Here is a 72,089-nt window from a genome sequence, read left to right on the forward strand (position 1 = left end):
CATACTATTATATAGTATCTATGCATTTTATACCATAGGTTCATTTGCTGTTTCCCGTTTCCCTTGAGCTCAATTCAAATAATTGAAGAGAACATCTTGTCCGTCAGCTTTACAACCCACTTATGAAACGCACACGTTCCATTCAAGCAGTCAATGATAGTTGGTTGAATTAGTCAATGACCTTGCTAAGTTTCCACTATCTATGGTACATTGAAGCCATTCAGCTCATTGTATTGTTACTAAGCTATTATAATGCAATACATTTCATTTACTTTGTGGTGAGTTTTGCTACAGAATTTCTTCTTTGGCTCAACCTTGAGATGTTTAGAGCAATAACCTCAGACTACTTTCCTGCTTCCCTTTGTGCAAACTTTCTTCACGAGTGGCGCGTTTCAAGTAAGTCTTAGTATGTATGATGGCTTTGTATTCATTTTAAAGTCGTACTCCGCCCCTAGACATCATATCCCCTATAAAAAGGACAAGGGTAAGATGTCGGATCACTTTGGCTGTGGGAGTTGGGGGTTCTGGCCGCTGGGCCAATGGGAATAAATGGCCTCCCCAGGACAAAGGAAGACCCCCTCCCCCCTTGACAGCACTGTACAAATTCCCCTGCAGATGGCGCTATGCAGTACCCATTTACTGGAAAATTACCAGTGACCACACAGATATAATGAGATGTGTGACCTCCACCAGTATGTCGACAAGTGTCATATATTTTGGCTTTTGTAGCCACCTGGTCTCATTTACCGTGAGATTTGGCCGTAACCATTAGATTGTTTTGGAACTTTCTCATTATCGGCCTTTTGTTATTGTAGAAATGGGAATATGCTGGAATTGATGTCAGCATATTCCAGGTTACACAATTTAATGTTTTTTTTTTTTAAGTGATCTCTGAATGAGCAGTTTAAACTTCATATAGAGATGACTTGTCCGAGACAAAATGGAGTCTTACATGTTGGACTTAGCCAATGTGTTAGATGTAGGTAGATTGCTCTTCTTAGTATAGCAGCATTTAACATTCTTTTCCAGCTGTAACCGAATTTACCATATCTATATACCCAAAGGTAGACCATGGTTAATGCACCCTTTACCTTAATAAAAGCCGACAATGTTCTGCAGTCTCCATTCTTTTTATATCCCTTGGCTCGCAGCATCACCTTTCCCTGCGCCGCACATATGTCTCCCCATATGCTATGCATCATATATTTTCAATTAGCATCGGCTTCTGTGCAGCAAAGAGGGGAAACAAAACAACTGTAGAAGCGAACGATATTACTAAATATAAGACTAAAAATATACAATTCCTCTTATAGAATACAAAATAAGAAATTACATTTTACTGTGCTGCCAAATTCAAACTTGGGAATGTACTTATCTCCTGACGGTAGATAAAACAGGGAAGTCACACCATTTGTGTGCATTGAAATATTAAAGGGGTACTCAACCCCTAGACATCTTATCCTTTATCCAAAGGATAGGGGATGAGATGTCTTATCATGAGGGTCCCGCCGCTGGGAACCCACGCGATCTCGGCTGCGGCATCCCAGACATCCGGTGCACGGAGCAAACTTTGCTATGTGCCGGATGACTGGCGATGCGGGGTGAAGGCTCGTGACGCCACAGCCATGCCTCCTCAATGCAAGTCTATGGGAGGGGGCGTGACGGATGTCACGCCCCCTCCCATAGACTTGCATTGAGGGGGTTTGGTGGTGACATGACGAGCCTCCAGCACTCTACCCGATGCTCTTAACGAACGTCAACAGGGATGGCCGCTGGTAGAGCTTCCACAAGGGTCCTGGATATAAAATCATCAAGGACGTACCCTCTTTAATCTTGTTTTCCTATATTAGTATGTAAATGAGCTGTCCTCCTCATGGAGAAAAATGTTCTCATTCTATACAACCAAGAGTTTTTTTCAAAAATGGAGATTCTGTAGACAGTGTTTTTTGGGGTTCTTGTCTCTTATCAGTACAAAGCAAGGTACTGTACCCTCCCTTACATTGATGAGGGGCAATGGTGTAGCTATAGAGGTCGCAACAGTCGCAGTTGCAACTGGGCCCCTTATACAGAAAGACCAGCACGTACTGTTAAAGGGGTTTTCCACCATAAGGGGACTTTAGAACTTACCTTCCAGACAGTAATGGACATGATTAGGAAGGATTCGTGCTTGTCTTGGGGATAAATGGCTGTGTTGTGAGATTACCATAACGCTGTGGCTATCTTTTTGTCCATTGAAAGAATCTTGGTGCAAAGTGTGCAGTGAAGTGCACTGAAGAATGATATAGAAAGTGAGTAGAGAATATTCGGGTGGTATATTCCTGTTATTAGAAAAGGACACTCTATAATTATAGTCATATATTGATGGCTCCCGGCCGCAGAGTTTGTGCTATGAAGGAGAGCCAAGGTTGTCAAATGGATTCGGAAAGGTCTCTGGAGTCATTTCAGGTGGCTTCACTTCATTCGTATATCATAATAAGATTAATTCTACATTGGACAGCGGGGAATTACAGAGGAGGTGATTTCCAACATGCAGCAATATGAATTCTGGCTGCCATGGTGCAATATTGTATGAGTCTATGTGCCTTGGTATTAGTGCCAGGAAGTTTATCGCTTAACAAAAACGTACAAGAAAGCAGAGGAAAGTGTTTAATACAAATGTCTGAACTCATGAACAAAGGTCCCCAGCCCAGTCCACCTACAGTCCAGATCTTTATATGAGTGGTATAGAGCAGTGGCCTCCAACACAGTCCTCAAGGACCTCTAACAGTCCAGATCTTTATATGAGTGGTATAGAGCAGAGGTCCTCAACCCAATCCTCAAGACCACCTACAGTCCAGATCTTTATATGAGTGGTATAGAGCAGTGGCCTCCAACCCAGTCCTCAAGGACCACTAACAGTCCAGATCTTTATATGAGTGGTATAGAGCAGAGGTCCTCAACCCAATCCTCAAGACCACCAACAGTCCAGATCTTTATATGAGTGGTAGAGAGCAGAAGTCCCCAACCCAGTCCTCAAGGCCACTAACAGTCCAGATCTTTATATGAGTGGTATAGAGCAGAGGTCCTCAACCCAATCCTCAAGGCCACCAACAGCCCAGATCTTTATATGAGTAGTATAGAGCAGAGGTCCTCAACCCAGTCCTCAAGGCCACCAACAGTCCAGATCTTTATATAAGTGGTATAGAGCAGAGGTCCTCAACCCAGTCCTCAAGACCACCAACAGTCCAGATCTTTATATGAGTGGTATAGAGCAGAGGTCCACAACCTAGTCCTCAAGGACCACCAAAAGTCCACATCTTTATATGAGTGGTATAGAGCAGAGGTCCCCAACCCAGTCCTCTAGGACCACCAACAGTCCAGATCTTTATATGAGTGGTATAGAGCAGAGGTCCCCAGCCCAGTCCTCAAGACCACCAACAGTCCAGATCTTTATATGAGTGGTATAGAGCAGAGGTCCCCAACCCAGTCCTCTAGGACCACCAACAGTCCAGATCTTTATATGAGTGGTATAGAGCAGAGGTCCCCAGCCCAGTCCTCAAGTCCACCAACAATCCAGATCTTTATATGAGTGGTATAGAGCAGAGGTCCCCAACCCAGTCCTCAAGTCCACCAACAGTCCAGATCTTTATATGAGTGGTATAGAGCAGAGGTCCCCAACCCAGTCCTCAAGGTCACTAACAGCCCAGATCTTTATATGAGTGGTATAGAGCAGAGGTCCTCAACCCAATCCTCAAGGCCACCAACAGTCCAGATCTTTATATGAGTGGTATAGAGCAGAGGTCCCCAACCCAGTCCTCAAGACCATCAACAGTCCAGATCTTTATATGAGTGGTATAGAGCAGAGGTCCCCAAACCAATCCTCAAGGCCCACCCATTGTGCCATCTTCTGGTCACATCCCCTAAAACATCTACAGCCTGTAGTATTGCTAGCATGTTGCAATATTGTGTTCCAAGATTTGTTCCATGAAAAGTTGGAATCCTTATCTAGCATCAAAGAACTAACCACAATTAGCTCAATTTCATAACTTTTCTCTCTCAGATCAAGGCGTTCTTATAAGAAACCAGTCAATCACTTTTCATGATCCATGCTTTCTTATTGTCTACATCAAATTCTGACCCTGCCATCTAAATGTCACAGCTGGAATCAAGATTAATTATATCAGGCAACATTCTTCCATAGTCCAGTTTTGGTGCCTGTGTATATTGTAGCCTCCGTTTTCTGTTTTTAGCTGACAGGAGTGGCCCTGGTGATGTCTTCTGCTGCTGTAGCCCATCTGCTTCAAGGCCAGATGTGTTGTCTGGTCAGAGATTGTATTCTGCAGACTATGGTTGTAACCAGTGGTTATTTGAGTTACTGTTGCCTTTCTGTCATTTTGAACCAGTCTGCCCATTCTCATCTGACATCAACAAGGCATTTTCCTACACTCAACTTGCTCACACTGGATATTTTCTCTTTTTAGTCCCTACTTTGGACTAAGTGCAGGGGTGTCAGAATAGTGAGACAGACCAGGTTGACAACACATGGGGAGGACTGTACAAAAACAAAAAAACAAAAGTAGAGTCAAAACAAGCAATAGGTGACACCTAGACAGTGTCGTAGTATAAAATGAACAGGCAAAGGCAATGTCAGAAAACAGGCAGAAGGTCAGGATATAGGTGGTCAGAAGCTAAGTCAAGGCACAGGGAATACAGGAATGGTGATGATGGCGAAATAGGCCTTAATATAGATGGGGCAGTAGTGCTGCAGCAGCAGAGTTTAAATATCCCACCTCTGGGTGGTGTGATCGTCAGTGCCATGCTAATTGGCCAGTCGGCAATGTCACTCATTGATGAATGGCCCTGCAATGAGAAGATGCTGGGTGTGCCGAATAATGGACAGAGGTGCTGCTAGAGCTGGTAAGGCCTTATGTAACAGCTCCTCTATAGTAAGCAGGGATTCTATGCTGTTTTTACAAGGAGGTAAGAGTATGCCCTCTGCACAGTATGCAGTTTCTATGGTTCTCCACTGTAGGGCACTAAAGGAGCAGGGACTCCTGTCATTTTGACAGAGGTCCCAGCTCTTATATTTTGAACACTTATGATCTATACAGTGCTGTTTACTGTATGTCCCATATGAATGTTTACTATGCATCATCACCTTCTTACACTACAAGGGCCGGGCGTTGTGCACCTGACTAAAAGTGTAGGGCCGAAACCAAATTGGTGGTAGAAACCGAAATGAATTTGAGGACCAACACTTAACAGAGAAAACCACATATCTAATGCAATAATACAAAAAAAATCTGCAGCATGTTGTTTAGCCGCATGGTTTCTACCTTCCCCCCCTGGGAAAGTAAGAATAAGGAACACAGAACCTTTTCTAATCCTGTAAAACCCTTATACATATTTTTATTACAAGAATTAAAACAAATTTTTGCCTAAGAAATCTGCTTTACTAAGTAAGAAAAAGCAGTGAATGTGAAAATGCTTCATGAGAGAAAGCAGCAGGTAGGACTAATGGCTTTCAAGGTACACAATGCTGATGAATGATAGAAGAGTGTACAGCGTGTCACTCACTCCCGGTTCACGCTGAGCTTTATCTTCGCTTCTGTACAGTAAAACAGTGCCCACAGGGTTTTAATACTTTAGCTTTGATAGCAACCAAACAGCACGAACTGTGGAAGACTAAACACCTTTGAACACCCCTAGACACAGTCCTTGCAAGGAAGTAGTCTTTACTCTCAACATAATCCCTTCTACTTCATACACAGGTAAAAGTCTCAGTATAAAGGGATCGGGAACAAGGCAGACCACGTTACGGGAAACTCACAACATTTCTTTAAGAAAGTCCTTGACCTTGAAAGTTTCCGATGGACCAACTAAGATTCATTTCTAAAATTGTTTAGAGATCCCCCATCCTTAGAATAGCATATATAAAGAACAAATTCACACCTGCCCTCACCGCAAGGGTGCCGCAACTCCGGCCTCACTCGTCCAGTGCCTCCAACCAACGACCGGGCATCTCAGATGTGGAGCGCTCAGAAAAGGCGACTGCCGGCGGTTTCACGCAATCACTATACGCTTCATCCGGCAGCATCAACATACGATGCTTTTGTATGTCGGGGCCATGGCATAAACGGCAATCCGGCAGCATAGACTGCTTCAGTTGCTGCCGGATAGACGTTTAAGGTGCCCTGTGTGCTCCGTTGATGGTCACTCACCTGTCTCCGGTGCTCTGGACCGTTTTCAACAGGATCCCCTGCATCACCTTCTCTCTCCTTTGTCATCATCATGTCGCCGAGCACGCTGTCCCATCATCCAATAGGAGCGGCGCGCGCAGCGACGTGATGACAGCGATGAAGAGCGATGATCCCAGGCAGCAGAGACGGTCCGGAGTGGCAGGGACACCGCGGGGATCCTGCGACAGCGATGGAGGGCGACAACCAGGGCAGCGGTGACGGTCCGGAGCGGTGGGGACAGGTGAGTATAACTTCCTATACTTTACATTGAACGGATCCCTCAACATACGATGGTTTCAACAAACGATGGTTCATTGGAAATGAATTACCATCGTATGTTGAGGGACCACTGTAATCCATACATACAAATAAACCAAAACAAATAAGCTCAGAATTTTTATTTATTTATAATAATGTGAAATGACACAGGTAAAAAGTATTTAACACATGAAGAAAGGAAGGTGGGAAAAGGCTTGGAAAGCCAAGACAACAGCTGAAATTAATCAGCAATTCAAATGCAATCCAGCTCCTTATCAGTGCAAATTAACATCAGCCGCTACAGTCTCTACTGATGGCTACAAAAAGGTCTTATTGCCAAGATACATCTCATGATAGGGAAAAGCAAAGAGCTGTCTCCAGACCTTCACAATAACAATGGTGTTGGTTACAGTCATAATACGGTTGTGGAAAGACAATCATTTTACCATAAATTTGCCTCCACCAGGTGAGGAGTAAGAAGAACCAGAAGAGTTGTCCAAGAGCCAAGGACACCTGAGGAGAGCTTCAAAAAGACCTTGAAACAGCAGGTACTGTTGTCTCCAAGAAACATTGGTGAGAAAATGGTGATGTGTTCAATACTTATTTCACCCACTGTATGAGGACTGATGAATGTTTTTTTTTTCCATATAAACATTCTTACAAGGGGTACTCCGCCCTTAGACATCTTATCCCCTATCCAAAGGATACGGGATAAGATGTCTGATCGCGGGGGTCCCCCTTGATCTCGGCTGCGGCAACCCAGACATCCGGTGCACAGAGCAAACTCCGCTCCGTGCCGGATGAATGGCGATGCGGGGCTGAGGCTCGTGACGTCACGACCATTCCCCCTCAATGCAAGTATATGGGAGGGGGCGTGATGGCCGTCACGCCCCCTCCCATAGACTTGCATTGAGGGGGTGTGGCCATGACATCACGAGCAGGGCGCGGCTGTGAAATTTCGAGCCTCCGGTGCTGCACCCAACACCCAACAAACGCCAGGTGTAGCGGGACCCCCGCAATCAGACATCTTATCCCCTATCTCTTTAAGTACTTAGGTATAGAGATAGCAGTTGTACTTGGACCCTACTACTTACCCATAGGCTCCTTCGCCTATAAGAAAACATCAGTAATATAAGAGTCACATGACAGGTGGGAAATCTTACACGGTTTTAATTGGGTTCTTAGATCTTCACCCTAGAGATCACAAGCTACGATAATACACCCACTAGATCACTATAATGTGAAAACCTTGCCTCATACCGAAAATACAGTGCACATTCGAAACCTAACATTTGTTAAATCTAGATTCCACAAATTATCTTTATTTTAAAATTATGAACATTTCTAACCCAAAAAAAAGAGAATGATTTTGTCTACGGAGCGGCTTTAATTTTTGATTAGGTGTTTATGAGCTCCTCCGCGCTCCCACGCTGATTATACCGCCGGAAGAGCAATTTGGCCTATAAATAATTCAAGTGTTTTCTATTCAGAAAAATGTGAGGACACATGATGGCAACGTGGTCGCTCAGTTCTCTTATCAGATTTCTGTAGCAAAGCTACTTAGCGCTATCAAAGCCTTCCAGGTACTTCAATCCAATTCTGCCTTTCTTTCTCCATATGTATATATATATATATATATATATATATATACATATGGTGAAAGAGAATTACGGTATATATATATATATATATATATTTGTGCTCAGGGCTTTCATTCGTGCACGTGGTTGCAAGGGTTGACTACCGATTTATACATAAACACATATTGACTTACCAAGAGGTTAGAGTTGTTCCCTACCTGAGATTGCACCTTAGATAAACCTATACCAATGAGAATGCCTAACTCAGCGGTTGAATTGTGCCCATAACCGCGTATGAGGGCACGCCTGAAGAGAGCAAAAAACTCAGACATAGGGTTGATAACATTGCTCTGAACAAGATAACCCACATCACCACTAGACATATCTATCTACCCCTAACTGTACTACCTAACCTCGAGCAACCAAGAGAGAGTTGAGCCTGCCGGCTCGCGCCCACATTAGGCAGCACCTGACCCTGAGAAGTAACGGTAGAGACGCCTACTACGAATGGCCTGACGCTGGAACCGGACCTGACTACATACTGGCTGATTCGAGCCTATTGACGTACTTACTGTGACAAATGCAGCAAGATGGAACCAGTAAACTTACCAGGCATAACATACTTCAGTCCCTGCTAATAAGTGGCAAAGTTTCCACTGTTAGTTAAGTGATACGCAACCTGACACAATGACCGACCTTTGGTGACAATGACTTTCCATTGGCATGACGCCTATACCAATTAAGCCTCGATTAGCAACCTACCTGAAGAGTTGACTCGACTGAACAGTGAGCCATACCCACACCTGCCCAACATGTCGTCATGACTAAGATCTGAGGAGTGACGACCTGCAGCGAATGATGGGTCTCCTTGTCATGCACATTCCTATAGATTTGACAGAACTCGTGTAACAATTGCGCCTATAGACTGTCGTACATGAACGCATGACAGGTATAAACAGAAGCGTTGTGTCTGTAGACATGATCGGTCTCTGCGTGCCTATCGTACCTGTAGTTTAGCCAGGTCCTGCGTACCCTCGTGCCTATAGATGTGGCAGGACTTGCATAATCATCGTGCCCGTAACAAGACAATCTAACTCAAACCTCGTACATGTAGGCGTGACAGATCTTGAGTAACCCTGTGGACGTGATGTACGTATGCGTGATGTTGACATCACTGGACTAAACTGATTAATGCTGACCACGAAGTACACACGTATGCACCATGGACTGCTACCACCGTATATTCAGTGCAAGTTTAAACGTATGCGAAGTATACTGGCACAGAGGTATGTGCGGTGTAACTATTGGTGATTGTAGAGTACAAGCTATGACCATCTGTACAGTATGAAAGCTACGAACGTATGTGTAGGATACTCCTTATGCATCCATGAGCGTATGAACAGTGCGTGCTCTGTGTATGGTAAGACAGTATGAAGCTAGATACGACAACAGTTATGAGCATATGTTTCTGGATAGCGACCCACGTATGTATGAAAGGACGGCACGCGTGAGTGCAATATGACCACGACAAGCACACGAACAGTACTCAAGGCCTTAGCGTTTAACACTGTCCTTACACATTGCATATAACACAATGAGCGTATGAACAGTGCGAGCTCTGTGTATGGTAAGACAGTATGAAGCTAGATACGACAACAGTTATGAGCATATGTTCTGAATAGCGACCCGCGTATGTATGGAAAGGACGACACACGTGAGTGCAAGATGACCACGACAAGCACACGAACAGTGCTCAAGGCCTGAGTGTCTAACACTGTCAGTACACATTGCATATAGCACAACGAGCGCATAAATGTACACAACAGTAACTGTACCTGCTGCCTAAGACACTATGAGTGCATGTACTGTATGCAACACTAACTGTGACTCCTGCATGTGACACTATGAGTGTACGTACTGTAAACAAAACACTAACTGTACCTGCTGTATTTAACACAAGCACTGTGTCCGTAGACATGAACGGTCTCCGCGTGCCTATCATACCTGTAGTTTAGAGAGGTCCTGCGTATCCTCGTGCCTGTAGATGTCACAGGTTTTTGCGTAATCATCGTGCCTGTAACAAGACAATCTAACTCAAACCTCGTACCTGTAGACGTGACAGGTCTTTGAATAACGCTGTGGACGTGATGGACGCTCGCGTGATGTTGACCTGAATGGACTAAACAGATTAATGCTGACCCCAAACTGCAACGTACGCACCGTGGAATGCTACAAACATCTGTTCAGTGCAAGCTAACGTATGCGAAGTATACTGGCACCGAGGTATGTTCAGTGTAACTATCAATGATTGTAGGGAACAAGCTATGCGCATCTGTAAGTATGAAGCTACGAACGTATGTATAGTATATTCCGTGTGAATCCAAGGGCATATGAACATTACAAGCTATGAGCGTGAGTATGGTAAGACAGTATGAAGCTAGATACAACAATAGTTATGAGCATATGTTCTGGACAGTGACCTGAGAATGTATGGAAAGGACGGCACACGAAAGTGCAATATGACCACGACAAGCACACGAACAGTGCTCAAGGTCTGAGTGTATGACCCTATGTCTGTACACGTAGCGTGTGACACAACCTGAGAATGTATGGAAAGGACGGAACACAAAAGTGCAATATGACCACGACAAGCACACGAACAGTGCTCAAGGTCTAAGTGTATGACCCCATGTCTGTACACGTAGCGTGTGAGACAACGAGCGTATGAACTATACACAACAGTAACTGTACCTGCTGCATGAGACACTATGGGTGCATGTACTGTATGCAACACTAACTGTGGGTTCTGCATATGACACTGAGTATACATGCTGTAACAAAAACACTAACTGTACCTGCTGCATATGCCACTGAGCATAAGCACTGTGCCACCTAACTGTGCCTACCGCCTATAACACTATGAGCATATGCACTGTGTACCATACCAGTGTGACTGTACCCACTGCATATGACACTGCGCATATGTACTGCGAACTACCCTAACTGTACCTACTGCATGTGATACTATGAGCATATTTACTGTATACCGCGCCTATGACTGTAACCCCTACAAATAACACTATAAGCATGTATGCTGGTGTACAAACTAACTATACCCACTGGAACGACACTATGAGCGCATGGACTGTATACAATACTAACTACCCACTGCAATATAACACTATGAGCGTATGTACTGTATCCGATACTACCATGTACCCACTGCAAGTACGCCACGAGCGTATGTGCTGTTCCCAACCCTGTAACCTAATGCATGCTACAATGACCTTGTGTACTGTATACGACACTATAACTGCACCTACTGCATATAAGCTACAACGCATGTATGTACTATATATACGCATTTATTTTTTATTTTTTTTGAGTGACTGTACGGAATGAATGTTATGAACGACTGCATGAAACGCTATGAGTGACTGCACGGTATTAAACACTATGAGTGACTACGCGCACCGTGACCTACGTGCAGTATGGAAACTGCCATGTGTTGCAAAGCAGTACACAAATGAGTGTAGGTACTGTGTATGTGTTACGTGTGGAGCGAAGGTATGAGCGTAGGCCGTGTAGCAACGTGCGGCGTGGATGTTACGAGTGAGTGCCCGGTATGGACGCTGTGAGTGACTGCACGGTATGGACGCTGTGAGTACCTGCACGGTACGAGCTAGAAGTGACTGCACAGTGAACTACAAGTGAATGCACGTGTGAATGCTATGAGTGACTGCACGATGTGAAAGCTATGATTGACTGCACGGTGTGAATGCTATGAGTGGCTGTACGGTGTGAAATGCTATAAGTGACTGCACGGTGTAAAAACTGCTATGAATGACTGTACGTGTGAAACGCTATGAGTGACTGTACGGTGTTAAATGCTATGAGTGACTGTACGGTGTGAATGCTATAAGTGACTGCCCGGTATGAATGCTGAGAGCGTCTGTACGGTATGAATGCTACGAGTGACTGCACAGGATGAGTGCTGGGCAACTGCTCGGTATGACTGCTGAATGACTGCACGGTATGAAATACTATGAGCGACTGTACAGTATAGATGTTACAAGTAACTGCATGGCCCAAACGTTGTGAGTGGCTGTGCGGCATGGACGCTACGTGAACGTTCGCCACCACTGACGCGGTCCGTGGTGGCCCTGAGTCTGGCAGGGAAACCTGGGGCGAGAAAACTGGGGAGGGAAATTGCACGAGAAACTCTGCCCCCTTGGCATACACGTGGTCCGGTGGCTGCGGGGAGCCGAGCCCTTGCATGTGATAGGGCTGCACCATTCCCCCGTGTGTCGGGGCCGGTGTGTTGAACCCGGCTGCCCTGGTTATTTACAACCCTTTTTTTAGGGTGAGAGACCACAGCAACGGGGGGGGTGGCGGGCTCGAAGGCCGCCACGGAGAGAGCGGAGGAGAGTCCGGGACAGTGGAAACCAGGGACCGGGTGCTCCGATCCTCTGCCCGAGACCCCGTGCAACGGAGTGTGGCGGGGAGGAACGGTCAGACCGTAGGGGCGTAGGTGGGAACATAGTAAAAGACTGGAGGCCGGAAAACCGGGTTTACCGTGGGAAGTCTGCACGCTGAACAACCGCCTTACGCAAACGTCACGTACGCCCCGCCTACATGATGCAGGGACATATTATACTCCCTCCACTAACAAGGCTCCGCCTAGAGGTGTGAGGGGTGTGGGAATTCCCGCCCCCTCGCACAAATTCAGCCTGATAGGCTTCCCACATATATATATATATATATATATATATGCACATATTGGTGTTGTGCACACGAGGTAGAGCCTCTATTTGTTCTTCTTTTCCTCCATATGTGAATACAGTTTATGTCCTGTTCTGCTACATCCTAATATTTTTTATTTATTTAAATAATTTATTTATGTATTTATTAATTAATTAATTTAATACATTTATTTATATTATTTAACATTTTTATAAAATTATATTTTTAATTTATTTGAATACTTTAATTCATTTATTTAATTAATTTATTAATGTATTTATTTAGTATTTAAATAAGTCAATTATCTATATTTATTTCCATTCATTTATTTATTATTTAAATACCGTAAGTAAATTAATAAATAAATAAACTTACTCGAAATTGGGTCTTTTAAATCCCTAACAACTATTTCTTTCCACTTCTTCTTCAAGCCATAACCATTTTATTTTTTCATGTACAGAACAACATAAGGGCTCGTTTTTTGTTGGGCTAAATTAGTATTTTATTTGTTACTTTTACTGTGAAATATACTGTGAGACAGAAAAACCAAATTGTTTGCCAGGTGAAATTAATAAAATAACAGAAAACTTAGAAAAAAAAAAACATGGGCGCTCACCCATGGCCTGGAAAACAGAAAATATACTCAGCAGCCGCCGGAGCTGTCACGCCCCCTCCCATAGACATGAATGGAGGGGGGGGGGGGGTGGTGTGATGTCACAACCATGGCCGCCAGAATGTTCAGAATGTTGGGGTGCCGGCCTGGTGATCAGGGGGGTCCCAGCAGCTGGACCTACCGTGATCAGGCATCTTATCCCATATCCTTTGGATAGGGAATAAGATATCTAGGGGCAGAGTACCCCTTTAAACTATAATGGGAGTGAAGTTCTTAAGGGATTGCAATGTCTGATCACATTGGCATCATATAGTGGAAGGTGTTTTTGTCAAGGAAAGAATATTACAAAACTACAGAAAAACTATTACTTAAGAAAGAATCTAAAACCCAACAGGCTGCTCTATAATTCACTTACGGTAATAAAGATAGTGATTTTGCCACCTCGCATGCTGCCGTTCCCATAGCGCGGTACTAATAGAAGAGAACATAAGGAAATCACTTTCCATGGCCTGTTGAGAGCTTCCTCTGTACGCTTCCGCTACCACTTCGATAATGTGCGTACTAGTTTTTTTTAACTTACACAGCTGCTGTATTCTTCTTAAAACAAGATCTTAAAGTGCAAAAATAAACAAAAACATTATTTATATAGGATAAACTCTTTTTGTAACTATAAAGATTTTTATACAAATACTTAAAGGGGTACTCTGGTGGAAAGATTCTTTAAAATCAACTGGTGCCAAAGAGTTAAACAGATTTGTAAATTACTTCTATTTAAAAATCTTAACCCTTCCAGTACTTATCAGCTGCTGTATGCTCCAGAGGAAGTTGTGTAGATTCCTCCAAGTGACCACAGTGCTCTCTGCTGACACCTCTGTCCATTACAGGAACTGTCCAGAGCAGAAAAGGTTTGCTATGGGGATTTGCTTCAGCTCTGGACGGTTCAGAGGTGGCAGCAGAGAGCACTATGGTCAGACTGGAAAGAACTACATAACTTCCTCTGTAGTAAACAACAGCTGATAAGTACTGGAAGGGTAAAGATTTTTATGTAGAAGTCATTTACAAATCTGTATAACTTTTTGGCGCCAGTTGATTTAAAAAAAAATGTGTTTTCCATTGGATTACCCCTTTAACAGTGAGCCTCTTGGGTGTGATACAGATGAGTGAGTGTGATGTATATACTCTGTACTGTGTACATCACCACTCCCTGCAGTACTACAGTATACAGCACCGAATGGAGCAGGAAGCTTGTCAACAAACAAGGGTCCATGGTCCATGCTCCTGTCTGTACTTTTTACGGCACACAACACAATAGTGAAACATGCCACACAAACAGAGTAGCATGCCATTAATGTGTTTAGCGGCCACAACATCTGTGTACTATAAAATAATAAAGTTTGAACTTTAATATTATTTATATTGTTTGATTCCCATAGACGAAAATGGAAGAAGAATAAACAGAGTGGAACCCCAAGCTATGTTGTTTCCGTAATATGGGAGTTCTATGAAACAGCATAGCTTGTGGTGCAACATGGTCTATTGGTGTTATGGAGACAGTATAAAACAGCCCTGGTATTGGAATTCAGCCTCTGCAAGCAGGTTACACAAGGCCAAAAATCCATTAGTTCTCCCAATATTGGCCCTCATTTACTATTCTAAACCCGACTTGTTTTGTCTGTTTTTTTTGGCGCATCTTTGTCTGCGACATGTTGCAGACATTGTGCGCCAGTCTGCGACACGATGCGACATTTTTTCCTGACGGACCCGATGTGGATTCTCCCAAACCCAAAAAAGGGGCGTAACCCGACATTTCTGAGCTTTCCCACGTATTTATAAAGGTTTCCAACCCGAATTTGTTGAATTGTTGTGGATTTTTTCCCGACAACTCAGAGGAGTTGGAAACCAAAACCAACAAAACCCACGAGCGGCAAATAGGATGCAACATAATAATAAATACCAGGGGAAAAAAGCAGTCGGGTAAGAAAGCAACATAGACTTACAACCCGATTTTCTAAGTAAATGAGGGCCAATGTCTATACAGAGTTATGCAATTTTGTAAGGCAGCTGGAATGGCTGTTTTCAGCTTACCCAACCACCTTCGCTGCTGCAAATAGGCTGGGGGGGGGGGGGGGGGGACCCAAAAGCTGGCTTGACTATTTTTGGCGCCCCAACCACCTCCGGCTGCGGAGAATAGGCTGAAGGAGAACAGGAAGCCCATGCTTTAGAGATAGGTGTGGGGCCCAGAGGTGGGACCTGCATCTATCAGACATTTATGGCATTTCTTGAGATGGGAATTTCAGGTTGTATCACTGTAGACATTAAAGTCAGATACACTCAATGTCCACTTGCTGGGAGTCTAGTCACTTTGCCCCTTTTGATCCCTAAAATGAAGTGGCAGCAATTCCAGTTTTTATATATGCAGTCTTAAAAAAGCTGAGTAGAAGTGCCAGCTCCTCCCTAGTATTACTGCCACTTCATTTTAGGAAAAGACAAAAGGAGAAAACAGGGTGGGGGGTGGGAGGTGTGTTGCTCCCTTGTAAAGTAGTCTAAAGGGGTACTCCGCCCCTAGACATGTTATTCCTTAGACATGTTATTTCCAAAGGATAGGGGATAAGATGCCTGATCATGGGGGTCCGCCCCACCCCCCCATCTTGGCTGCGGCACCCCAGACATCCGGCGCACAAGTGAACTTCGCTCAGTGGCGGATTACTAGCGATGTGGGGCGGAGGCTTGTGACGTCACTGTGACGCCCCACTCGTGCCCCCCTTCCATAGACGGCCGTCATGCCCCCTCCCATAGACTTGCATTGAGGGGGCATGGCATGACGTCACGAGCGTGGCCGTGAAGTCACAAGCCTCCGGCGCTTCAGTGCTGCACCCGATGCTCTAAACAAACGCCGGGTGCAGCAGGGAGATAGGGGATAAGATGTCTAGGGGCGGAGTACCTCTTTAAAGGGGTTATCCACCATAAGGTGACTTTAGTATGTACATCGCAGACAGTAATGGACATGCTTAGGAAGGATCTGCGCTTGTCTTGGGGCTAAATGGCTATGTTGTGAGATTACCATAACACTGTGGCTAGTTTTTTGTGAACTGGTATTTCCTGTTTGAGTTTTCTTCTTTGCCTGCAAATCCCATAATTCCATTTTTCTCCCTCCCACACATCAGCCACCCCACCCATTGAAACATAAATGAGCTGCATCCATTCAAAAGACCTGTGGTTTTCAATCAGGGTGCCTACAGCTGTTGCATTAGTTACAGATTGATCTCTCTCCCACCAAGCTATCGCTCCACTCATTGAAGCAGACAGGCTCCCTGTCATCAGCTGACTAGTGAGTCAGGTCTCGGCCGCACTGCAACCTGGGAAAAATCTGAGACAACAGTCATTTTATATGCTGTTAAAAATAAATATTGGGGTGAAAATCACAAAACCGTCACACACAGGTACAGACACTATATTATGGACGTCACTAACTTTACAGCCCCTGTAGCATAGTCAAATAAAAAAAAATCCTGGAATACCCCTTTAAGTAGTATGCGCCCACTACCACAAACCTATGGTGTCTACTTAGTTGGAAAATTTTCTAAAGGACAGATACAATGCTAAAGAAGTCATATATGTACACCAGTATGCTGCTCTGGATACCTGATTTAGCTGCCCCTAAGGTGTGAATAAGTAGACAAATGCAGTGAGGAAGAAATAGGGTCTAGATGAGCGCTGCTGTAATAAGGTATCACAAGTTTTTACCAACAGATGAATAGGCCTTAATCATTTTAATAATCAAACAGGTTTTGGTGCCAGCATGCGCCTTCCTCAGGTCCAACCTGGTTGGCTGACATGTGCATCTTTGGTTCATACTCCACAGTCGCACCTGTCAGCCAGCCAGGACGCCTAAGAGGTGTTTCATGTTGGACCTGAGGAAGGCGTATGCTGATGCCGAAACTCGTTGTACCTAGACCCTATTTTTCCCGCACTTTATTCTATGGATCACATAGGTTGGAAACCATACGGATCCCAACATTATAAAATGTAAGGGGCTATGTACAAAGGAATGAGAGAGGAAAAGTCACCTTCAAAGAGGTTATGTTATTGATGGTCGTTCTTCGGGCTGTACAACATCATGTTTCGATATAACACTATAAATGTACTTCTGGGCAACATACCAGCCGCCCTCTCGTTCTTGAGTTATTACTTTTCCTATTTTTGACTACAGGCTCTCTGACTCTGTAAATATTTGGGAGCCTCCTCAGTCACCAAAAAAATTCCCTCTAGTGTAAAACTGTAAATAATAGACTGACCTCGGAGGAAAAGGGTTTTTTGGCTAGAGCGGCCCTGTCAATGTTTTGTTGAAACAGCAAAAACATCAAAGGAGGAAAATATGATTAGGTCGGAGCATAGGAAATATACAATCTCCTCTACTACAATCATCCTTTCTTATCCAATTTTTTTTTGGCAACCTATGTGGCTGACAGGTCTACATTACGCTACATAAACCTTATAATTTTTCACGCTACTAACAAAGATGGTGCACCGAGATTCTGCATTTTTTTTTTTTAAACAAGTGACTAAAGCGACATCTATTTCAGATGTCACCCACAGGGAGTGAATTATTAAGGAGTAACACGCTGCGATGTGTGATAAACTCCAACAAAGCCTCAATCTGCAATTTTGCATCATGTTTAATTCACATCCGCAGCAGTTCGCTGGTTAATGCAGAGTAATGTAAACTGTTCCCTGTGTATTAGCACTTGGTAAACGCATGAACACCGAGCTGCCGGAGTCATTTGCGGCATTAGTCATGACATTATCACATCATTTTCAATATTTTCCATCTCTTTCAATTTCGCCATGATAATTGGATTTAAATGATTTTGAGCGGATAGATCGGGTTTTTCTGGAATGAATTACATAACAAGTTGTTAATAAAAATATGTATTCATATTTGCAGCGACTGATATTATGGAGGCATGATAACAACAGTCCGTAGGATCGGAGGCCTTTTCACGGCGATAAGCTCTCAGATAAAGATAGCAAATTCCTTAAAATGCTTAAATTTATTCTGTAAATTAGCATCTGGAATTTGGCTGATCAATTCTTTGTTTTTAGTGATGAAGTACATTAGTTCAAATTTAAAGGGGGTTATCCAACATAAGGTGACTTACAGTGTCATACAGTAATGGATATGTTTGCCAAGGATCTGTGCTTGTGTTGGTGGTAAATGGCCGTGTCCTGTGTCCCCATCACACTGCTGGCTTGTTTTTGGGAATTAGTTACTTCCTGTTTCTGTGGCCTCCCTCAGAATATAATGCCCAGGATCCTTTGTTTTAAGGTGGAATGTGACTTATTTGCCTCCCACATATTGGTCTCCCTACCTATTGCAGCATAGCCACGCTCCCTTTGATCACATGACTTTCCCGACTTCCCCTGACACACAAGCTCTGTATCTGTGTTATGATAAATGCCACTCATTCGTCATTCGGGGGCTAGCTTCACACACAACAGACAGAGGAGCCAACTCCCTTTCAGCACCTGACTTGTGATGTATTGTCTCGGGCCACACAGCAAGCTGGCAAAGGTCTGAGACAACACTCATTTTATAGGCTGCAGAAAATAAACTTCTGGGGAAAGATTAAGAAATTCGATACCAGCCACCAAATACAGGTAAGTGATGTATATTAGTAACTAGACTGACTTTGCTGCCCCTGGCTTACATCCAAAAATCCCAGACTACCCTTTAATTCCTATATAAATGAGTATCCCCTGTCCATATGATCTACTATGGTATATTGAAATCATGTTGGGGTTCTTATGGCTCTCTCAGATTCTGGCCATCCATGTATTACTTGAACCTCCATTCGCTGCAGTCAAATGTTCGATTGGCATTGGATTCCCCTTAAAAACCCATATGCTTTCTGTAATCTCAGGACCCAGGACTGCTGGTCTCATTAAATGTGTTGTCTGTGATGAGACAACAGGGGGTGCTTCAGCTATTTTAAAAATTTTTTAAACGGCCATACTTATCTTATTGATCCCCCCTACAACATGGGACATATGACCACTGTAGTGGCTATAGAGGGTCACCGCTGTGTCCAGGACTGGTAACGGTCCTGTGTCAAGAGGAACCAAGAAGTAGACTTTGTGGCCATTCATGAAACACTCTTGTTCAAATTCAATCCATTCTTGACTCTTCAGCCCAACTAAGCCACCTCATCACGCACTCCTCCTCTGTCTATCCCCTCACTACCTATTCATTGCCCAACAAATTCAGTTTAAAATGTTCACAATGATATCAGAGACCATCCTTTCCCGCTACATCTCTGATCCGACCTGATCGCCCGATACCGACCTTCACATAACCTCTTCAAGAAAGCCTACAACACACAATAACCCTTCTGCCCCATGCACTGGGAAAGGCTACTTCCCTAACTTCTCGTAGACAACCAGACGACTCCTTTCCTTCCCCCTTGTAAACCCTCTTGGGCAGGGCCCTCTCTATATCAGTATATCATTTACTTTGTATCACATTCATTGTACTTGCGTTTGTGCTATGTATTTAAACCCTTATCATAAGTCCCTGGACCCAAGGGAGCCACAAAAATAAGTAACTAATAATAAGGGGAATCTAGGATGCATTGGATGAGAAATGGCAGGGGATTGGTAAGGTGAGTATGACTTCTTTTTTTAAGGTCAGTGAATGGGGGTGGCCTCGACAGTGATCCGACAGACACAAGAAATCCATTTAAAGGGGTACTCAGTTGGGATAGGGCTTCGTACTGAGGTGCCATGATGTTTACTCCTAAGGACGATTAATGGTATAATTTTGCCACCCACAAATGGCCGTGACCTCAAACCAACATTTTAAAAACGTTTTTTTTTTTTTTTTTTATCAACTGGTGCCAGAAAGTTAGACAGATTTGTAAATTACTTCTATTAAAAAATATTTACCCTTCCAGTACTTTTAAGCAGCTATATGCTACAGAGGAAATTCTTTTCTTTTTGAATTTATGTTTTTGTCTTGTCCATAGTGCTCTATGCTGACACCTGATGCCCATTTCAGGAACTGTCCAGAGCAGGAGAAAATCCCCATAGCAAACCTATGCTGCACTGGACAGTTCCTGACAGGGGCATCAAGTGTCAGCAGAGAGCCCTGTGGACAAGACAAAAATTAAATTCAAAAAGAAAATAATTTCCCCTTTAGCATACAGCTGCTTAAAAGTACTGGAAGGGTAAAAATTTTTTATTAGAAGTAATTTACAAATCTGTTTAACCTTCTGGCACCAGTTGATTAAAAAAAATGTTTTCTACCGGAGTACCCATTTAAAATGTTGGGTTGTGGTGGCGGCCATTTGTTGGTGGCAAAATGATCCCATTAAAGGGTACCTCTCATCAAATAAACTTTTGATATATTTTACATTAATGTATGTTGAATAACTTTCCAATAGCATGTTAAGGAAAAATATGCTTCTTTCTATTGTATTTTTCCCGATCAGTCCTGTCAGCAAGCATTTCTGACTCATGATGGAGTCCTAAACACTCAGAGCTGCCAGCCTGCTTTGTTCTCAGCCAAACAGGCTGTGAACAAAGCAGGCTGGCAGCTCTGAGTGTTCTCCTTTGTGAACAAAGCAGACTGGCAGCTCGTAGTGTTTAGGACTCTAGCATGAGTCTGAAATGCTTGCTGCCAGGACTGGTAGGGAGACCCCTAGTGGTCATTTCTTCAAAGTGGAAAATGAAATAAAAAGAAGCATATTTTTTTAATAACATGCAATTGTAAAGTTATTCTGCATACATTAATCTATAATATATCAAAAGTTTTTTTGATGAGAGGTACCCTTTAATTGTACTTAGGAGTAAACATCATGGCGCCTCAGTCCGAAGCCCTATCCCAACTCACACAGTGCAGCCATATTGTTTTTCAATAGTTCTCGTGCAATTATATAATGTAAAAATTTTTTTTACAATTCTCATGAGTTACACAACCGACAAAAAACGACATGACTTTAGATAATACTGCACATCATCTTTATTTTTATTATTCAGCTAATAAAAAATCTACGTAAAAAAAGAAATTAAAATGATATGGACCAATTCACTGTAGAAAGCTTAAGATAGTAAAAGTAATAGTGAGGCAATCAAATCCAATACAATAGCCATGGGCATACGCAAAAAGTTATATTAAGAGTCATAGTCAATAACAAGGATGTAGTAAAATACATAGAGATAATAGGATTCAACCTGTTTCAAAAGGATTTAACAGATTCACCGCCCCGTAAGGTTATAAGAAAATGCAACTACAAAGTAGAGGTATAAAGGAGTAGTCCAGTGGTGAAAAACGTATCCCCTATCCTAAGGATAGGGGATAAATTTCAGATTACGGGGTGTCCGACCGTTGGGGCCCCCCGATCTCCCGTACGGCCGACAGCCCGCGGGAAGGGGGCGTGTTGACCACCGCACGAAGAGGCGGCTGGCACGCCCCCTCCATACAACTCTATCGTAGAGCGGGAGCACCATAGAGTTGTATTGAGGGGGCGTGTTGGCCGCCGCTTCGTGCGGTGGTCAACACACGCTATCTGGCCAGCGAGCTGGGGCCCCATACAGAGAGATCGCGGGGGATACGTTTTTCACCACTGGACTACTCCTTTAGGCTGCATTCACATCTCGGTTTTACACTATGGGTGCCGGATCCGGCTGGGGAGGGGCAAACCGGGCTCTCCCGTACCCCAACCGGACCAGCGCTGAATTCCATTCACTTTAATGAGCCGACCGGAGTCAAACGGTGACTCCGGTCGGCTCAGTTTTGACCCATATCCAGTTTTGTGACCAGACCTAAAACCGTAGTATACGGATCCGGCACCCATAATGTAAAAACTAGATGTGAATGCAGCCTTAAAGGGGTATTCGGGTGGAAAACTTTTTTTTTTTAATCAACTGGTGCCAGAAAGTTAAACAGATTTGTAATTTAAATTCAGGTAGAAGAAACAGACATGGTCGCACATCTACATATTGTATTTTGATCTAATTGCTTCTCAGCATAAATACAAAAACTAACAGGTTCTAAGTATAAATTTTGATCAAAAGGTACAAGCCCACTCGCCACGTCAAGGCCACCTAATTTGAGTGGGTCCCTAACGTCCCTAGCATAAAATGGCATAGCACTGGGTGGTGACCACCACCACCGCGACACCAGTGCCCACAGGGGGAACGACCCACTGGCAGTGCGGCCCCAATGCCACTCAAACCAGTCCATGGGTCGCACCTCCCCCACAGACACGGCGCCACGGCAGCAACGGACGCCGCACAGCACCACACTAGTGTGAACAGGGTGTAAAAGCTCACTTACCATGCTCTTCCAGGTAATTATTAGCTGCTGAATACTACAGAGGAAATTATTTTCTTTTTGGAACACAGAGCTCTCTGTTGACATCATGACCACAGTGCTCTCTGCTGACATCTCTGTCAATTTTAAGAACTGTCCAGAGTAGGAGAAAATCCCCATAGAAAACATATGCTCCTCTGGACAGTTCCTAAAATGGACCGAGGTGTCAGCAGAGAGCACTGTGTTCCAAAAAGAAAAGAATTTCCTCTGTAGTATTCAGCAGCTAATAAGTACTGGAAGGATTACGTTTTTTTAATAGAAGTAATTTACAAATCTGTTTAACTTTCTGGCACCAGTTGATTTAAAAAAAAACAAAAAAAAAAAAAAAAACAGTTTTCCACCAAAGATCATAGGCCCCATGTAAAAAAAAATTGTAACGGAGCTTCCTCTCCACCAGACGCCATTGATAACATCTTCTTATCTGTTGAATGAGCCATAAGACTCACTTAGGCATCAGGTATCCTCACCCTCTGCACCACTTACTGCACCCTGACTCCAAAACATCCTTATAGTTGCAAACCACAAATAACAATATAACAACTACAAAAACAGCATAGCTCATGGAGCTACTCCCATTGATGTCTATGGAGAGTTATGCAAATTGTGGAATGTGGAATTGTGGAATTTTGGCTTCCCAAACACCTCTGGTTGCTGCAGATAGGAAGAAGGGGATAGGAGAGTCCTTGCTCTAGAGATAGGTTTGGGTCCCCGAGGTGAGAACGGAATCTACGGGACATTTATGGGATATCCTGGGTAAATGCTATAAATGTCTCAAATAAATATGTAACCTTTCAAGACAAAATGACCAAGGCATTGACAGCCCACTTAAAGGGGTACTCCACTGATCAGCGTTTGGAACAAACTGTTCCGAATGCTGGAGCTGGCACCGGGAGTGTGTTACGTCATAGCCCCACCCCTCATGCCATCACACCCCGCCCCCTTAATGCAAGTCTATGGGAGGGGGCGTGACGACCCCTCTCATAGACTTGCATTGAGGGGGCGGGGTGTGAAATCATGAGGGAGTGGGGCTATGATGTCAAGAGCTCCCGGTGCCGGCTCCAGCATTCGGAACAGTTTGTTCCAAACGCTGAGCAGCGGAGTACCCCTTTAACTTCCAATTGAGGTGGGGCACCTCTGCATTCGTGACAGACTGAGATCAGTTTGCCCAAGACGGTGGGGCCGGAGCGATTAGTGGGGAGGGTCAGACCCATTCTGGAGATTGCGCACCCGGAGAGGGGAGGGAGGTCACAAAGATCGGATTCCCCACGCCCAGACACTTATCCCATATCCTAAGGCAAGGGGATATGGGTTTACAAGCTGGATAATTCCTTTAAAGGGGTACTCCGCCCCTAGGCATCTTATCCCCTATACAAACGATAGGGGATAAGATGTCGGATCGAGGGGGTCCCGCCACTTGGGACCCCCTCGATACCAGACATCCGGTACACAGAGCGGACTTCGCTCCGTGCTGGATGACTCGCGATGCAGGGCGGAGGCTCTTGATGTCACAGCCACGTCCTGCTCATGATGTCACAGCCACGCCCCCTCAATGCAAGTCTACGGGAGGGGGCGTGATGTCCATCATGCCCCCTCCCATAGATTTGCATTGAGGGGGCATGGCTGTGACGTCACAAGCCTCCGGTGCTGCACCCAACGCTCTAAACGAATGGCGGGTGCAGCAGGGAGATTGCGGGGGTCCTCAGCAGTGGGATCCCCGCAATCAGACATCTTATCCCCTATCCTTTGGATAGAGGATAAGATGTCTAGGGGCGGAGTACTCCTATAAGACTGTGCTTCCTGCTAGTCCATGAATTATATTGTTTTTTGATGGCGGTGGCTGTCGTATGGTCTTAGAGTTCTTGTAATGGCGGTACCAATAATGACGATATTTCAGCATAGTTTTTCAGATAAAAAAAAAAAACAACAAAAATATAGAGAATAATACAAAATGCAATATTAGGATTTATTATAGTCATTGTGTGTTGAAATAGTTAAAATTAAACCCTACTCTGTAAAGTGAAAATATTCTGGTGCCAGCAGCAATTTCAATAAGTTTAATAAAACAATTATCAAAACCAGACCTGACACGAGAAAAAACAATTAATAAGATAGATGAAGTAGGATGCGTCTCCCAGGCATACATTCACTGGAGCTGTAGGAAATAGAAACAAATATTTCAAGTCATGCAGAAAGGAGTCAAACATTTCAGAGACTGTAGAATTCTTTTAGTTAGTGTGTGTATATATATATATATATATATATATATATATATATATATATATATAACCAATGAGATACTAAAGCGTACCCATCATTTCAAAATAATGCTTCTATATGTTCCTCATTAGGTCATGCAGAAGCTTTACATGGCTTTTATGTGTCTAGCTTCTGTATTTGGCTCACAAATCCCTTTGTTCTGCTGCTCACTCATTCTGACATCCACTGCTCAGGAAGGGACGTGGCCCAGGTAAGCACTGAGCCCGTCCTCACTCACCAAGCATTCACTTCCTCCCTGAGTGTTCTGTGCTGTGCTGGGTCTCTCTTTATCCAACCACTGCAGGCTGCTCTATAACTCCCTCCTCTTTTTTAAGACAGAAATCTGATAGGACAGAAGTGAGCACAGAGGAGTGCTAGCCCCGCCCTCACTTCCTGGACCTCACTTTAAGGACTCCTTGCAATTATAAAAAAGGTCCATGGCTTGGTATAGCTGCTTAATAATTCCTTAATATCTATCATTCATTCTTGTTAAAAAGTAGGGGAAAAAAAGAATTAAAGAAGAACTAACAACAGTTCCACAGAAACAAAACATTATATTTTCCATACTACAGCATCTACATGCTCTACACGTTATTAAAGGGGTATTCCACTGCTCAGCGTTTGGAACAAACTGTTCCAAATGTTGGAGCCGGTATCGGGAGCTCGTGACTTCATAGCCCCGCCCCCTTATGACATCACGTCCCGCCCCTTCAATGCAAGTCTATGGCAGGGGGCGTGATGGCTGTCACGGACAGGATTATGTTCTGGATGGTATGGGGACCCCTAGTGGTGTTTTTTAAAAGCCATGATTTCTAGAAAAATGAGATAAGATTTTTAGTATAACTTTTGAGTTTATTAGAAAGTTTTATGTTTTGCAAAGAAGTACAACATATAGAAAGTTTTGTAAATCTGACAGTATCTATTAAATATTGTGAAAGGGAATATTTTAGCTGTATATCATGTGCAGAGCTCAAGTGTCAAGGAGTTAGTGCTAAACTGCAGCATGTACTCTCTCCCCCACTCCTCCCTGCCTGATTTACATAAAGGGCTCAGCGCTGGAGGGCACACTGTACAGATGAAGCCAGTATCACCTTGATCCCTGGTGCATCAAAATATTTTACTGCACCACTAAGTTATCCTGATGCATTTCACAAACCTAATTTTAACATTACTCCTCAATTCTTGAAGCCAAGGGTGTTATAAAAATAAATAATAATAGTAATCTCTGGTACATAAATCAATCTAATCACAAAACATTGCTGTTTGGTGTTACTGCATTTCAGACAACCATGGCTACTACATCTGTAAATCAATCAATCAGGACAAGGGAAGGGTGGGGGAGGGAGGAGGCATGCATGCTGTGGCTCAGGACCTCCTCCTTGACATTTGAGCTGACAGAATCCATTTAAAAACTCTGTGTTACAATTTCCAATATCTTATTTTTCTATCCAGTACGATGCACATATTGTTCTTTCAGCATTTTTAGCATGTATCATGATAACTGTTTGCACATATTATTACAGGGTCCAGGAAAGAGGCTGTTGTAAATCACTCTATATTCATACCCTCATGTCTGTGTTACCTTTATCTCTTGTAACTCCAAATCAGAAGTCGTGTTAATGGATATCAAGACCTTGCTGAATCTTATCTAAGCTCTGGAGCTCTAGAATGTCTATCTATTGCTGCTTGCTATTCTCAGTCTGCCTCTAGGGGGCAGTCAATGCATGGATATGAATGTCTCAGCATCACATCCTATTTAAAGGATTATTTTTAAATTAGTTTAATAAAAAAAGGAAAGGGGGGGATTAGATTGTCCACTCACAGAATATTCTGAAACCTATGCAGAGCCAATTTTTTTGTATTTTATGGGCTGGATTTGAGAGGTATCAGTGATAAGTGCTCCGAAATTTCCTTCAAATTATCAAATCCGATTATGCGATCCTAACAATAATAACATTTGTCACCAATGCAAATGCGGAATATTGTGCAGATTACATATCAGGCGCCTTCCAATAATTACTGGGTTGTATTATTCTTAAGCGCAGATACAGAAGAGTCTGTTATTGAGACCAGGGATGACACTTCTGAGATAGATGCGGATATTTCCCTTAGGCGAGACATGATTTAAATCCTCCTCAACCCGGCGACTTGAAGGTGTTATAATTAGTTGTGCATATAAATTGCAAACTTGGATAAACTCGTAGGTTGTACGAGTGCGGTGACAACTTCGGAATATTTAAGTTGCATCTTTGATTTTTCACTGTCAGGATATAATAAACTTTATATGGCGGCATTTTTTATCATGAATATATGTAGAATTTGCTTTACTCCTCTTTCCTTCTACAATTTTTTTTTTTGCTGCTATAAAAGCGTACCTGTCATTTCAGATATTGTTAAAAGCAGTCACGTGTGCATATGGAGAGTAGCGCCATTTCTGGCCTTTATATAACTTGTATATGGCACATTGCCCACATGGTTAGCCCATCTCTATGTCAGCTTTTGCTAAGCTTAGCTGTAGAGTGGATGAAGACGAGCCTGTGTGCTCACATACTACATACACTACTACAATACTACATACACATTAAAAAAGGGGTACTGCTTCCCTACTTCTCTGTAAGGCTGCGGATGCAATGTTTGGCATACGGTTTTCAATGAAGAGTCAATGCATACGGTTTTCAATACGGTTCCATATGGTTTTCACATTGAAAATGTATACGGGAACTGAATTGCAAAAACGTGGTGTGAATACAGAACCGCATGTGCGTACGGTTCCATCCGGTTTGCACCATACGGTTTTTGATTTTGCACAGGTTTTTTTTTTCTTGGAATTTCAATCAAACAAGTAAAACTTTATTCATAATGGAGTGAAAAATTTAAAAAAGGCATACGTTTTTTTCTTAAAAAACAGATGCAACCGGACATCATTTTTTCAAACCGTATACGGGTTAAAATTTGTACACACGCTTTGATACAGTTTAATCCGGTTCTGAGGAATCCATTTTTCAGCAAAAACCTGGAACTGTATTGCAAAAACGTGGTGTGAATGCACCCTAACAAACCATCAGGTGTTGTAGGAACATATAGAGCAGTACTGACCAGTCTAAGCTGTGAATTCAGCTGTCATGTCTGAGTAGGGGGCAGTGCAACCTGAATCTAGCCCCTACCCTTGTCCCTACCCCAAACCAGTGACTCCCAACTAAGCAACGTTCCCTACGTTCTCTAGGTATTAAGAGGTGTCAACCAGTCCAGATCAATAACATGAGCAATATTGATACAAAAAAAAAAAGGCTAAGAGTTAACAGGAACAAGCCCGGGGTTCAGAACAAAGCAGCAAAGTACAGGAAAAACAAAGTCAGGAGGACAAGCATTGGGTTAAACTAAGACAGCAACGCAGTACAAAGTCAGCAGACAGTAGAGTAGTCAGGGCACAGGTAAATGTGGGCCATAGGAGGTTAAAACAGATTAGGGGACGCAAAGAAATTGCAAGGGAAGATTCGACAATACCAAGCGAGCCACCTGTTAAAAATCTCCCACCTCCTGATAGACTGGGCCATAAGCATCACATAGTGACAAGCCAACATATGATGTTCAGGGCTGGCTTTCTTGTGACAAGTCATGTGATTCTAGCATTTCTATTGAAGAATAAGGGGGGAAAATGCCAAAGCTAAACCCACATGGCATTTTTGGTAGCATAGACCATAGACTGTTATGGAAGCAAAACATCATAATCTCAAAATGCTGCAATTTTGGAAAACTGTCACTGAGCCCCAAACCGCAGAATAACACCAAAGGAAAAAATGCCAAGCGGGTTTGGCGTTTCATAAATCCATATAGACTTTTAGCTAACATCTTGCTGCAGCGTTTTAAAAGGGTATTACAGGGATTTTTTTTATACCCAGGCTGCTAATTAGAAAAGTAAAGTATTCTGGGATTTTTTTTTCATCTGATTCTGCTACAGAGGCTGCATAGTTAGTGTAGTTCATAATATGGTGTCTGTTTGATAGTGCCAATAACAACCTATAAGGGGTGACCCCCTTATGGGGACAACCCTCACTAGAACCCTCCCTATAAAATATTTGCTTTATTTAGTATTGATTAAAATTTGTGACCCCAAAGAAAAAGTTAAAATCTGCAGTGGAAGGGGAATGTATATGATCAGGTGTGAAGGAATTCACACACTAAAGGGTGTTCGGGGCAGCTGCGCATGTATTCAATTCCACTCTGTGGACCACTGGTGATTCCAGTGTCCACTGGTGCTCAGCTGTCCCTCACTCCTTTGTTCTTAAAGATCCCCTGTACCATGCTAACTAAAACTCGGACAGTAGGCCTCCCCGACGTTTTGGTGACAAATCATCTTTATCAAGGGTTACGAGGCTACTGTGCTTCCAAACGCCCGACCTGTTTGATAGTGGTCTCAGAATTCTACTGTGATTTTTGCCCCAAGGTTTATTTTGTCTCAGGTTTTCCCAGGTTGCAGTGTGGCCTGAGACATTACATCACAAGTCAGGTGTTCAAAGTGAGCCGGTCTTTGCTTCAGCTGGAGGCAGCCTGGTCAGAAAACACTGGTCTATTGCATTGAAGAGATCACAGAGGTGTTTCAATGGGTGGGGTGGCTGATGTGTGGGAGGGAGAAAAGTGACCTCACACTCACAAACACGAAATGCTGTGATTTTTAGTTTAAGGTAACAAACTCCAACAGCAAATAGCCATTTCACAAAAAGAAAGTCTCAGCGTTATGGTAATCTCGCAACACAGCCATATAACCCCAAGACAAGCACAGAGCCTTCCTAAACATGACCATTACTGTCTGGCAGGTAAGTATTAAATTCCTCTATGATGGATTACCCCTTTAAGCTCACAGCTCCCCCTGTGCAGCACTTTCAGGAACCGAGAGGGACACCATTTACTTCTTGTGCACATAGGTACTTCCTTTCCCTTACTTCTCTGGCAAGTGTACAGCATAGCAGTAGTACAGGCTACTGATGCATTGCCAGTGTTCTTCAGTAGTATATTGTGGTATCATTTTAAAATTGTCATACTGCAAATATCTGAACTTCCTGCGATGTAGGAAGGAGACATGAGGAGCTTCATTCGTATGCAGAGAGATTTTGCTCAGCACATCTCATGCTGCTACAAATCTTTTGAACATGTGATTCAAAAGATAGAGCTGTTACTGAAGGTATATAGCAACCGTATTTGATCTTACCGCAAAACAAGTAATGTTGTTAGAAGTCGATGTTGACAAGATACTTTCAAAATTTTCAGAGAAACATAGAAATGTTTTTTTTTGGTACCGGTGAGTAATCTTTGACTCCATCAAATATCTTCTTTATGCATAATGGTGGTAAACGGCTCATGGTATTCGACTGCTGCTGACTCTTTACTGTAATGGAGTTAAAGAGTCAATGTTAGTTTCTTTTTTCTTTTAACCTGAATGTATGTACTGGAAAAGAAGAATAACTTGAATGTATGTAAGGAAGAATTGGGACACTTGCCATTCAATTTAAAGGAGTACTCTGCCGCTAGGCATCTTATCCCCATCTGGCCTTTTAGTCAAGACAGATTTCCCCTAACAAGAGGCAGTGGACAGCAAATTACAGGGAAGAGAGACACCTAGTGGCCAAGACTTTAGAGCTGTTTGTCTGGGGGTAAGCACTTGAACAATTACACTAAAGGCGTTCTCCGCCCCTAGAAATCTTACCCCCTGTTCAAAGGATAGGGGATCGGATGTCAGGTCACGGATGTCAGGTCACGGGGGGATGCCAGCTTTTGGAGACCGTGTATGTGACCTCAGGCCACGCCCCTCCATTCATGTCTATGGGAGGGGGTGCTCATATTCCTTCCTGAACTTTGATAATGTTTCTTCTTCCGCTTTACACAGAAACTTGCTTGGGGCTAGCACATAGTGTCTGCTGTCCTACAGACCTTATACACATCTTTTTGGCTGTCGCACAGCTTCCTCGTGTACTAGTTATAACATCTGGGAACACTTTTTCTTCTTGGAATAAATAGTTAAACATGGTAAACATTATTAAATATGCGCCAGACAGTAAGCAGGGATGCGTAGAGCATCAGTGCTTTAATGTAGAGAAGGCAAGAAGTAGTTTCCGAGGTTCTCTAGTGTGCCATGTAGAAAGTACCTACTGAGCAGAAAGGCTACTTAGGCAGAATACTTGTCAAAATGAAAGGAGTATGTGCTATCTAAGTAGTTTCCGAGGTTCTCTAGTGTGTCATGTAGAAAATACCTATTGACCAGAGAGGATACTCAGGCAGGGCACTTGTCAAAATGACAGGAGTACCTGCTCTCTAAGTAGTTTTTGTGGTTCTCTAGTGTGCCATGTAGAAAATACCTACTGAGCAGAGAGGTGCATGCTGTATGCCTCACTGCTCAGCTAAACAGCTTGGATGGGAAATAAAAAAAAAAAAAAAAAAAAAAAAAAAACAACAGCAATAACTCACAGAACAGCTGCCCATGTACTCTGGTTGCTTGGCTGAGCCACATCTTCATTCATCTTCTGTGACTTCTGGTCAGGTGACTGTTCTTCTACAGATTTGCCTGAAGAGAAGCACAAAATGTTTGGATTCAAACTTTAGGAACAACCTAAATTTCCTATTTCCTAGTTAATTCAATCGTGAGCTGCTAACTACTGTATATGACAGAAAGCTCAATCTTAAAGGGGTACTCCGCTGCTCAGCATTTGGAACAAACTGTTCCGAACGCTGGAGCCGGGAGCTCGTGGCGTCATAGCCGAGCCCCCTCATGACGTCACGCCCCGCCCCCTCATGACGTCACGCCCCGCCCCCTAAATGCAAGTCTATGGGAGGGGGCGTGACGGCTGTCACGCCCCCTCCCATAGACTTGCATTGTGGAGGCGGGGTGTGACATCATTAAGGGGGCAGGGCTATGACGTCACGAGCTACCGGCTCCAGCGTTCGGAACAATTTGTAAGCGTAATACCCCTTTAACTCTAAACAGCTGAACCACCAAAATAAAGATTATCATGTAACTTCCATACATATGCCAAAGGAACGAGCAGGGGGGACTCCCGGGAGGTTAATTTACATATGAATATAATATAATGTATTTATAAACAATTGTTCTACACTAATGATCAGCCTATAATACTGATCCTTTTGTTAATCCTCCCTAATACACTGAGCATCTGTGGAAAGTCTTACGTAAATAAACTGTGATTGATATTTATTGTCTTCTTGAACACACAACACGGGCATGCTATTCTCCTGGTAAACAAAGGACATCTCCGCGCAAATAGTCGAACCGCCATGTGTGTGTTCCTTTAGTTTGCATAATATTTTTACTTACCAAAGCACCAGCTTGTCCTCTAGAGTTCTGGTCACCATTGTCATCTGCGAAGGTAAGGTACAACCATTAGAAGACATTTTTGAGATGTCGCAAAGCCCTTTTTGGCCACCTAGTCAACTGATGAGCTTCAAGGATATCTCTATACTGTCTCAAAACCCTCTCCTCAGTCCAAAATGGTCAACATTCTGTAAGTATTTATTCTTACATAGTCTTCTGAGCTTACACAAGCTCTTCAACAATGCCTTAAAAAGATCCATATAAAAGCCCACATCCATAACTTGGGGAAAATCTAAACCCTTCGGTGGAAATTTCTTTTTTCATATCAACTGGTTACAGAAAGTTAAACAGATTTGTAAATAACGTCTATTAAAAAATCTTAAAGGGTACCTTTCACCAAAAAAAAAACCTTTTGATATATTATAGATTCATGTATGCAGAATAACTTTCCAATAGAATGTTATTAAAAAAATATGCTTCTTTCTATTTAATTTTCCACTTTAAAAAAATGACCACTAGTGGTCTCCCTACCAGTCTTGGCCGCAAGCCTTTTTTTTTTTTTATATAGATTTCAGACTCATGCTGGACTCCTAAATTTCAGACTGCAGCCGGGACACAGACAAGCTCAGCACTGCACCTGGCAGGGAGCAGTGCTGTGCCTGTCTGTGATCCCCTCTGCTCTGGGTTCCTCTACAAGGATTTAGAAAAGATTTTAGGGGTGGGGAAAACATTGTACCAGGAAGAATGGGTGGGTAAAATGGGGTAGAGTACAGCATTGACCCCTTAACCATTTCTTCTTATTGGACAGTACAACTCCAACCCCCAACCACGTCTTCTGATTGTAGTGGTGTGGTGGTTGGGGGGGGGGGGGGGGCAATGCTGTTGCTATTAATAGAAGGGAGGAAGGGAACAAACTGTCAGTTGGGTGGGGTATTGCAGCCAGTGATGCTACATTTTGGCGATTGGTTCTGCTGGAGAGATACATTATGTTGTGCACCGCTGTGATATTTGGTTGGCTCTGTTAGAGAGGCATTTTGTGCTGCACTGTGATATTTGTTTGAAACAACTTGAGTGGTATGTTGTACTGAGCAGTAATATTTGTTTGGTGCAGCTAGGATACATTTAAGGATAAGTCTCATGGATAAAAACTTATCACCTATCCATAGGATAGGGAATAAGTTTTAGATCGCAGGGGGTCCGAGCGCTGGGGTCCCCCGCAAACTCCTGTACGGAGCCCCTGTGCTGTAGCATGGGAGCGCCTCATGATCCCCGCCCAAAGCGGAGGCTGCCACGCCCGCTCCATTAAGCTCTATGGGAGAGCCGAAGGGGGGTCGTGACACGCTCCTGTGCTACGTGATCTAAAATGTATCCCCTATCCTTTGGATAGGGGATACGTTTTTATATATGAGACTTATCCTTTAAAGGTTGAAAAAAGACACAAGTCCATAAAGTTTAAAAAAGGAGGTGAGGACATGGATGGAGGGAATGGGTATGGGTGGATGAAGGGAAGGAGTATGGGTGGATGAAGGGGAGAGGTATGGGTGGATGAAGGGAAGGAGTATGGGTGGATGAAGGGGAGTGGTATGGGTGGATGAAGGGAAGGGGTATGGGTGCATGAAGGGGAGGGGTATGGGTGGATGAAGGGAAGGGGTATGGGTGCATGAAGGCGAGGGGTATAGGTGGATGAAGGGGAGGGGTATGGGTGGGTGAAGGGAAGGGGTATGGGTGGATGAAGGGGAGGGGTATGGGTGGATGAAGGGGAGTGGTATGGGTGGTTGAAATAAGGGGAGGGTATGGGTGGATAAAGGGGAGGGGTATGGGTGGGTGAAGGGGAGGGAAATGGCTGGAAGCAGGGCAGGGGTATGGGTGGAAGAAGGGGAGGGGTCTGGTTGGATGAAGAGGAGGGGTATGGGTAGATGAAGGGAAGGGGTATGGGTAGATGAAGTGGAGGGGTATGGGAGGATGAAGGGGAGGGGTATGGGTGGATGAAGGGGAGAGGTATGTGTGGATGAAGGGGAGGGGTATGGGTGGTTGAAGGGAAGGGGTATGGGTAGATGAAGTGGAGGGGTATGGGTGGATGAAGGCGAGGGGTATGGGTGCATGAAGGCGAGGGGTATGGGTGGATGAAGGGGAGGGGTATGGGTGGATGAAGGGGAGGGGTATGGGTGGATGAAGGGGAGGGGTATGGGTGGATGAAGGGGAGGGGTATGGGTGGATGAAGTGGAGGGGTATGGGTGGATGAAGGGGAGGGGTATGGGTGGATGAAGGGGAGGGGTATGGGTGGATGAAGTGGAGGGGTATGGGTGGATGAAGGGGAGGGGTATGGGTGGATGAAGGGGAGGGGTATGGGTGAATAAAGGGGAGGGGTATGGGTAGATAAAGGAGAGGGGTATGGGTGGATAAAGGGGATGGGTATGGGTGGGTGAAGGGGAGGGGTATGGATGGATGAAGGGAAGGGGTATGGGTGGATGAAGGGGAGAGGTATTGATGGATGAAGAGAAGGAGTATGGGTGAATGAAGGGGAGGGGTATGGGTGGATAAAGGGAAGGGGTATCAGCGGATGAAGGAGAGGGGTATGGGTATATTAAGAAATGAGTATGTTATATTTTTTTCATACACATTAATGTTATTATGTTCCTTTTTTTTTGTTTTGTTTTTTTGAGCCATAAAATTATAACTAAAATGATGTGTAAATATAGCTTAAGACTTTCTTAGTAAATCTCCCGCTTTCTGTTAGCGCAGAAAAACTCCTTTATTCTAGGAAGTTGTTTAAACAGATCAGAAGACGGTTCAAGAAAGGATTTCACCCCTCAACATTTCTGAAAGCTCCGGAGTTAATTGATGTGAAATCGAATGGATAATCTAATATTACGTGAGCCTCCAATGACAATGTACTGACCTGCAAAGTACAATCTGCTGCAATTACTCCTGGGAAAAACACCTTCTGGTGCAGACCAGCAAAATATGTCATTTAACTGCACCGCGACATTCACTTAAGACAAGTATGAAGGTTGAAATACACAACTCTGGGAAACGAATGTAAAATATCAAAACATTTGTGGTGAATAGACAATGCGTGCTATGTAGCATGTGCCTGCAATAGCTCTTTCTCTTTCTAGTTGCACGCAGCTTAATCTGAGGTACTGAGGGGATCGATTTCATGTTTGTTTTTACAGAGATCTAACAGAACGATCATTTACAAAGTTCTACACTGTATGCAGTTGATTCCTAGAGGAAAGAATTCATGAATCGTTGCCAATCTGCTCCATACAATCATCCACTTAAAGGGGTACTCCGCCCCTAGACATCTTATCCCCTTTCCAGAGGGGACCCCCGCGATCTCCCTGCTACACCCGGCTTCGGGTGCAATGCTGGAAGCTCGTGATGTCACGGCCATGTCCCCTCAATGCAAGTCAATGGGAGGGGGCATGGCGGTGAAGTCACGAGCGGGGCGTGACTGTGACGTCATGAGTCTCCGCCCCGCATCGCCAGTCACTGGATGTCTGGGGTGCCATAGCCGAGATCGCGGGGGTCCCCTATTCTTTGGATAGAGGATAAGATGTCTAGGGGCGGAGTACCCCTTTAAAGCAGCAAATTCAAGTCCTACTTACAATACAGGATCACAAGTGCTAGCTGTGGCTGGTAGCTCTGTGTGTAAGGGAACCATAAGGGCTCATCCACACTATGGACATTCGGAATGGGCTTGCAGCAGCCTCACATTGTTTTCAGTGGGATTCTACTGCTCTGTTCCCATGTTAGAAAAGAGTTGAGTGTGAAGTAATCACAGCACTGAAGAGAGTTTGGAGGATTTCACACATTGTCTCCAGTCCCCGCTGTGATGGCATTGTTTTTTTTTTTTTTTGTATCCAGTTTCCTGTATCTACTAGCCAGAGGAGGAGAAAGCTGAACAAGGGCCCTTCTTCGTTCACCAATCTCTTTGAGAGACTATGGTTTGAGTTTGTGCTGTGATGCTTAGAACATCACAGAAGTTCTTCAGTATTTGCCATGTGTGTAGGTTTTTGTGCCAAAAAAACTGTCAGTAAAATACAAGTGTCTGTACCACAGTACGCCAACCTATGTAGCTCCCTCACAGCACAGAGCATCTACTTGGACTGTTCCTGTATCTTTCCTGCCACTGCATTTTCATTAGTAACACTGCTTACCTGTGTAAAAGGCACACCAGAGACTTTCCAGTCAGTATATCTGCTAGTAAAATAACTCTTAAAGGGACAGTGACCAAATCTTCACTTATCTGTCTAAAACTTGTAACATACTACTTTGTGCTAAAGAGATTGGGGGAGATTTATCAAAGCCTGCCCAGAGGAAAGGTTGCTGAGTTGCCCATAGCAACCAATTAGATTCCTTCTTTCATTTTTGAAAAGGCCTGTGAAAAATGAAAGACGCGATCTGATTGGTTGCTATGGGCAACTCAGCAACTTTTCCTCTGGACTTGCTTTGATAAATCTTCCCCATTGGGTTTTAATTGGATTTACAAAAACTGTAGAGTAAAGTTCCAGGTTCTTTCCACGTTATGCAAGTTTCTGGATTTTTCATTCCTGCACCTCACACTTTGGGAACAACCTATTTGAGAAAAGTGTTGTTGGGCTCACAGGGAAGCCTTAGGTTATCAGGACCACCCTGCCACATGACATTTCCAGGAACTTCTTCGCCAAGCTAGCCCGCACCGCAACAACTACTATTCCCTTGAGTACCACAGCCACTGTTAACAATTTCTTATAAATTGACTCCTCCTGCACCCTTTATAGTCTGACAAGTCTGGACTCAATCTCAGTGTTGAGTCGTTCACATCCTCCTACAAGTTAGGAACATTTATGTCACTGTCATAACACTTCGATGCAGAGTACAACACAACCGCATTTGGCAGGAAACCATCTGTCTTAAAGTGAGCATGGGGACTCGCCCATGGAATGGTCAGGTGCCACACAATCACCAATCCTAGTCTTACAGCAAGGTTCCAACTAGCTGAAAGGGGTACTCTGACCCTAGACATCTCATCCCTAATCCAAAGGATAGGAGATAAGATGTCTGATTGCGGGGGTCCCGCCACTGGGGACACCCGCGATAGGGGATAAGATGTTTAGGGGACGATATCGGCTGCGGCACCCCAGACACCCGGAGCATGGAGCAAACTTTGCTCTGTGCCTGATGAATGGCAATGTGGGGCAGAGGCTCGTGACGTCATGACCACGCCCCATCAATGCAAGTCTATGCAAGTCTAGTCAAGCCCCCTCCCATAGACTTGCATTGAGAGGGCATGGCCATGATGTAATGAACCTCGGGCGCTGCACCCGATGCTCTAAATGAATGCCGGGTGCAGCAGAGAGATCACAAGGGTCCCAAGCAGCAGGACCCCGTGATCAGACATCTTATCCCCTATGCTTTGGATAGGGGATAAGATGCCTAGGGGCAGAGTAACCCTTTAAGCCAAACGGCTGATGCCTGAGGAAGCAATAGAATTATTTTGAAATGCGTTGTATTGTGGGAAATAAATCTTTAGTTCTTACCTGAGTCTATCAGCGCCTGATTACCGGTCTGTCCTTGAAATACATTTTTTTGGTTTGCTAATAAATGCTAAGGTTTAGATTTGAATCCCGAGTTCTGTGATAGTTCTTCCATATGAACAATGACGGGGAATGTTAAACTCTAACAGACAGATCCAATGGTGCCGCCATCATACATTGCTGTCATATTCTGTTTACATCAGAAGGATCTGCTGACCACTTATAGGATCTCAATCCAGCATGTTTGCCAAGCATTTATTGACACTGCTACAGGAGGGAAGTCAACCAACCAACCAAGCAATCGCCCAGAGGACTCGGCCAATGTTGACCAGACCTCATCTCTCGTGTATTGTTGCACATAACGGAGCAGCAGATGATGATACATAAACAATCACCGTGTATGCTCCTGTTTAGGTCCAATACATTTTAACATGATAAACTACTGTAGGCAGATGTTTTTCTCTCATGCGAAATACTGGACCAAACAATTCCTGCGGAGAGCTGCATGCCATCTGCTCAGAGCATAATGCTTAAATTCGGTTATATCTCATCTGCTTTCCCTCCCTTCTCCTAGACGCTTCTCCGAATACAGGCCGCGCATCATTCCCCCTGAGCTTTTGCGTGGTTACTCATTGCAAGAAAGGCTTTGTCTATGATGTTCAATATCAATCCCTTTTTTGAAAGTCTTCACCCCCGCCCCCCTATATATCAGACTTCAGTAGTTGTGATTTTGTTGAATCATCTTATTAACCCACCAATGTTTGGTGTCAGAGTTTACAAGGGACCGGCTTCTCCCTGGGTGCAGGATCAAAAACACAAGTGTCCGTTTTCATTCTTCTTTATGCATTGGTAAATGAATAATGTTAACAATTACAGTAGGCTTGCACTCGTGACATTGCTTCGCACATCAGAAGTGCAGACGCTCCAGGGCTTGCGTTCTGGGAAAGATAAGAACACGATGAGAGGGATGCAGAGCGCATTTAAATCTACTGGTACCAGGGGAAGCTACTTCAGAGTGCCGGGGCAGAATCCAGGCTCCTCGACTTGTTGTAATTAGCATGAGTTAATTAACGTTAATTCCATCCAGCTGGTTAAGGGTATAGAACTACTAACAGTAGTGGAAGAAAAGTTACGACTCAAGTAATATCAAACGCACAAAGCTGATCCCTGTGGGGACACTTACAAGATGGTGCTCCGTTGGGCGTCGTAGACCGAAGATACAACCCAAAAAATTATGGAATCGCCCATTGGCAAAAATTTGGGAATCACCCATTGGGAGGATGTCACCTAGTTTTTAGTTTTGTTTTATCAGAGACATAAACAACCACAAAAAATATTGAGGAGTGGAACATTTTGGGTTTTTCAAACGTACCTCAAACAAAAGTAAAAAAGTTTTCCGCATCAAGAAGATACAAATATTCAAAAAATATTAAACGATCAACACAAAATCCCAATTACTTGGTTGTGATTAGAATTCGTTGAGACTTCACTGAGGATAAATTATATTCTACATCAGTGGTCTCAAACTGTGGCCTGCCAGATGTTGTAAAACTTCAACTCCCAGCATGCCCAGACAGCCAATGGCTGTCTGGGCATGCTGGGAGTTGAAGTTTTGCTATATCTGGAGGGCCACAGTCTGAGACCATTGATCTACATCAAGCTGATCCTCCCAGCTCTCTGGTAGTCTTGTCATAGAACGGTTTCCAAAATATATTGAGACTTAGACGGTTTACTGGCCAGGTCATTGAGTCAATATACCTTTCGTGAAAAAACCCTTTTTGGTGGCTTATGGAATTATCTCTTTAAGAATAACCCCATCGCTACAAACCTATTTTCTATTCATGAAAAGTGGCCAACATTTTTAGGTCCACCTGTGCAATGACTTTTGAGGTAATGATTGCTCTCTCCCCAGGTCTGACATGTACACCCATACCATATGGTAACATTGACTTGTGCGCATCCACAGCGGTACATAGACTTCAATAAAGAGAAAATATTCAGCTAACCGCACCAAATGTACAGGTTTTACACTCCATGGCTTGAAGTCAGAGCACCCGGCCCACTGTGTGCAAGGAGTTACCAGCCATACACTCAACATTGGTGCATAGTGGTGAATCTCCACCAGTTGTAGACTAAACACTGGTGCATAGTGGTGAACCTCTTTTTTTTTTTCACTTTTATGTTTTTCAGATTCCTACATAAAGTGGACTACGTTGATGACTGGTGGTATTTTTTATTTATTTTTTTATTAAAATGATCAATGAGCGGTATGGAGGTGTTTTTATTTCAATAAAAAAAAAGTTTACTGGTGCCTTGTGGTTTTTCTTAATCACTTAACAAGCTTAGTATTAAAGTATTTAAATAAATAAATAACATTTTTTAAAGTTGTTGGGGCTCCTTTTTCATGCCCAGCCAGACAAAAAGCAGCAGGGGCTTAGTACTACCAGGTGTTTTTATTTCAATAAAAAATAATTTTAAAAAAATAGTGTCTTGTGGTTTTTCTCAACTACTTTACAAGCTTAGTAGTAAAGTAGTTAATTAAATAAATATTTACTTTTTTTCTCAAGTTGTAGGGTCACATTTTTCATAAGAGAACAGGTAATAAAAAACAAGCAGCAGGGGCCTAGTACTACCAGGCTGGAAATGGTAATTTATTTTGGACCTTCTTAGCCTAATAATAATATCCTGCACCAGACCCAGAGTGCTCTTTTATGATGCTCCGGGCCTGACAGTACCTGACTCTTCCTAGCACCCCAGCTTTGCTAATTTAGTTGGTATGGTCCTTAAGGAGTTAAGTTGGATATTTGGTTTATAATAGCGAGTGAATGAAGATAATTGGAACTAATGCTCTAACAAAGCTTTCCTTCTGTTAAATGACAATCAAGACCACACAGAATAAATAACAGTACTTCTCAATTATTGCCACTTTGGAATGCCATGGTGTCCAATAATGGCGTGGCAAATGCTGCGCAAATTTTTATTATACACAAATGCATCGTGTAATTCGATAATATTATAGCAAATAATTTTCTACTCGGAAACTATACTTGTCAGTCAGTGCTAAAAATAGCCCCGGCGATTGCGGCGGAACTGGAGCAGAATACTAATTCCTCATTGATTAGGGGAAACTGTTTCCTATTATAAATTACATGTTCTCCGTCTCAGCATTTAATGATAGAATTTAATTAAATATTTAAAGAAATGAATCTTATTTAATGGATTTTGTTGCATTTCTATTAGTGGACATTGGAATAACATTAGACAATGCAATTAAAAAAAAAAAAAAAAAAAAAGATATTGGGATAGATGAGCCGTAATTAAGCTTGGACAAATAATTATTCTAATTCACTCTTCCCATTGTTGGCTATAATACTCCTGCTTAGATTCTGTTCAAACAAGCAGATAATGGATTGGAACAGATAAGCTGCCGTACCAGAGTTAATGTACCAATTACCTTTTTCATAAAATGAATAGACTTATTTTTCATCCTTTATCAAGTATATAATCCAAGACGCCATACAAGAAGATAATACATGGAAGCAAAAAGTTCACAAACTACTTCATGTAGGGATGTTCTGTACCACTGAAGATCCAGAAAATAGAACATTTACAAAAAATAAATAAAATGAAATGTCATGCTTAATAGGGGTTGTTGGGCTAAGTGGGTTTTGCAGGTCATAAGTATCTGGCTGGGCTGCTATACCAAACACAGCCTATGGACAAGAGTGGTGCTGTTTCTAGTCTTTTTATTTTTTTTATTTCGTAAACCATTTTAAGACCTGTTTACACTGTGTCTTTTTTACTGTTATTTATCCCTTAAAGTACTGCCCATAAAGCAATGTTTTTACTGCTCAAAAAATGTGCAGAAATTAATAGACATGTCAATTTTCCATTGATTTTTGAGCCATTAAAAAAAAATAAAAAAACAGCCAATCTTTTCAGCCATTTTCTAGTGAAAATCTGCCAATATATTGATGACCTCATCTTTATCTGGGATGGTCAAGAAGACTCCACCATATTGCTCCTAAACTCTCTAAAAAAAACAATGATTGGAGAATCAGATGTCCTATTTGAGATGCTGAATTAATCTGAACTGTCCCATTCAAACAAATGGGATCAGTTCAATGATCAGATGTGTATAGGTCCAGTCCCCAGTTATAACTGCAGGCCATGCGGGGTAATACTGGAAGATGCACTTTCACCTTTTAGCATGTTCGGTGATTCGGTGTCCCAAATGAATGGGATCAGTTCAATGATCAGTTGTGTATGGGTCCGGCACCCAGTTATTACTTCTGGCCATAGGATTCATTCTCCCTTTGAGCATACTCAATTTGGGACACCGGATTAATCTGAACTGTTCCATTCAAATTAATGGGATCAGTTTAACGATCAGTTTCCCTCTGATGCTTTTCTACAGTACCGGAGGGAAACTGAGCTGAATAACTGGACATATGTGACGGCACCCATGGATTTGTAGTGGATTTCAACCTCTAGTTTTTGATTTTGTTAGAATTTGTTCTCACTCATAATTTTTTTACTTTTCGGGATAATTTCTATTTACAAAGATGTGGCACTGCCATGGGCACAGCCTGCGCTCCATCGAACGCCAACCTCTTCCTAGGGTACTGGGAGAGGGGAGTATTCATGTACGATGGGGCACAGGGTGTGAACCACGTGCAGTGCTGGATTCACTACATAGATGATGTTTTATTTTTATGGCAGGGGTCAGTGTCCGGGCTCGAGAAGTTCATGACAGAGCTCAATGAAAATTAGATGAATATTAAACATACCTATAAGCATAGCTCTGAAATGGTGGATTTATTGGATATACAGATTCAAATGTCAACACCGACCGCTGCTGGGAACTCCCGTGATCTCGGTGCAGCCCCCGGCATTCTGTGTCGGGTGCTGCTTCCAAGACAGGGATGTGACAACACAGTCATGCCCTAGTGATGTCACGCCACGCCCTCTGCATTCATGTCCATAGGAGGGGGCTTGACGGCCATCACGCCCTCTCCCATAGACATGAATGGAGGGGGCGTGGCATGATGTCACTAGGGGGCACGACCGTATAAACCTGGAATACCCCTTTAATAAGCTACAGTTTATCTGGATCTCAGTGAAATATTATATAATGTTTAAAATCTCAAAAAATTGTTAAGGTAAAGCAAGATTATTCCGGCTTAATCATTCCTCCAAGCTAAAGTTCAACTTTTAGGGACGATAACTTAAAAAAAAAACATTTGGGAGCTGAGGTATAATTTGCAGTTATTTTTGCCTCAAGCGTCAATATACCTTGCACCAACACATTGTAAATTTTAATAAAATCCAAGTGCCTTCTCTGTAAAGCTGGCATCCATTCATTGCAATCATATTTGGAAGTTTTGTATAACTGCCTATGGCTCTACAGTTCTTTTGTACGGATCATTTAACTGAAGCAAATCAAGAAAGTTGTAGAAAATATCACAATTGAATTTTTTTGTACTGTGTATTTTACGCTAAATCTTTTCCTCAGGATAACATTACTATCTCTATAGTTATGCTGAACACAGTTCCATTTCAGGATTGTCAAAATGCCTTAAATGATGCTCAGCCACATCTCCAAGGCTTGGAACATGATCTCGGTGTTATGTTCATTGTGTGAAATCTGCTGCATTCAGTATTAGCAAGGGCTTAGGTGATAAAAGTCATTCCTATACCCAACTGTATGCTGAAAACCAGGCTTAGACATCAATGCATTATATCCAGTGGTAATATAAGAGAGCTGTTTATGTTTTTATTACCTCTTTAGAATTGGTACCTTAATATCCTCTGTGCACAATGTCCCTAATGTACAGTATGATACCCACATGCAACTAGTTTTATTGAGTTCAATATGTATGCTTACCATGAATAACATTTAAAGGAGCTTTCTGGTTTTTAGCAAATTTTATACAAAGTTGTATCATTTTCTGTATCATCACTTTACACTAGAGTAAAGCAAACCAAACCCATAGATCCTGTGTTCAGTCAGAACTTTAATAAATGTTTACTTTGGCGTGAAGGTAAAGATTGACCAGTTTGTTATGGCCAAACCTGCTTACATACAGTATCCCAGCTTACTGTAATATATTCTCTGATCCAGGAGCATTGCACCAAACTCACAGCAACCCAACTCTACAATACAAAGCATTGGATTGCTGCCCATTGCCAACAGCTAAGGGGTTTCCCAAACAGATGCAGAAAGTTTTTTTTTGGCTGTTTGCCAAACTTTATACTTCTGCCCACAAAAGCCACTAGAGAGGCAAGTATGATTGGTTATCATTTTCTTTATTTTATTGTTTGTTTGTTTTTTACAGAAAGAAGACCAGCACTACTTCAGGACAGGAAGAGAAGATTTTTTTTCACTTAATAAAAGAGTTAATGATGGGACTTATTCATACTTATTTTCGGTTTAGTAACAGAAGCAACCTCATAGACATGTCCATTACAAAGCTGGGGATTAGCGTTAGTTCTCTCAGAACGAACCCTTTTGTCGAGGAATGTCTGAACCGAATTTTTGAAAAGCCTCCTTTTTTCCCACTATTATAAATATTTTTTTTCTGTCCTTCTGCACCCTTCTACAAAAATAATCTGTATAAAAGAGAAAAAGAGAAAGACCAACGGGCGGTGCCTCGTGTTTTACCCCAATATATATGTAGGAGGTGGGGAGAATATGGGGATGACCCCACGGGGCTTATAGATGGCCGCTCACCTCAAGACGGTAGTAATAGGCATATAACCCCAAACAACATGGGGTACCATCAATCCTAGAGACGCTGTCGAGCCAATGGGTTGCAGGAGTCGACCCAAGTCGTCCTGTAGATATGTGAGTAGAAAGTGCGGCAAAAAGAACCCTTGAAACCGGCGCTGCGACTATTAGGAGTGGTAATGAGTAAATTCGATTCGTCACAAACTTCATAGCCAGTAACCTATAGCCAGCCATATACTTGCAGCTGGGACTAAGTCACATGATGGCTATTCAGAGGAATAGCGGTCAGTGAATAAACAGAATGGACTGGTAATATACACCAGAGCATGGGCTTTTCTTTGTAATCAGCTCTCTATTCTGGTCCTAAAGGAAGATCCTCCTCTATGATGTACATTTGCCTTAGTAGATCATATAGAAAGGGTATTCTCTTAATGAGATGACCCTTTAAAAGTCCATCAGCACAACTCAGTGCTTAGTATTTTTTCTTTCATTTTCTTTTGATTTCTCCTCCATAATGCCATGCTAATTCCCTTGGATTTTGATGGGTATATTAAGCACTTAAAGGGAATGTGTAATCAAAACATGTCCTGATTTTAAACATTTCTATTATTATATGGTTATTATTATATTTTCTTTCTTGCAGTTTTCATTCTTGCCACTAGGGCTAATATTAAGTTGACTGTTCCCGTTCTGTTAAGAAAACTTTTCAATAGTCTTTTAGTTATTCTCTCAGGCAGGATTATTCAGGATAACATGTTTGTTTTATGTTTTACTAGTTTTTGCACAATGACCGCACATTTCAGGACAAAGAAAAGGCTTTTATGTTAACACATTCCAAAAGCTATAACATTTTTATTTCTCCGTTGATGTAGCTGTATAGAACCATTGTAGGTTACATATAAATTACTAATTAACTTTTACTATTTTAAGCAAGTCGGCTGTTGCTTTCTGCAGTTTAAATAATGTGCATAATTTTTCAAACTTTATTTTTTATTTTTTAGATTGTTAGACCTTCTGTATTATCTTGACATACTCCATGTACCATTATTGTCTGCCAGTAACTAACTAACCGTCCGGCTTTTATGTCATGCCTTTAGCACAGCCTTATAGGCATATAAAGTGGGTTAAATAAGTCTTGAACATGTGACAATTCTTCTCAGATATATTTCCATAGGTGCTACTGACATGACGTTTCACCAGAAACCAAAACAAATAGGCTCAAAAATAACGTTATGTATAATAATGTGCAATGACACAGGGAAAAAGTATTGAACACTTGAAGAAAGGAAGTTGCAAGAAGGCTTGGAAAGCCAAGACAACAGCTAAAATCTATTAGTAATTAAAAAGCAATCCGGCCCCTTATCAGTGCAATTTTTCAGTCCCAACTGATGGCTACAAAAAGGTCTAATTGCCAAGGTCAATGAAGCAGATAGAGAAGAGGACGGGAAACTGGAATCTGCACAACCCCACCAGGTGAGAGAATCCACGATTTCAGCTTGAGATTTTATCCCGGTGATCCCACACAAGGAAGCACTCTGTCGTAATTGCCAAGGTGTCACACAAGACACATCTCATGATGGGTAAAAGCAAAGAGCTGTCTCAAGACTTTCACAACCAAAATATTTTAAAACATAACAATGACATTGGTTACAGGAGCATACGCTTCTGAATGTCTCAGTCAGCACTGTTGGGGCTATAATATGGAAAGACAATCAATGCACCATAAATTTGTAACATAGACAAGAAGAAAATAAAACAGGTATACCTGGGCAGGAAGAAGCGTCCGCGTCTGAGAGCTTTATCGGCTCTCGCTCCTTGCCATGGATTTGTATGTCCTGTAATCTGCAGCATTTCTGTTGGAATAAAGTTTTCATCACGCCAAAGAAATGGGTGAGTGCGACTTCATCTTTCTTTGTTGTATGGCCCCATAAATTTGCCTCGACCAGGTGCTCCTCACAAGATTTGTGACGACTATCACCCATCCTGTCCCTGTAGCTAAATATAAAGGTATGTAATCACTCACCCATATCGGTAGCTGAATTTGCACCTGGACCCCGAGCGCGCTTTTGCTCCTTCCTCAGGGGATGATGTTGCTGTGTGAAGTCAGTGTTTATATATGGGGCCAGCGTGTATCCTACTTCTGGAATGCCACATGCGCCGCAAGTACGGCCGGAATCACGCCGATCCACATCTGCGTCATCATGCCGAGCAGCGCAGCCACGTCATACTGACGTGGAACGCTGATCTGTGTTCCACTGACACAGAAGGAGGACAGCGCTGGACTGCACAGTGATGCGCATGCGCACATTGGAAGCAGCCATGTACAGGTATTAAATATGTGGTCCCTGTCAAGTCCATTACACCTTTGCAGGAATGTCTGGCTAACATCACAAAGGAAGATACGGAGGCACTTGAGTCTGAAGCGGTGAATTTATTTAGGAATAGGTCATACAGCAATGCCTGGCCTAGGGCCAGGCATTGCTGTATGACCTATTCCTGAATAAATTCACCGCTGAAGACTCGTGTGCCTCCCTATCTTCCTTTGTGATTTTGGCTCTGCTATTCCGGATGAGCTATTCCCCGGCGGAGGGTCCGTGAGTACCAGTTGTTGTGCCATTACAGTGCGCCATTTGAATCCTAGTGGCAGTACCGACATTAGACTGTTTCTCTTTATTGGATGTCTGGCTAACATACTGTTACATCCTACGCAAATAATCCAGGACAATAGTGTTGGGAGCGAATATTCACAATGCGAATATTTATCGTGAATATCGCATATTCCCTCCCTGCTTCCAGCTTGTGGTGTAAACAAGGCTCCAATACTAGTTATCGTGTCAGACTGGCGGTCGCCCGAAAATTTGCATATGCGAATATGCACATATGCAAATTTTTGCGCATATTGATCCCTCTCTTCTTTTAGCTCTTATCACGCGATATTGCGCAGGCAAATTTTATGGTGAATGCGCATGCAAATTTTATGGCCCATAGTAAAAAATAAATAAAAATAGAAGGATGAGTCCAGCGCAGATTTTGTGCAAATAATGACTTCTTTATTCAGGTACCAACGACAACAGGATAAAAGTGACGCGTTTCAGCCAGATAGACTAGCCTTACTCATACTGTATGAGTAAGGCTAGTCTGTCTGGCTGAAAGCGTCACTTTTATCCTGTTGTCGTTGGTACCTGAATAAAGAAGTAATTATTTGCACGAAGTCTGCGCTGGACTCATCCTTCTATTTCTGGTCTGTCTCGCTGCTGGGTTGCACCTGTCCGGGCGTGAACACTGAGCGTAATTGGGGGTGAGCTGATGAACTTTGTTTCTCCTCATAGTAAAAAAAAAAAAAGGCTGCGAATATGCAAATTTTGCGAATATATGACAAATATTCGTCCATATATTCGCGAAATATCGCGAATCCGAATATGGCCTATGCTGCTCAACACTACAGGACAATACTGGTAAAAACTTCAGCTCTGAAGTCTTTCAAAATTGTGAATGCAGTGTGGATCTGTAATACAAACTGTAACTTAGGATTAGTACAAGGTAAAAACATTATATAATGTATCATTCAGTAAATTGTAGAATTGTGTTTGAAGGTATAACAGTCTTTACATTAGTTTAGAATACAGGCTTAAGAGTCAAAAAAATAATAACCTCTAAATATTCACTCACACCAGTCTATGGAGATAATACATTGTCTAAGCGGAAAACACAGAACAGATGGTGATAGAAGAAGAAGGATTTGTGGATTAATACATGCAGCCGAGAGAACTGTGTTTTCCACTGATCCATACACATCTTAGCTATACAATGTATGTTTTCTACTTTAGAAACTGTTTAATTGGTAATAACTTGTCTCGGAAATGTCCTCAACAGGCATAGAAATGGTTAAAGGGGTAAACAATTTTTTTTAAATCAAGTGGTGGCAGAAAGTTAAACAGATTTGTAAATTACTTCTATTAAAAGAACTTAATCCTTTCAGTACTTATTAGCAGCTGTATGCTACAGAGGAAGTTCTTTTCTTTTTGAATTTCCTTTCTGTCTGACCACAGAGCTCTCTGCTGACACCTCTGTCCATGTCAGAAACTGTCCGGAGCAGGAGAGGTTTGCTATGGGGATTGGCTTTTACTCTGGACAGTTCCTAAAATGGGTTTGACTAGCGTGCATCTTATTTATCAAGAAGGTGCAGCAGGATGAAGAATTTTGCACAGAAACCAACACACACGTCATGTAGTAACATACGATGACCCAGATTTATCAAAGAATGTCTACGGTAGAGCTATTTTCCCACGTTTATTTGGGTGGTGGGTTTGACTGGCGTGTATCTTATTTATCAAGAAGGTGCAGCAGGATGATGAATTTTGCGCAGCTCTGCTGTGGTGGGAAAGGCTCTACCACATACACTTTTTCTAGACGCTTGTGAGGGAGGGAAGTAGACACTTTCCCGGGTCCTGAATTTGGCAGGTTAGGTGTTTTTAATTACTTTCACAGAGCTGCCGGGACATTTTTACTTGCATTTTAGGCGCTACAATCAAATTTGATTGCGGTGTCTAAGGGGTTAAAGCCGGGCATCACTATGATTGGTGATGTCTGGAATTAGAGATGGGTCCTGGTGGCAGATAGCAGCCAGGACCACCCAGCTATGACCCGCACTCAGCTCCTGATCACATGTCATAGAAGGGGAGTGGGACGCTGTCGTCCACAAGAAGTTAAAGGTTGAATTGTGGAAAGTAGAAATTATTCTCACGCCTACTGGTAGGTCGTGTAGCTTTGCGCCTAAAAAAGTACTGCATAAAAGTCGCTAAATATGCTGCTTGCTCCTGAAGTGCGCCAAAACATAGCCATAAAAAATGCTCTAAAAGCAATGATAAATCTCCTCCGATGTGTATGACGGTTGACACGGTAATGGATCATTGCTGTGTTTCATATACAGTGACCCCCCGACCTACGATGGCCCCGACATACGAGCATTTCAACATACGATGGCCTCTCAGAGGCAGCATCAACATACGATGCTTTGTATGTCGGGGCCATTGCATAAACGGCTATCCGGCAGCGCAGACTGCTTCAGCTGCCACTGGATAGCCATTTACGGTGCCCCGTGTGGTCTGGTGATGGTCTCCTACCTGTCCTCGGGGCTCCGGCGCGTCCTCTTCGGGATCCACTGCATCGTCGGCGCTCTCCATCGTCGTCATCACATCACTGCGCACGCCGTCCTGTCATCCAATAGGTGCGGCGTGGGTAACGACGTGATGGCCGCGACGGAGAGAGAAGATGCCGGGGAAGCAGAGGCCTTGCCGGAGGGTCGGAGATCCTGCCCTGGTCGGCATCCAGGGCAGCGGTGACGAGCGGTGACGGTCCGGAGCGGCGGGGACACGTGAGTACAACTTCCTCTACCAGTGGTCTTCAACCTGCGGACCTGCAGATGTTGCAAAACTACAACTCCCAGCATGCCCGGACAGCCGTTGGCTGGCGTCTACTTCCTAGACGCGTTTCAGGGTACTGAAATGTCGACCCTTTCTTCAGTAGGAATGTACCCTGAAACGCGTCTAGGAAGTAGATGCCATCCTTATGTGCGACTTTATAACTGACAGTTGCAGTTTTGCCTAATATACCTTGCAGAGGATCTTTGCAGTCAACATCTACTGCTCCTATTCCATTTCCATCTCCACTCCGGTGAGGCCGTTGTCCCAGCAGAGCTCCAAGTGACGTCACACGCCAACTCCACGAGGCCAACTACTGGAGTACATCAGAGAACCGGCAAACAGCCCTTGCCCCTGATCAGATCTTAACGTGGACTGTCTAAACATCAGATACCGGTGAGCGCATCATTTCTACCCCTAAAGCGCTTTTACAATCCTGTGCATACAGACGGGCAGCTTAACATAACGGGTCCGGTGCTGCCCAGACCAGCTGCCACTACCACCGGCAATATCTCTAGTCAGCGCCTGCCAGCGCAGACTAATACCGGCATTCTAGTCCACAGACTTTTTACCACATCTAACTCTGCTGGAACTTTTAACATCTGAACTTATAACATCTCTGCTTGGTGAATTACCGCAATTCTGATATTTTTATACCAGAAGGATAATATTGCAACACTGTTCCATAATAACTGCCATTCATACTAATTACCATTCATCCTCTTTGAAAGTACAGTTTTTTGTGATTTATTATACTCACACCTTTACAAGGAATCTTATATTGTTAAGATATATTTTATCTGCTATATGAACGCACATTAGAGGCATCAGGAATTATTTTAGTGTATTTTATTTTATTGTTCGATCCCCCCATAGGGCCCTGTGAGGGGATCATCTTAATCTTTTCTATATAATTGATGTGATATTATAATAAATATTACTGTTAATTGAAGCACGGTCTATTCCATTCATTATAATTTTCTATACACTTTCCTTGAGGTTTTGGGTAAATATTTTCGCTATAGATATTTCTCCTTTTGCACCTAGGGTATAGGTGCCTACCCAATCTAACCTCGGATTAGTGTATTAATTGTGAGCTGCACTTATTCTTTTTCTTTAATATTAATTTACATATCTGTTCAACTTTCTGGAGCCAGTTGATATATAGAAAAAAGTTTTTTCCTGGAATACCCCTTTAATCTTCCATAATCATCCCTAACGTTTAGTTAGGTATCTGTTAAAGCATGCCTAATCTTTTGCTGTGCTGCTATAAAAAGGACCATACCATCCATTTTCGGAATGTTCCCTTCTCTGTAATGGTATATCCCCGGAGAAGCGCTCTCTGTATGAACTTTTGCTTAGCGCTTCTCACTAGGGAGAGCTGCACAGCGATTTTCTTTTCTCATCTGAAATCATTTTTCTTCAGGTCCAGATGGCATTCAGCAGTCCGATGAGAGAAAAAGTCTTGGCTCAAAAAATCTGTGTCAGAGGACGTACCCTACATATGATCCTCGAGGGGAACGCACTTAAAGCAGATGCCTTTCTTTATTGTAGCCGCTGAAAAGGTGCTCATACACAACTCTTTGCTCAGCCCATACACAATGGTATAATCATGAATCACCATCTTCATCTTGTCTAATGGCCACTTGAGCATGCAAAACATTGAATCCCATCCTGTTGACACGTTCCAATTTAAATTCCTGGCTTGCTAAAGTGTGTCTGTAAAATCTGGATAGGGATAAGTTTGCTTGGCAAGGGAATAACACAAATGCTTTCTTTCGGTAAAATAAGAGGAACGAGAAACTAAACATAAAATATTTGAAAAAAGAAGAACATGTATCATGTAAACTTAGAAATGTCCTCAGAAAACGCCACGCCTGGTAGTCTCTGATTCATGGGTTTTATTATGCCCTCTATATAAAGTTGTTTGCTTTATAAAATGTACTCAATGCCTACTTTCTTCTGGCTATCTTTTGTGAAACGGTAATAAACATAGTTACTCTTACATTACTCTTAGTAGGGATGAGTGCAGACTAGTGTTTGCCCCGATCACTCTCCCTGTCTACTTGGATGATCAGCTCTAAATGGTGGCCCCCAACTGGGCGATGGTCCCTATGCTGGACTAAGTGCATGGGCGTCAAGAGGCGTCAAACAGTCCAGGTGAGTAACACAGACAAATACAGTACAAAAACAGCAAAAAGTAAATGGGAACAAACCAGGAGTCAGAGTCAAGAGGGCAGCAAAATACAAAATCCGACAGAAAACAAACCAGGACAAGCAAAGGTGCAGCTTAAACAAAGGAAAGCGCTCCACAGTGTGATAACATAGATAAAAATGGGGGAAGGAAAAATTGTTCTGGTGCTCACCAACGGTGGTTGTACTGAGTCACGTACAACAATGGTTAAGGTAGTGGAGATAGAAGTACAGTGACCCCCCGACCTACGATGGCCCCGTCATATGATCATTTCAAGATATGATGGCCTCTCAGAGGCCATCGCATGTTGAAGGCAGCATCAACAAACGATGCTTTTGTATGTTGGGGCCATCGCATAAAGACTGCTTCAGCTGCTGCCGGATAGCCGTTTACGGTGCGCCGTGTGCCCTGACGATCACTTACATGTCCTCGGGGGTCCAGCGCGTCCTCTTTGGGGTCCCCTGCTAGGTCGGCGCTCCCCTTCAATGTCATCACGTCGTCGCGCACGCCGTCCCGTCATCCAATAGGAGCGGCGTGCGTAGCGACATGATGGCGGCGACGGAGAGCGAGGATCCCGGGCAGCAGAGACATTCGGGAGCGACGGGGACACCCCGGGGACGCGGCGACAGCGATGGAGGGCGACATCCAGGGCAGCGGTGACGGGTCCGGAGCGGCGGGGACACGTGAGTATTACCTCCTATACTTTACATTGCACGGATCCCTCAACATACGAAGGTTTCAACAAATGATGGTTCATTTGGAACGGATTACCATCGTATGTTGAGGGACCACTGTATCTGGGATCCAGCAGCTGCTCCTGGGATAAAACAGCAAACACACAAAGACCTCCAAAGAAACCACAGGATCAAGCAGGCACGTGGAACTCGTGTAGAGTCAAAGGTTTATTACACACAATGCAACGGGTTTTGCGGAAGACCGCTTCATCAGGCATATATTTATATATATGCCTGATGAAGCGGTTTTCAGCGAAATTGTGGGAAATAAACCTTTTGACTATACACGAGTTCCACGCGCCGGCTTGATCCTGTGGTTTCTTTGGAGGTCTTTGTGTGAAGCAAAGGTGCAGACCTAGAAAGTGGTGCGGATCAAACTCAGCAGACAGGCAAATGGTCAAATCACAAGCAAAGGTCAGGTCACAGGAGATCAAAACAACAACAGGAATGCAGGAAAATAAGGAATGCTAGTAAAGGGAATTAAGCACCAGCACCACAGCTGATTGGCCCGGTGCTCTCACTTTCTGATTGGCTGGGACTGATCTCATCACTGATGACAACGCACCACATTGCTGGCCACAGGGAATGGAGACTGGAACCATTGCTGCAGCTCAGACATGTTACAGCTACAAAAGATACAACAGAAAAAGATACATGATCCCGTAAACTTGTCTCTACACTTCACTTAGCTGGCCCTAGCAACACCAGAATCCACAAAACGGTAGCAAAAGATTAGATAAATAAATAGAAAAAAGTTGCCACCAAGTCTCTAAGCAAACACCTTTCCACTGAAGTATATCCAGCTTCATCAGTGGAGCATCACTATAGCAGTTAACCAAAAAAAAATGTGTAGCAGTGCACGGGAGCAAAGGAATTGGTGTCCAACTGGTGTTCATTGGTGACATCAGGTTCCTTGCTCTCATGCATAGGTGGCAGTCAGAAGGTTATTCTTTGATGGGCAAACATTTTAGGTGGATTAGCAATAATAGGATTTATTCTGAGAGACTACTAGAGCACATTGAATTTATCTGGTTAACTATGTCAGTCCAGACCTTTCGAATCTTTGGATTTGGAGGCCATTTGTGACATGATACCTGTGACCCATTCATACCTTCAACAGGACTCATTTAGCACACAGTTCTTATTCACAAGATGATAAAGTGTCTTATATCAAGTAAGCAATTTGTATGAGTTTTCTGAAATTTCTATACAGTGTAGGAAGAGCTTTTTCAACATCAGTAGGATAGGATTTATAACAGGCTCTTCTTCCCAAAAGGGCAAATAATGAGACTTACGTTATAAATAAGTAAATCGGGGAGAGGGAGGAAATATTCTGGCCATTTTCTGACTTGAGGTGGTTCAGATAACAAACTCTCTTGAATGTTTGATCAAAGGATATTTCACGGAATCTGTATTGATCTGACAAAAGTGAAGATAAGTAAAGGGGTGCTTGCGTTGTTTTCTTTAGTGCCACCAAAATTGGGATCTCAGAAGTGACCGGGGATAAGATTCCTAACTGTGGAGGATCTCTCCTTGAAGAGCTGTATTTACTTACTGTATATAATCACCGTAGACCATAGCGAGGCCACCTTTGTCTAAGAGCTGTCCATAAGTGCATACAGTAAGTAAATATTGTGATCCATCATGGAGAGTCATCTAGTTAGGTAGTCTGCACTATAGTATTTAAATAAATACGAGGAGCACATAGCCAGGGCTGTGAGTGACCCCCACAAAAGTGAAGTGGACGGTCTAGGATTTTGGTTTGTTCCTGTCTTATGTTTTTATTTATCCTGCAACCTGTCTAATAAAGCTGGCGAGGAGCCAGACTTGCAGAAAGGACTTGCTGTGTGCCGGTTTATTGTGAAGAAACGTGTCCTGTGGCTTCGTCAAGGACGATCCCAGAGCTATCCCCAGGGTGAAATTCTTACAATTGGTGGAGGATGCAGGCAGCACGTTGCTAAGAGCAACCAATGGTCAAGTTGCAGTAAAGATGTTGCCATGTTGCAAATGGGACAAGCCCAGCTGTGGAGTACGAGCGAGAGCAGGACTGAGCCTGTGGTGAAAACGTTGCTAGGGGCAACTGATCGCATCAAGCGAGTGAGCGCTCTCAGCTAAGGAAACAGGTGGACGGGCCATCTGCGCAGCGCAACAGCAGTAAGCCATGTTGTTTGTTTTAAAAATGGGTCAACGTCGAAATGCCGTTGCTAGGAGCAACCGACGTGGACAGCAATCGGTTGTCGCTGAGATGGATGTGAGGACCCGTGAGTTACTGGTGGGGTGCAAGTCTATGGAAGGAGGGTTGACGGCTGTCACGCCCCCTCCCATAGACTTGAATTGAGGGGGCAGGGGCACGGCGTCATGGGGGACGGGGCTATGACGTCACAAGCTCCCGGCACCGGCTCCAGCGTTCGGAACAGTTTGTTCAAAACGCTGAGCAGTGGAGTACCCCTTTAAATTTCTGGGTTTTGTGTTCCGTTACTTGCTTAAAACAAAAGGGGGGAGGGGGCAAGGAGCCATTCCGCCTTAAGTGGTTGTAGGATAAGGGATAGGATGTCTGATCATGGGGATCCGGCCGCTGGAACCCCCCGCGATCTCTGGTGCAGCACCCCAGTCATCCAGTGCACAGAGCGAACTTCACTACGGATGATGGGCGATCACAGACGTTATGCCCCCTCCATTCATGTCTATGGAGGAGTTGTGATGGCTATGTACTAGTAGCCACGCATCCTCCTATAAACATGAATGGAGGTAGCATGGTGTGACGTCATGAACGCGGAAGCTCTAATTTTCTGTGTTTAGAGCACTGAGGTTTTGGCCTGGAGATCATGGGGGGGCCCCAGCGATCCTTTGGATAAGGGATAAGATGTCTTTCATGACATGGGCACTTAAAGGTTTAGACTGGCCATATAGGCTCATTCTTCTACATTTTGCTGCATTTTTACATATCTTTGCCTTTGTCCTTTCGGAGTTGGTGCGTCATGTGACTTTATTAATTAAGAGCTTATTGTGAGGATTTTTATCAAGTTTCCTAAAGGACATGCAAATAGAGTTTGTTCAGGAGGCAAAAGTTCAATTTCTAAAGGATGACATCTATATAAACTTTTATCAACTTCAGCAACATCAGATAAATTTGTTAATTTAGTTCGCTATGCCTTTAGAGATCAGATTTTTTCAGTGTCATTAAATATCTACATTTGAGCTATTTAATGATTTTGTTAACTGTCTGCATACAAGAAAGCCTTTTTTACTTTGCTTTTTATATATTTTTGGGTGTTTTTTGGGCTCTTTGGCAGTTTTCTTAAGGGGTACTCCGCCCCTACACAACTTATCCCCTAAACAATGAATAGAGGATAAGATGTCTAATCGCAGGGGTCAGTACCCTGGGGACAAGCAGGGTTCTGCACACTGAGTCAAGTGGGGCTCTGTAAACTGAGGACAAGCAGGGCTTTGTACGGTGAGGACAAGCAGGGTTCTGTACACTGAGGACAAGTAGGGCTCTGTACACTGAGGTCAAGCAGAGTTCTGTACACTAAGGACAAGCAGGGCTCTGTGCACTGAGGATAAGCGGGGCTCTGTACACTGAGGACAAGCGGGGCTCTGTACACGGAGGACAGGCAGGGCTTTGTACACTGAGGACAAGCAGGGCTCTGTACACTGAGGACAGGCAGGGCTCTGTGCACTGAGGACAAGCAGGGCTCTGTACACTGAGGAAAAGCAGGGCTCTGTACACCGAGGACACGCAGGGCTCTGTACACTGAGGACAAGCAGGGCTCTGTACACTGAGGACAAGCAGGGCTCTGTACACTGAGGACAAGCAGGGCTCTGTACACCAAGAATAAGCAGGGTTCTGTGCACCGAGGACAAGCGGGGCTCTACACTGAGGACAAGAGGGGCTCTGTACATTAAGGACAAGCAGGGCTCTGTACACTGAGGACATGCAGGGCTCTGTACACTGAGGACAAGTGGGGCTCTGTACACTGAGGACAAGCGGGGCTCTGTACACTGAGGACAAGCAGGGCTCTGTACACTGAGGACAAGCGGGGCTCTGTACACTGAGGACAAGCAGGGCTCTGTACACTGAGGACAAGCAGGGCTCTGTACACCGAGGACAAGAGGGGCTCTGTACACCGAGGACAAGCAGGGCTCTGTACACCGAGGACAAGCAGGGCTCTGTACACCGAGGACAAGCGGGGCTCTGTAAACTGAGGACAATCAGGGCTCTGTAGACTGACAAGCAGGGCTCTGTACACTGAGGACAAGCGGGGCTCTGTACACTGAGGACAAGGAGGGCTCTGTACACTGAGGACAAGCAGGGCTCTGTACGATGAGGACAAGCGGGGCTCTGTACACTGAGGACAGGCAGGGCTTTGTACACTGAGGACAAGCAGGGCTCTGTACACTGAGGAAAAGCAGGGCTCTGTACACCGAGGACAAGCGGGGCTCTGTACACTGAGGACACGCAGGGCTCTGTACACTGAGGACAAGCAGGGCTCTGTACACTGAGGACAAGCAGGGCTCTGTGCACCAAGAATAAGCAGGGTTCTGTGCACCGAGGACAAGCGGGGCTCTACACTGAGGACAAGAGGGGCTCTGTACATTAAGGACAAGCAGGGCTCTGTACACTGAGGACATGCAGGGCTCTGTACACTGAGGACAAGTGGGGCTCTGTACACTGAGGACAAGCGGGGCTCTGTACACTGAGGACAAGCAGGGCTCTGTACACTGAGGACAAGCGGGGCTCTGTACACTGAGGAAAAGCAGGGCTCTGTACACTGAGGACAAGCGGGGCTCTGTACATCGAGGACAAGCGGGGCTCTGTACACCGAGGACAAGCAGGGCTCTGTACACCGAGAACAAGCAGGGCTCTGTACACCGAGGACAAGCAGGGCTCTGTACACCGAGGACAAGCGGGGCTCTGTAGACTGACAAGCAGGGCTCTGTACACTGAGGACAAGTGGGGCTCTGTACACTGAGGACAAGGAGGGCTCTGTACAATGAGGACAAGCAGGGCTCTGTACACTGAGGACAAGCAGGGCTCTGTGCATTGAGGACAAGCAGGGCTCTGTACACTGAGGACAAGCAGGGCTCTGTACACTGAGGACAAGCAGGGCTCTGTGCACTGAGGACAAGGAGGGCTCTTTACACTGAGGACAAGCAGGGCTCTGTACACTGAGGACAAGCAGGGCTATGTACACCGAGGACAAGCGGGGCTCTGTACACTGAGGACAAGCGGGGCTCTGTACACTGAGGACAAGGAGGGCTCTGTACACTGAGGACAAGCAGGGCTCTGTGCACTAAGGACAAGCAGGGCTCTGTACACTGAGGACAAGCAGGGCTCTGTACACTGAGGACAAGCAGGGCTCTGTACACAGAGGACAAGCAGGGCTCTGTACACTGAGGACAAGCGGGGCTCTGTAGACTGACAAGCAGGGCTCTGTACACTCAGGACAAGCGGGGCTCTGTACACTGAGGACAAGGAGGGCTCTGTACACTGAGGACAAGCAGGGCTCTGTACACTGAGGACAAGCAGGGCTCTGTACACTGAGGACAAGCAGGGCTCTGTGCACTGAGGACAAGGAGGGCTCTGTACACTGAGGACAAGCGGGGCTCTGTACACTGAGGACAAGGGGGGCTCTGTACACTGAGGACAAGGGGGGCTCTGTACACTAAGGACAAGCAGGGCTCTGTACACTGAGGACAAGCAGGGCTCTGTACACTGAGGACAAGAAGGGCTCTGTACACTGAGGACAAGCAGGGCTCTGTAAACTGAGGACAAGCTGGGCTCTGTACACAGAGGACAAGCAGGGCTCTGTACACAGAGGACAAGCAGGGCTCTGTACACCGAGGACAAGCGGGGCTCTGTACACCGAGGACAAGCGGGGCTCTGTACACTGAGGACAAGCAGGGCTCTGTACACTGAGGACCAGCGGGGCTCTGTACACTGAGGACAAGCAGGGCTCTGTACACTGAGGACAAGCAGGGCTCTGTACACTGAGGACAAGCGGGGCTCTGTACACTGAGGACAAGCGGGGCTCTGTACACTGAGGACAAGCGGGGCTCTGTACACTGAGGACAAGCAGGGCTCTGTACACTGAGGACAAGCAGGGCTCTGTACACTGAGGACAAGCAGGGCTCTGTACACTGAGGACAAGCGGGGCTCTGTACAATGAGGATCTGTGACATACTCCCGGCTCACACAGCAGGATGATTGACAAGCCAGGAGCCCTACTTGTCCTGCCCTCACTTCCCGTATCCTCACAGAGACACACAGGCAATAGCTGCAGGGACAGCATTTTTTATGAAAAAAAATATACACATTTTTTTAACCAATGTATATTACAAATATACATATAATGGATTATCTACATTATATTTAACGTTTTTGCTAACTACAGGTACACTTTAATGTAGATACAAGGAATATTACATTTCTAATCCTAAAATGCAGAATGTGCACATATTTGGTGAGGAAAAAGCGGAAAAAAAGAGAGAAGAGTAATATCTACCAGGAAAAAACCTGCATAAAATAAGATTTCAATTTACTGAAAAAGAGTCTGCAGATGAGCTCTGTGAGAGTGCTCCTTAATGTATGTACGCTCCCCTTCACTTTTACTATGGAAACTTGACAAAGTGTAGAAAAACGTAGCTGTTCTGCGAATAACATATGGGTCATATCAGCAGAAATGCAGCAAACTTCAGGAGAGCAGCAGTTGTTCACAGTGAGTTATTTCTAGGCGAAGCGCGACATTCTGCAGTATTTGTCTTTTGTATACTGTATACTGAATGTGCAGGTGCTGAGATACAGCCCTACTACAGTACCTATTTATTATTTATGGTTATTATTTGTGGTTATTATTTATATTTATTATTTATGGTTATTATTTGTGGTTATTATTTCTGGTTATTATTTGTGGTTACTATTTATATTTATTATTTATGGTTATTATTTGTGGTTATTATTTATATTTAATATTTATTGTTTCTGGTTATTATTTGTGGTTATTATTTATATTTATTATTTATGGTTATTATTTATGGTTATTATTTATATTTAATATTTATTATTTCTGGTTATTATTTGTATTTATTATTTATATTTATTATTTATGGTTATTATTTGTGGTTATTATTTATATTTAATATTTATTATTTCTGGTTATTATTTGTATTTATTATTTATATTTAATATTTGTGTTTATTATTTATGTTTATTGTTTATATGTATTATTTATGTTACTTTAATGCCACACTCACCTTTTAAATTTCCGGTGGTTTACAGGAAAAAAAGAAAACTTTATACAAAATCTGAAGAGTGTGCAGTATTACACATACACATACATCTAAACCCACTGTAGTAACAGAAAAAAAGGGCTAGTTTCTTCCAAAAACAGCACCGCCCCTGTCATCAGGTTGTCTGCAGTATTACAACTTTCCTCCATCCACTTCAATAGAACTGATTTGCAACCTGAGGACTGGTGTGTGCTGTTTTTGGAAGAAATTAGCTCTTTTTTTCTATTCCTGGACAACCCCTTTCAGGAACAACCACAAGAGGACATATTTTTTAATTAGAGGGGCAAAGGTTTCTGCAGTAATATCAGACTGAGATAGTAGTGGATGCATGGAATAGCCTAACTGCAGAAGTGGTAGCTGAAAATACAGTGATAAGGTTTAATCATGCATGGGATAGGCATAAGGATATCCTTCATATAAGATAGGCATAAGGCTATCCTTCATATAAGATAGGGAAAGGCAAGGCATAAGTCTATCCTTCATATAAGATAGGGATAGGCACAAGGCTATCCTTCATATAAGATAGGGATAGGCACAAGGCTATCCTTCATATAAGATAGGGATAGGTATAAGGCTATCCTTCATATAAGATAGGGATAGGCACAAGGCTATCCTTCATATAAGATAGGGATAGGCACAAGGCTATCCTTCATATAAGATAGGGATAGGCACAAGGCTATCCTTCATATAAGATAGGGATAGGCTGAGGTACACCCCCCACACACACTAGCAGACAATCCCAAGCTTTTGTTTACACATACCCTATTCCTGCCTCCCATACCCTTCTATTGGACCCCCTGGATTGCGACCTTTGACTATTGTTCTGACCATGCACCTGTGCTACCTCCCCTGTCCTCAGATTTGGACTGACCTTGTTTTTTTTTTTTTCTCCTTTGCCCTTGCAGGTTCTGTCTTCTGGACTTTATTTTTTGTTTATTTTGATTTGCTATTTTGATTGGTTCCTGTCTCTAGTTTCCATGCTCAAATTAACGGAAGCCACTTCCCGGGTAACACATTTAGAGATGGTCCGATCGGTTCTTGTTTGCTGACACATTCTATGTTTCTATTTTTCAAGGACTAAGACCATAATGGGGGGGGGAAGGTGACGATCAAAAAAACAGGACTATCCCAGAATGTTCAAGACTGACCACATATCTGCTACAGTTTGGATACATATTTAAAATAAATCAACCTAGTATAAAGTCTTAAAGGGGTACTCCCCCCTAGACATCTTATCCCCTATACAAAGGATAGGGGCTAAGATATCTGATTGCGAGGGGTCCCATCGCACGGGATCCCTGCGATCTCGGTCGCGGCACCCCAGAAAGCCGGTGCACGGAGCGAACTTCGCTCCCTGACGGATGACTGGCGATGCCGGGCGGAGGCTCGAAATGTCACGGTCACACCCCGCTCGTGACATCACGACCACGCCCCCTCAATGCAAGTCTATGGGAGGGGGCGTGACAGCCGCCACGCCCCCTCCCATAGACTTGTATTGAGGGGGTCATGGCCGTGACGTCACGAGCCTCCAGCCGGGTGCGGCAGGGAGATCGTGGGGGTCCCCAGCGGCAGGAGCCCCAGGACCAGACATCTTATTCCCTATCCTTAGGATAAGGGATAAGATGTCTAGGCGTGGAGTACTCCTTTAAAGAGGTGTTCCCCTTGGGACATATCCACAGGATATGCCATAAATGTTCACTAGATGCCGGACCCTTTGGAGACCCCCAGCTATCTTGAGATTAAAGTCGCTATGGCTCTTTTCTTTTCATTCTTTTTTCAACTTTGATAAACAGTTAAATCTGTTACCTAGAAGGGTGTCTCTAGCCGCGGAGTACCTGCGACCAATGTCATCTCATTACTTCAGAAGTGGGCATCCTTCTGCTCCACTTCACTCGTGTCAAAGCTATTTTCTACTAGTGTTTTCAATTCTAAGTTGTACGTGGGCCGATTCCTGTATAATTATGTGACAGATTCAGCACAAGATGATACAGACGGCTGAACTGTTGAAGAAGCAGAATTTCTACAGACACATCAAACCCCATGTTTCTCAATTGGAATTTGAAGGGGGAAAAAAAGAAAAGAAAAAACTTCATACCTTACAAAAGAAAAAGGAAAGTCCTGCCAGGGATGTATCTACCAGAGATCGGGCACCAGACACATACTGTTCCATCTGCAAAAGATCAAACCAAGATGTTATGAACTACAATCTTGAAACAAGAAAAAAACTGTTCGTGTCGGCACTGCTACTCACTGACTGACTGCTATGGCCACCACCGTCACCGCTACCGGCTCCTTCAATGCATACAAGGTTCCCGGTGCTTGTCCGAAACAAGACAATAGATCCAAGGTTCCAAACGAAAGAAGTAAGGAGGCACTCGGCTGTCCCGCAATCACTTTTATTCAAGACTGGTCTTACAACGCCTGGCCAACGGGCCGTTTCACGCACCGGGTGCGTGAAACGGCCCGTTAGCCAGGCGTTGTAAGACCAGTCTTGAATAAAAGTAATTGTGGAAGACCCGAGTGCCTCCTTACTTCTTTCGATTGGAATGTTATGAACGACAATAAGGAGCACAAAGAGGTGGACTTTCCAATGAAAAAGAGTGCAAATTGGTTTCCTAACCAAAGCAAAGTACTATTTTTTAAAATGTAATTAGCTTTCCTATCAGGACAATCCATGTACAGTTGTAGCAAAAGTTGTCAGCCCTAGGTGGTGGTGCAGGTGGAGGTAGAACTAAGAGAAAGAATGTCCAGCGCAGGATGAAGTCAAACAGGAACTTTATTAAAGGGTACCTCTCATCAAAAAAACTTTTGATATATTATAGATTAATGTATGCAGAATAACTTCACAATTGCATGTTATTAAAAATTATGCTTCTTTCTATTTAATTTTCCACTTTGAAGAAATGACCACTAGGGGTCTCCCTACCAGTCCTGGCAGCAAGCATTTCAGACTCATACTGGAGTCCTAAACACTACGAGCTGCCAGTCTGCTTTGTTCACAAAGGAGAACACTCAGAGCTGCCAGCCTGCTTTGTTCACAGCCTGTTTGGCTGTGAACAAAGCAGGCTGGCAGCTCTGAGTGTTTAGGACTCCAGCATGAGTCAGAAATGCTTGCTGACAGGACTGATCGGGAAAAATACAATAGAAAGAAGCATATTTTTCATTAACATGCTATTGAAAAGTTATTCAACATTCATTAATCTAAAATATATCAAAAGTTTATTTGATGAGAGGTACCCTTTAACGATCACATGGAGCACACAGAAACACCAACACGTTTCGGGTCAGACTGGACCCTTAATCATGGCAAGGTGGAGGTAGGTACATGAAGAAAAGTCACAGCACTCAACAAGTTCTGCTAGAAACATTGGCCCTGATTTACTAAGAGTATTGTGTAGGTTTCTTTATGGGTTTTGATTCCCTACAATTTTTTTTCCACGGTATTTACTAAGGTTTCCCTACATTTTGCACTTTTCCCTACATTTTGCTTATTTTTTACACATGCTCTGATCTGTAGGGTTTTCCTCAGCTGAAATCCACCACATTTTCTGTGGAAACATTAGTAAATATGTTGTTTTTTTGTGAAAATGCCCGGACCACGCCCCTTTTTGGTGACCACGCCCCTTCCCCAATGGCCACGCCTCCTTTTCTGGTTTTCTTAATAAAATGTAGAGTTAGTCTGTTTTTTTTTTTTTCCAATTCTGGCGCAGACAACATTTCTGGTGCAATGCGCCAGAATCTGCTGCACAACCCGACAAAACATGTTGGGTTTGCAATATTAGTTTGTTGAAGTTTTACATATAACGGTACACAGGATGGGTCAAGTACCTTGCCTTCCTCAGGTGTATAACACAAGAGAGATACTAGTGTGGTGTATATGTATACGTGACACGTCGACTAGCCCGGTGCATGCGCAGAGTGGCTCTATGGATCCGAGTGCAAAGGGGAAGCCAGAGCGGAGTGGAAGCGCTCTGTAGGTCGGAAGTATTCTGAATACAGCACTCACATGAGACGGCCAGGGTTTTGGTCGGGCAACAGGTGGGCTGCCTGGCCACTGGGTCGTTCCCCCTGTGGGCTTGGTGTCAGGGAGGCAGTGGTCGTCGTCCAGCGCTATGCCAGTGTTAGGTTAGGGACCCACTCTGACTAGGTGACCTTGACGTGGCGAGTGGGCTTGTACTTTTTGATCAAAATGTATAATAATAACCTGTTAGTTTTTAAAATTATGCTGAGAAGTGAGTAGATCAAAATACAAATGGTGGATGTGCGGCTGTGTTTCTGTTTCCTTATTTTCGTTTCACATAACTACTATATATTTTGATCCCATAGAGATTGCAGCAGTATACAGATAGAGATACAGGGGAGATGTATAACTACTATATATACGGATCTCATTGGGATAGCAGCAGCAGTATACATATGGAGCTGGGGGGAGGTGCATAATTACTATATATCCTGATCCCATAGAGATAGCAGCAGTATACAAATAGAGCTGGAGGGGAGGTATATAACTACTATAAATTCCGATCCCATCAAGATATCAGCAGCAGAATACAGATAGAGCTAAGGGGGGGTGGTGTAGGACTATTATATATATCCAGATCCCATAGAGATAGCAGCCGCTGTATTCACATAGGGCTGGAGGGGAGGGGAATAACTACTATATATCCTGATCCCATAGAGATAGAAGCAGTATACAGATAGAGCTGGAGGGAAGGTGTATAACTACTATATAACTACTGATCCTATTGAGATAGCAGCAGAAGTATACAGATTGAGCTGGGGGGGGGGGTGTATGACTACTATATATCCCGATCCCATGGATAGCTGCAGTATACAGATTGAGCTGGGGGGGGTGTATGACTACTATATATCCTGATCCCATAGATAGCAGCAGTATATAGAAAGAGCTGGAGGGGAGGTGTATACCTACTATATATCCTGATCCCATAGATAGCAGCAGTATACAGAAAGAGCTGGAGGGGAGGTGTATACCTACTATATATCCTGATCCCATAGATAGCAGCAGTATACAAATAGAGCTATAGGGGAGGTGCATAATTACTATATGTCCTGATCCCATAGAGATAGTAGATGGAGCTGGGAGGGGATAGGTCTGAGGACTGGCAAGAAGGATCTGGTAGGTGATGATGTCATCATGTAGTTCACATGATGTCAGCTGACCTAGAACTGAAATAAAATGATAGTGAGCGTGCAGGATATGAGAAAGAAAAGACAAACAAACCTTGGAGTGCTTCTTTAAAAGCTGCGTTACTCCAAGATTCAGCGTTAAAGGGTTAACATATACCGTATATATTTGTTTGCAATTCTATAGCATGATTTCTATACAGAATTATGATAAAGGGAATGTGCGTGAATATCACTTGGAATAAATTATCTTTGCTCGGAGTCCATTAGGCTTCTATATAAAAGAGCTCTGAATACGCAAAGACAAAGCGTATCGGCAGACAAGCACGCCGCCGCAGCTCAAGGTTTAGATCTCTAACATCTGTGTCAGATTTCTGGTGACAAATGTGTACAGCGCGCTCCAGCTATGTTCATCTATAACCTTCTCTTCTACAAACATCTATTTTCCAAAGCAACGTCCAAGGTCTCTTTTGTAGAAGGTTTTTGAAAAAATGTAAGTTTTCATTCAATAAACAACTTTCTAAACAATAGAAAAATTGTCTGTACTCGGCTTCTGTCCTTATGTATCATCCGTCCTTGTCATCTATCGTATGTTCTCCAACATGAAAGGCGGCCTCCGAGGCCATATAATCCCGAGGTCATTTACTGTGACTGAACTACTGTCAGTTTGGGAAGTGTTACCGAGAAACCTTGTGCCGACGGGGAGAATTGATCTGATGGAATGGGTGTTATTATTTTACTGCTTGGACTGTGTAATGTCACTGTGTTGGTTAAAAGTTGAGTATGGGTAAAATTTTTATTAAAAGGGTTATCCAACTTAAAGTGGCTTAAAGGGGTACTCCACCCATAGACATCGTATCCCCTATCAAAAGGATAGGGGAAAAGATGTCTTATCACGGGGGGTCCCGCCGCTTGGGACCCTCGCGATCTTGGCTGCTTCACTCCAGACATCCAGTGCACAGGGCGAACTTCGCTACGTGCCTGATGACTTGCCATGTGGCCTCTCCGTTACGCCTCCTCCCATAGACTTGCATTGAAGGGGCTTGGCCGTGACATCACCGGCGCTGCACATGACGCTCTAAACGAATGCCGGGGCGCAGCAGGGAAATGACGGAGGTCCCTAGTGGCGGGACCCCCCGATCAGACATCTTATCCCCTATCCTTTTAATAGGGGATGAGATGTCTAGGGGTGGAGTACCCCTTTAAGTAATAAAGTGCCATACAATAATGGAGATGCTTACCAAGGATCTGTGATTGTGTTGGTGGTAAATGGCCGTGTCCTGTGTCCCCCATCACGCCGATGGGTTGTTTTTGGGAACCGGCTACTTCCTGTTTCTGTGGCCTCCCTCAGACTACAATCCCCAGGATCATTTGTTTCAAAGTGAAAGGTGACCCAGATCAGGTCCCAAAGAAAGTCCAAGAAAGAAAGAAAATGCAGGACCAGCAGAATCAGCTGCAGTAAAATATTTCTTTTTCATCGAAAACTCATAAAAAAATGAGCAGTTACATAGGCATGGACATAGAGATGGGTTGACACGTTTCGGCAAGCATAGTCTTATTCATAGATCATGTTCATGATGAATAAGGCTATGCTTGCCGAAACACGTCGACTCATCTCTATGTCTGAGACTATGTAACTGTTCATGTTTTAAACTTTTCAATAAAGAAGATCTATTTTACTGAAGCTGATTCTGCTGGGGCTGCATTTTTTTTCTCTGAATAATTATCATAGTAATAGTCATAATAATAATTATAACATTATAACAACAACTGTTGTTTTTGTTGTTGTTATTATTGAAAATAATAATAATCATCACTGTAAGTTAACATGGTTTGTGTCAGCCACCTGTTGATTCTTTCAAAGCATAGAATACACTACTTCATTTTGTACGCTATTTTCGAAAATCTTATCACACAATACATTTCCTAACCTGAAACTTAAAATGTAGCTTCCCACATCACGTTGGTGAAAGAGCACATAAGGCTGACACATTTAATTGCGCCTCTTTACATTTTATACATTTTGTGAGGCTTGTTTCCACGGGGACAAAATCTTCCCAGCAGTGTTTAAATATGTATATTTATATATTATATGTTTTTATAAAAGTTTTTCCTTTCTGTTACCACATTTTTTTTTCTGAAGCTATTTATTGAGCCACGAAAATGTTTACTTCCGTAACTTGATTTCTTTCTTGCCTAAACTAAACGTGAAAATCAAATGAAATCACATGAAATTTCGAAATTTAAATAGGCATGGACAGAGATGGGTTGACACCTTTAGGAAAGCATAGCCTTACTCATAGATCATATTTATGATGAATAAGGTTAAGCTTGCGGAAACATGTCAACCCATCTTTATGTCCATGCGCATGTAACTGTTCATGCTTTCAACTTTTCAATAACAAAGAAATATTTTATGGTAGCTGCTGGTTCTTATTTTTTTTTTTTTTCATTGCATAAAATGGTTGACACGTTTTGGCAAACATAGCCTTATTCATAGACCATTTTTTATTAATAAAGCTATGCTTATTCAATTATAAAAAATTTTTAAAAAAAAGTTCAATTGTAACATGGAATTTAGAAGTTTGAAACACGAACAGTTACATAGGCATGGACATAGAGATGGGTTGACTCGTTTTGGCAAGCATAGCCTTACTCATAGATCATGTTTATGATTAATAAGGCTATGCTTGTCGAAACATGTCAACCCATCTCTATGTCCATGCCTATATAACTGTTCATGTTTTAAGGTTTTCAATAAAGAAGAAATATTTTACAGCAGCTGATTTCACTGGTTCTTCTTTTTCTCATTGTATAAAATGGATGACACGTTTTGGCAAACATAGCCTTATTCATAGATCATATTGATGAATAAGGCTATGCTTATTTCGTTATTTTAAAAAGTTCAATTATAACACGGAATTTAGAAGTTTAAAACATGAGGAGTTACAAACGCATGGGCATAAAGATGGGTTGACATGTTTCGGCAAGCATAGACTTATTCATAGGTCATATTAATGAATAAGGCTATGCTTAGTTAATTACAAAGAATCCAATTATAACATGGAATTTAGAAGTATACTGTTATATGAGCATGAATATTTAGGCCTTCTTTAAAGGTCATCCAAGCTGTTGGATACAAAAGACACGTTTAGGTAGAAAGCTTTTCGAGAGTTTTTGGCAGGGAAATTTATTATAAAATTAGATTTTTTGACATAATAGAATAAAAAATAAATAAAAAAAGAAACAACAGCATTTTTTCCTGTCTGTGTGTACTAACCTCGAATTCAACATAACAAAAATACAAGTTGGTCCCTTAACAAAAAAGAAAATAGATCAAAGTAAAATAAAGCGAAAGACATTAAAGCTAATGATGGTAATTTTATTTGTTTCTGTGTTCTTGGATAAGTAATTAGCCTATATTGAAGAGATAATTCCAGTGTGCTAGAGAGATTAAAAGACAGAAATGGTGTCACATAGAGAAGCTTCACATGATTGAAGAGTGTATAATTATCCTGTTTTGAAAAGCCTAATATTTTGACATCAGGTCTCCCAGTGCTCGGAATGTAATAACCGCGGTTACCAAGCAAACATACATTTTCTATTGTCAAGTACTATGCTGCTTCTGCCTGTTCCTGCTCTGTAGTACTACAGTAAGGGATGAATTGTTTTTCCTTACCTTATTGCCATTATGAAACAGTTTGTTAAAAGTAATTTATTATTTTATTTTATATTATATATTTTTTAAGAGACTTTCCTTCTCGACATTACTGGAGTAGTTACGTCTCATTCACGCTACTGCCGTGCTCCTCTAAAGAGAGCTCTGTCAGTCAATTCTTTGGAAAGATGGGAGTAGAGGAGAAAAAAAATAGACATGGTCTATTTCTTTTTCTCCGCTCAATCCTGTTAAATACTTGACGGACTGCCATGCAAGTCAATGGGATCCATCGGGACCCAGCAGTGTCAGTTGTGTTTCGACCCACTCATGGTCCAACTAGTGTATTCAGCTGCTTTAAAATATTTCTTCTTTATTGGAAAGTTTAAAACATGAGCAGCAACATATGCATAGACTTAGAGATGGGTTGACACGTTTTGGCATGCATAGCCTTATTCATAGACCATGGCTATGAATAACAGATTGGAAAAACAAGAGAAAGTAGACACACAAAAAAAAAACGTTCCCAACCAGGAAGAACAAAGGATAGATATTATGGTACATAAAATCTTTATTAGAAATACATAGGATTAACACACTTAAAAAACACTTAAAATGGTTCCACGTCAACCGGAGCCACAGGGGGTGGGGGGGGGGGGGGGGCTTATAGCTCTCCCCCGGGCGCCTGCCCTCTTAGAATACATTTGCAATACATTTGCGTATGGACAAAAAGTGCATCATTTCAGATGAAACAGTTCAATATTGCAATACCCCATATATGATGTAACTTAATAAACTTAATCCATAGCAAAAAAAAAAGCAGTATATACAAAACCCCCCACTATAATGGAAGGAGGACCAGATAGGAAGACATAGATGTATACAAATATCGGGCAGGCACTCCCCTAAACCCCATGTCTTCCGTCGCCTATGGGCACCCCTGAGGAAGTTGTCCACAGGTGAAGAAATGTGTGGGGTTTAGGGGGGGGGCTGTCTGGTATTTGTATACATCTGTGTACATATTGGGATTTCAGTCCAGTTTTTTTTAAGATTAAGAGGGCAGGCACCCTGGGGATAGGGCCCTTGAGCATCACACTGTAAACTTTCCATAGAGTTGGCTTCTGTCCTTGTGTATCATCCGTCCTTGTCATCTATTGTATGCAGGAACCAGTAGAAGCGGTGTTCTACCGCGAAACGAACATTGTTCCATTTGTCTGCTCCCTCTCTTGGATCCATGTATCCCGCCGACTCCTGTAAGTTAATAAATTTGCAATATCTGTATCCACACTGCGAAGTGCCATCGTTTTATCTTTGAAGTCAAGTGTTGACTATTGTGCATTGTTGTTGGATTGAGCACCGCTACTAGTGGACTGTATATAGCCGAGCATACACGTCATCACCTCCCACTTACTATTGTCCTTGCTGGAGTTAGTAGTGCCGACCCCCATGTCTATTCCGTGTACCTTTCCATAGAGTTGTGCCAACACAACAGGTTTAGCGATGGGTTCATTGGTCCCCTACATACTATGCCAGGGAAATCCCCTGTGTTTTTTTTTTTTTTTTTTTGCCTTTCTTTCCCGTTTCCTTCCCCAAGAATTCCGTATTAGGAAATTCCCCAAAAAATGTCTTGTAGAGATAACGTAACATTTTCAGTCAATGTGAAAACACTACAATCCTTTCACAAGAAAAATGACATACAACTGAGACTCTCTCTTCCGGTAACAATTTCGAGATCTGGTGATAACATCCATCTTGTTATTTGTCGAATCCATTATCACATTCTTGGTTGCGAACTTCTTAATGGTTTCCATGGCGATGTGTACATCCAGCCGCCAATATAAATCACTGCCGGCTCCCGGAGATTTTGTTGTTGTGACCACAGAAACTTGCAGCTTCACTTCTATTACATAACACTCGCAAATAGACTAATACATGAAATATTGTCTGAAATGTTCTGTACCCACCGTTGTCAGGGAGGGAAGGCATCTTAAGTTAGAACCGAAAAAAAAAAAATACCAATAAATAAAGATATATCTAACAAACAAAATGGGAGAAAATGAAAACATTTTTTATAAAAAAAGAATGTATCTCGCACATCTTGTTGCATAAGTTGATAAGTGCAAATGTGAATTAATTATTAAAATAATGTTAAAGGGGTACTCCGCTGCTAAGCGTTTGGAACAAACTGTTCTGAATGCTAGAGCCGGGAGCTCGTGACGTCATAACCCCGGCCACTCATTATGTCGCTCACCGCCCCCTCAATGCAAGTCTATGGGAGGGGGCGTGACAGGGTCACACCCCCTCCCATAGACTTGCATTGAGGGGACAGGGTGTGACATCATGAGGGGGCGGGGCTATGGCATCACGAGCTCCCGATGCCGACTCCAGCGTTTTGAACAGTTTGTTCTAAACGCTGAGCAGCAGAGTACCACTTTAATACATTGCATTTTTTACACATGCATTTTAGCCATTTTGGGCCAATTTTGGCTCACCGGCGTAGGGCCACAATAAGGCATTATTATTACATGGGGCACAGGGGCATTACTACTACAGGGGGGCATTGTTATTACATGGGGCACAGGGGCATTACTACTACGGGGGGGACATCATTACTACATGAGGCACAGGGATATTACTTCTTCAAGGAACATTATTACTTGAGGCACTGTAGGGCCTTATTTGAACATGGGGCATTGTTTGTGTATTGGGCACAGAAGGGTATTGTTTGGATATTGCAACACAGGAGGCAGTTTTGTATATTGGGCACAGGGGGTAGTTATTACTGTTTGAAGACACAGGAAGGGGGCATTATTACTACAAGAGAGAGAATTTTTAATCTATAAATCTTTTTCTTTTTAGGGAGTACAATATTCTATTCTTGCCTTAAAGGAGCTGTCTGCCGTACTGCTTGTGTCTTTTGGGCTGATGGCTCCTAATGGTCCATAAATCATCAGTTACAGATTAAAGGGGTACTGCAGTGAAGGTAAAGTAGGTAAGTGTTTGATCACAAGGGTCTGACCGCTGGGTGCCCTCCACTCAC

General features: G+C 43.2%; 2 long non-coding RNA genes across 2 annotated transcripts; one reads left to right on the forward strand and one right to left on the reverse strand.

Annotated features, from left to right (window-relative positions):
- Positions 1-292: 292 nt before the first annotated feature.
- On the forward strand, positions 293-45,496 carry LOC130297447 (uncharacterized). The gene is made up of 3 exons (XR_008849522.1): positions 293-396; positions 6,943-7,024; positions 44,220-45,496. It is a non-coding gene; the product is annotated as an uncharacterized LOC130297447 (long non-coding RNA).
- LOC130297448 (uncharacterized) lies at positions 24,440-32,408 on the reverse strand. Its single transcript, XR_008849523.1, has 4 exons — positions 32,363-32,408; positions 31,498-31,594; positions 30,245-30,421; positions 24,440-24,934 (listed from the first exon to the last, which is right to left on the reverse strand). It is a non-coding gene; the product is annotated as an uncharacterized LOC130297448 (long non-coding RNA).
- Positions 45,497-72,089: the final 26,593 nt, after the last annotated feature.

Source organism: Hyla sarda, chromosome 13 (assembly GCF_029499605.1).
Source record: "Hyla sarda isolate aHylSar1 chromosome 13, aHylSar1.hap1, whole genome shotgun sequence".
In the NCBI taxonomy this organism is placed as follows: domain Eukaryota; kingdom Metazoa; phylum Chordata; class Amphibia; order Anura; family Hylidae; genus Hyla; species Hyla sarda.